The 67617-nt window shown below is 39.9% G+C and overlaps 1 protein-coding gene across 5 annotated transcripts; it reads right to left on the minus strand.

The window, feature by feature from the left end:
* Nucleotides 1-3110: 3110 nt before the first annotated feature.
* On the minus strand, nt 3111-47670 carry WARS2 (tryptophanyl tRNA synthetase 2, mitochondrial). Of its 5 annotated transcripts, none has more exons than XR_005257945.1 (7): nt 47321-47670; nt 27176-27433; nt 16046-16126; nt 14254-14339; nt 11484-11602; nt 8904-9493; nt 3111-7582 (listed from the first exon to the last, which is right to left on the minus strand). XR_005257945.1 is itself a non-coding variant. In XM_038145408.1 (6 exons), the coding sequence occupies exons 1-6, from the start codon at nt 47561-47563 to the stop codon at nt 9045-9047; spliced, it is 1236 nt and encodes a 411-aa protein (XP_038001336.1). In that variant the 5' UTR covers nt 47564-47670; the 3' UTR covers nt 3111-9044. The 5 variants fall into 5 exon arrangements, 2 of the variants coding, with proteins under 2 accessions (XP_038001336.1, XP_038001357.1); XR_005257944.1 differs by having other exon boundaries at nt 7949-9493; XR_005257942.1 differs by having other exon boundaries at nt 3111-4672; nt 7453-9493.
* Between the last annotated feature and the right edge of the window lie 19947 nt (nt 47671-67617).

Raw genomic sequence — 67617 nt, forward strand, 5'->3', positions numbered from 1 at the left:
CCCAGAGTCTTACGAGGGGACACAGCCCAGCCCTTGTGCAGAGCCGCGCAGTGTCGCGGCGACACTCCCGCACTCACCCCGCAATACGGGCTGAGCCGGGTTCCCTTCCCGGGAGGACTAGTTTGAAAGTGTCCTTGAACCCGCGGAGCTCGGAGTCCGCTCCCTCGTCCCGGTCAGGGCAGTTCCCGGCTCCGTGCCATGGGGAAGCAAGGCGCTGGGCGGGGCCGGGGAACACTAGGGCGCTGTGCGAGGCCGGGGAGCGCAGGACACCGGGCTGCGACGGGGAGCGCAGGACAGCGGGCTGGGATGGGGAAGCGGAGGACAGCGGACCGGGATGGGGAGCGGAGTTGGATGCGCGTGTGGCCCCGCCCGCAGCGCCCTCCGGCCCGCCGCTGCCCCCTGGCGCCCGCCGCCCCGCACTGCGACCCCGCCCGCAGGGACTCCGCGGCTCCTCCCGCGCTGGGGAAGCTCCCTCCCGCACTCAGAGACCCCCGCGCTGGGGAAGCTCCTTCCCGCACTCAGAGACCCCCGCGCTGGGGAAGCTCCTTCCCGCACACGGAGCCCGAAACGCTCCCCCACCGCCGCTTGACTCCTGCGGCGCCTTCCCAGTTCTCTCCACTGGCCGCTAAGTTTCGAGGTGGGGAGCGGCGAGCAGGTAGGGATGTACCATCCTCGAGATATCCACCAGCAGTGGAAGGGCCAAGAACAGAGGGACCAGCTCCCTAAAAAAAACCCCAAATGCCAACCCAAACTGTTTACTATTCAGGAAATTTAGTAATTATTGTTTCCCGTCCCTGCAGTAGAATTGCCTTTCTTTAGGTGATAGATCCTTGGAGAGGCCCTTACGTTCACACTGCAAGGAGGAGACAAAGATTAAGAGACATTTTCAAGTGTTTTGCAGCACAACGAGTATCAAGGTGGAAATCAACAGCATACAGATTTCTGTGAAGCACACAACTCAGATACTTTCACTAAATGCATTATTTATCAGCCTATACTGAACTGTCTGCCCTTTGGCACTTTTCACTGTTTACTTGCACCACAAGCATCACCAAAGAGCACTTCATGCCCCAGGTGAGGGCATCTTGAATTAGAAGGCTCAAAATTATTGGAAAATATTAGTTTAGCCTCCCAATATATGTGTAATGAAGTCTCCTATGCCTCATTTATAGTGAGGAAACTGAGGCAAAACATCCTGCTCTAAGTTCAGCATCCTGCTCAAAAGCAAAAGAGAAACAAAAAGTAAAATATGTTTTTAGATTTTCTTTGCTTAACCAAAGAGAAAAACTCTTTTTCCAGAGAAAGAAGTAAAACAACAGAAAACTGCAAGGCAGACAACAAAGGCTCAAATCAGATTAAAAACAATACACCAAAATGGCCTTGATGATGCACATTTTGCTGTTTTCTATGAAGCTGTAGCAAAACATTTAATGAAACAGGGAATATTCAATATTCTCTATTTATTAAATTCTCATCTGCAACTACATTACACCTTTTTTTTTTTTTTTTTTTTTTTAACTGAAGAGAGGCAAAGCATCATTCTTCCCAAAACCTGGCAGCACCCATTAAATCTCCTCAGGCCACCCAGAGATCTCGCCTGACAAACCACTCCTCAGCTACTGAAATATCCTCCTAAGCCATAAAGACAACATTCACACTCAAGCTAATCCACCTCCTCAAAGGCAAGCAGAAAGTAGAGTGAAGTTGTTTGGGTCAGAACTTGGTTGGCTCGAAGAAGAAAAAAAGTGGAGCTTCTACTCTTGCCAGTGTGTGATGCTGGTAAGCAAAGTGGATTAAGACAGCAGCAAAGCTCATCACTTCGTTTTGTTGTCACGCTACACAGATATTTTGGAACTCTGAAGTTTATTGTAACAATATTTCAGTAGAAATTAGGCCCATTAGATATAAGTCACCTAAAAAAGCACATTTCATCTTCAGGGGAGCCAGAACAACCTACATACAAATCAGCAACACATCCGAATTTACAAAATCACAGAAGGGATCAGGTTGGCAGGGACCAGAGTAGGTCAGCTCCTCCAACTTCCCTGCTGAAGCAGGTTCATCCCAGAGCACATGGCAAGGGACTGTGTCCAGACGGTTCTAGAATATCTCCAGTGAGAGGGACTCTACAACATCTCTGGGCAATCTGCTACAGTGCACCTGCACAGTAAACAAGTTCTTTCTTGTGCTCAGGTGGAACTTACTGTGCATCAGTTTCTGTCCATTGCCTCTTGTCCCAGTGCTTGGCAACACCAAGAAGAATGGTGTGACTGGATGCCTGGCTCCATCCTCTTGACAGCCTCCCTGCAGACACTTACAAACATTGATGAGGCCCCCTCTCAGACATCTCTTCTCAAGGCTGAACAAGCTCAACTCTTTCAGCTTTTCCTCATAAGATATTTGAGATCTTCAGAATCCCAGAACATCCTTGGGCCATTTTGGCAATGGTTATTAAACATCAAAATGATACTTTCCCAACAGGTCACACCAATACTATGGAACTTGCAGCACTCATGCAGTGTACACAGTAAATTCATCCACTTCACAGCTTCCTTCTAGGGGGGTTTATGTTGGTAAACTTAAGGTATGAGTGTCACAGTTTGGACCAATTGTCTCAACGGTGACAGCAGTAATCCTCTCCCAAGCAGCAAGGCCCTTCCTCCTCATGTACCAATGTTCACGCATAGCAAAGATGGTAGCTCTGAGACAGAAATGGGCTTGGTCATTCACATCCAGTGCTTTTTCCTCCTGAATATCCACAAAATTTCAGCTTTGGGGGTGTGCAAATAGATATATCACTAAGAGAAAGTTAATGAGGACTGTCTAAAAGTAAGGGATGCCACACTGCCACTCGCAGTATACATTTGGCCTTCAACCCTTAGGAGAAAATTTCTCTTTTTCCCATTCTTGCTATAGGAACATCTGCCAGGCAGGCCATGAAGGAGTAAGTGTGGGCAGAGCAAACCCCAACCCACTCATAGATATTTCTTGGCTTAAATACTCAAGAGGCACTTATTGAAATCTTTGTTATTCATTCAGCAAACAAAGAGACTCTTCAAATATATTTGACAAACTGTTTGCAGTCACAATAAAAAGTCAGTCTCACAACATTCGACATACAGGTTTTACTTTACTCAGAGAGAGATGTGGCTTAGGGGATGAAGCATGAAGGTAAACAGTGTAAATGAAGCCAGAAACCACCTACACCAGAAACTGGATAATGCCAGAAAGTAGCCTTGTTTTGATAAGTTTCTTATTTGGCTTAATGATTTCTTTCTATAAATCCTGGGGCATCAGGAAAGAACTTTTCACCAAAGACAGCAGAGAACATACATCCAGCATTTCAAACCAAAGTTCCATTAATTTTCTCAGCCACTTCACAATGATGAATGAAAATAAAGTCACGCCAAACTGAAATTGGAGAAATTGCAGAGTCATAGATACAACAGCACGTGGGACAAGTGACACTATCCATGTAGCATCTTCTCTGTGCTTTGTGTTCCCACCTGAGCTGCGAGCATCTGGTTTAGGACACAAGAGATGTGGTACTACCTTGTTCTGCCATGAGCTATTATTTCCCACCTGTGAGGGTTAATCCAGTAACCCCTCAAATTAGACTCATACTGTCTTTACATTATTGTACTGAGGGAGCAGATGGCTTACCTTATGTCACCATCGCACTCAGCTGTGTGACTGCTCCTGTCAGCTCTATGAGTGAGGCTAAGACCATGCTATCACAGGCTTTATAAGCCAAGCTTTACAAGCATGCTGTTACTTCTAAACATTTAATAACTTTTAAGGATTTTTGTTCTGCAACTCTTGTCTTGACATTTCATCTTGCACATACAGCAAATGCTGCACATCTGGAACTGATTGAGCCTTCTGGTGTGGCACAGATTTGCTCTGCTCCCGTCTCACAGCCATGTTGGAATGCTGAGAGTACGACAGTGCAACAGACGTTAAGCTCAGTGCTTAATTTTATGTCCACAGGCAGCACGAGCCCAATCCTGTAGTGGATAATCTCATCTTCAGTCATGGTGTTCTGTGACAGCAATTTACAACAGGGGCAGAACATCTTCCCAGGTGTTAAACTCTTTACCTGTGCAGGATGTTGGCATTTGGTTTTATATAAAACAATTGTGACACCAAGGCTGCTGCCTACAAGTGAAATGATCAGTGAATCTTCCATTTCCAAAATGAAACGGGACTGTTGCAGGTAAAATGATTTCTTATTGACACACAATAAATACTTACGAGTCAAACCTTCCACAATACAACCATTAGCACAACAAACAGAATAACAGAAAAGACAGTGAGAATCAGAGCAGAATCTTTTGTGATAATAAAGAGAATTTTCCATTACTTCAGCTGTCATCTGGACAGGACTATGCAATAAAAAGCGTCCTTGGGAATTCAATATTTAAGAAGTCGTCTTTCACAGCTGAGTGAGCAAAAAAAAATCCAAACCAAAACACCAAAGCTTTAAGCAGATAAATTAATGTCACATATGACTACAGTTTTGCTGCAGCATTTTCACCAAAACTGGCTGATGCTAACAGTAAAGTCCTACTATATAAGAGATTTTAGAAAAGATGAGAGATGTCTGGGTTCTTCCAAGGCTTTTGACTACACAATATATTGACATTCTTCTTGCAGCTACTGTCAAACTTGCCTAGAAAGAATGAATAGATCAAATAATTAAAAGGGAATTAGACAGTCCAACACAGCAGAAAGAGGGGTTTTGTTTTCCTGTCAAGAACAGATAATATATTTCCTGAACAAAACCCCTTTTCCACTAGACTTCCTCCACTAGCTTGCTAGACTATCTCTCTGTGCAGCAGTCCATCAGTCATAAAAAAAAAAAAAAAGGTAGGCAGCATCCAAGAGCTTAAATGCACAGATCAAAATGGTGAAAGATCCATCCCTTGAACTGAACGTAAATCTAACCAAGCTGAACTGCTGAAAGAACACACTTTCATCAGCAGTATTTGCTGCTACACTGTTGTCAGGATCATAATATCCCTAACCAAGGATAAGAAAACATTTGCTTTGCTAACCTATGGTTCCCAAAACATTTAGATGCAAGTCAGTCCCCAAGGACCCCATTTCACTGTCCTTCCTTAGACGTTCAGCTCATTTTTATGAATTCTCTAGCCTTTAATAGATGCAGCCATAATCCTGCAAAGGATTCGCTTGAATTGGTTGTAGATGAACAAACACTCAATCAGAACTATGCAGAAAGCCTTCCGGGGAATCTGAGAAGCCAGGTCATGGTGTATGAAAACTAAGTATCATCTTTTAAGAGTTACAATTATATTCCAGTATAATGTACAATATCTATGCACCCCACTATATGAGGCAGGGACTTATGCTGGAGCAGTCCCAGAGTCAATTTATGGGGCCAACCATCATTTGGAATCTCTGCTGCAGAAAACATTGTTCCTGAATCTAAAATTCTGAGTATACTCTGTGCTCTAAACTGAAAGCACAGTGCTGAGACTCACTATGTGATTTCATGATTTCCTAGGAACAACCAGCTGGAAAAATGGATGTCTCGAGTGTATAAATGTTTTTGTTAGATTTTCGCAAGTAATTCACTGTGGAGTTGATGTTTTATCTCTAAAGGTGAGTGAGTCTTACTAGGAGATGCTATGTCTGACACATATGTAATGGTTTGGATCTGCAGCGGGCCAGGTGCACTAACAGGAATGGCAAAAGAGGAGATTTTGAGTCTAAGGCAGAAATTACTGATGCCTTCTAAATAAAGAATCATTGTTTCTGCTTCCTTTTCTTCAGTGAGCAACACAGCATGGGATGAGGATATCTCTCCACCTCTCCACCTTTTGACTCTTTTTATTTCCATTAGGAAAGATATATTTGGACCTTTTTCTCACTCTGTCCTAGAAGAACACCTCGCAGTGACTTCCACAATAACATACGGCATGTCTCTACCACACTGCAGCTGGGATGAGGAGTGTGCTTCTGCAGAAACTCCCCACCAACTGCACTTCAGCTGACATCACAGAGAAGTCTTAGAGAATGTGATTTGGATAAAAACAAACATGAAAATGCATTTCAGGAGTGCACCTATCGTGTTGCAAACAAACATTAAATCCCCAGCACTAGAGTTTGTGCGAAACAAGTAATTATGTGAAACAAATTTGTTTTGTGAAACAAATAACTATGAAACATAAAGCATCAAGTCTTCTCCAACCACTGTTCTCTAAACAGCTGTTCTAACTCAACTGCACTCCTTAGTAAACACTGCCACAGAACCTATACAGAATGGGTGTTTATAAGACATTCCCAAAGGGAAACAGGGAGGTAGACGTGGAGAGAGTAGCTTGGAATCAACTCATTGCTTCAAGCTCAGCTAAACCACCTGAGTGCCAAGATGGTTAACTTAGCAGAAAAAACATGCTCTAAGAAAACTCAAATAGGCAACAGATACCTGTAAACATCTACCTTTGTTGTCTCCTCTCAAGGGATTCTAAAGATCATGGTTGTTAATGGAATTGGGATTATTTCACCAGCCAAACATATGTTATTTTGAGAATTCCTCCACAGGAGCAATAAAAATGAAAAGCCTAGTCAACAATCAGTAGGTTTATATACTCATTTTACACAAGTTTAACTTTTCTGAAGATGAAAAAGCATGTATATTTCCTTACTTGAAGGAAATAGGTCAGGCAAATAAGATTTGTTTGACTGACAGGGGAAAGGGAAGGAAAAACCCCCAACGTATTATTGAGTTGAAAAGAGGCAAATTAGTGAATTTGCTTGAAACACAGCTAAACATGTAATGCCTTAAACCCCCTACCTCAAAGAAAAGGCTCTTTTGAAGTTTTTTTCCCTGCTTTACTTACATAATTTTCTGAGAAAGAATCTAACAGTTTTGGAAAGATTGCTCAGAACAGTTTAAGTAACAAAGCAAAATCACCTGTTGGTGTCAACCCCTCCCATGAATGCTCCTATCTTACTTCTACTGCAGAAAAGGTGTGTTGAATGGCAACCCTATATATTAGGCAATTTGAGTATCAGAAGTGTAAAGAGACCTTGAAACTCTGAGTTGTCTTTTGCATATATGCTTCTATCTTTGCTAGTGAAAAAGAGGTACAGGTAGAAACTAGATACACTAGTATTAAAGATTTTCAGAGTCTTCATGAGGACAGTGTTAGCTTCTCTCAAGGTACATACTGTGGGACCTTTGCAGAAAGCAATCTGTATTAAAAAGCGCCACAGCAAACATTTTATGCCAAATCAGGAAGCAGCAGTAATTGTGTGCCTTAATTTTTCATCTTAGTGCTCTAATGCAGCTGTTAAACACTGACAGAAGTTTTGTAAAACTGTGTAAATCTGTACAGTTATAACATGTTCTTTCCTCATCCACTACAGCTTATTTAAAACCAGAGACAATTTTTGAATATACTTATTCTTTCCAGAGGACATTACCTTAGGCTTGTCTACACTGAGTTTGGTTCCAATCAGTCTGTCTCCATCCACTCCGCTCCTCTAGTCTTGCCTAATTTTAGAAAATCTGTCATCATCATGTTCTTGCATGGCAGTTCTCTTCTTCAGATCCCTAACAAATAAATACAGGTCTCAGCACAGATCTGGAGACGCTCAGTCCTCAGCTTTATGTTTTGGAAAATTAAATATTTCTTTCTAAATCAACTCACTATAATTAACTAAATACTGCTTTTTAGAAAACCCCAAAACAACCAACCAACCAACAGTACTATGTAGACCCCCCCCCCCGCCATGTTTTACTAACTCAGTCATGTAAGACTGCAATCCTTCATGACAAATGCCACAGGCATAGCGTGGTTATGAGCTGCCAGAGCACAGGATTAACTCAATTTACAGTACAGCAATTTCATACACAGCACCATGAAGTGTAACGACACAGCTAAATATGCTGGCACAGGATCAGCAGGGCTTTCATTACCTTTTAACATGTACTACTACCCCTCTTCAGAACATGGTGTCTCCTTTTGGCAATTCCCCTTTGCCACACATTCCCAACAAGTGCCACAATCCGTGAGTCCAAGACTGTGGATCTTGGGAGGCCTAAGATCAGGTCAGGCTAACACTACTCTCCCATCACAACACTTTCTCAAGGCTCTGTAGTGAAGAGTCCACAAAGATCTATTTAACTCTATTCTGGCTCTGACCTTAGCACAATTTTCTAAAGAAGCAATTTTGTAAACTTTACAGAAAGTTCTCTGATTCTCAACCCAAGATTTCTTTGATTCGGGATTACATCTTCTCTTCTACACATTTTTTAAAGCAATTCTAGACTTGATGCTGAACTGAAAATCCTGGAGCTGCCTGTTAAACAGAACAGCAGGTGAAATAGCAGCAGCTGAAGCACATGTCATTTCTCACTGAAGTACCTTGGACCTGACCAGCAGGATGGCACAAATGGCAGAAGTGAAATTCACTTCATACAAACTACATAGATACAAGAAAGTAATTCACACTGAATTTGAAGAAACTATAAGGAGAAGCAGTAAGTTCCCTCTTCATCATCCTGTTTATTTTTAAGTCTTTACTTTTATTCTGGTTATCCAAGAACATGTTCAATCACCATACCAAAGCTGAATAAGCCCCAGTAGGATAAACTGTCCATCTGTAACAACAGCACGTACACAGCTAAGTATGTTCTTGAGGGGATTACAAATCCTTCTGCTAGATTCTGATCACTTTACCTAAACTTCAGCTTCTTGCAGTGGTCAGTGAAAAAATCCAAAAACCCACACAGGCAACCTCATAATCTGCTTTTGCACAATTTCTTTGTGAATTGTGACTGCTTCTGTCCTCCCTCTTTGACTAGTCAGACAAGCTTAATGCTGGTCCCACTGGAAATACCTGGCTTCTTGCACATTTTTTAATGTAATCACCTTCAACGTTCTCCTTGGATCTTCCAGGAAAAAAAGTTTTTGTTTCAAACCAAAATGATTATTAATTAATAAATGATTTTGATACAAATAACAAAATCTCTGTCTCATGATACAAAAGTCCTTGTAACTACTCAGCAGCTTCTATTGAAATCCCACCAGTCTCCTTATTTCTTGATAGATAGGAGCAGCCAGTTCTTTCGCTTTCTCTGCTCCATCCTCTAAAACCTTTATCAGATGAGACTTGTCTTCCTGGAGTTTCTTGATTTCATTCCTGATAGGTGCAAATTTTTGGATAACCGACTCTGCTACCACCATTTTGTAGTGAGCAGTGTCGAGCCCAGTGGCTTGGTGCAGCACCTCTTTGATGCTAAGCCCTGTTACTGCAGCGTGAATGGACACCAGATTTGAGACACCGGGGCGAGCGGCGGGGTCGTAGGTCACCTCCGAGGTAAAGTCAGTCACAGCTTTGCGAAATTTCAGCACTATTTCATCAGGGCTGTCTGCTATGTTAACGGTGGCTAACTTCTGTGGGTCTGACTTGGACATCTTCGCCGATGGATCTCTGAGGGATTTTATTTTCTTGGTTGTACCTTTAAAAACAAAAAAGTTATGAGCACAGACAATGGTTTCTTATGACAATTGCTAAGAACGATGTGCAGCTATATGATGCTGTTTATCCTTGCTCAAAAATGAACTGCAAGCACAATCATGTATGTTCATGTTTAGTCCTTGCATCCTTCTTGTCCTTCTAGAGAAGCCACCTTTCTCCTCTCATAAACTGAATGAAGCCTGTTCCATCTCTCCCATCCTCACTAAGCAGGAACTTCTGCTGGGGCTACTCCTAGTATTTTATGTGGCTTACATGCTGATTTCCTCCAAAATTTCTCCCCCCTTCTATTACTGCACCTTACTGAATGGTTCTGAGCGGTGGAGAAACAGGCTAACTCCACTGGTAAAAAAAAAAAAAAAAAAAAAATCCCATAACAGTTAATCTCCTTATTTCAGGAAACTCTTCCACTCAAAATCTCTTGGAAATTCTCCTAAATCTCAGTAAAAACAGTTATTAAAATTCTCCAACTCAACACTGACCAGCTCTGTTAGATGTAAAGCACTGTTCAGATAAGAAAGGTGTGGGTATTGTACAAACTGCGAAGATACATGCATGTACATGAAACAGATAAGTAGCATCAGGAGAATATTGCAAAGTATTTTACAGCATCAATCCACACTGCTTCAAGTTTTTCACCAAGAAAGATCATTCATGGAGTACTTAAATTATCATTTATCTACAGAGTACTCATACCAGTTGTTTTTAGACACCTAATACAGCCAACGAAATTACCTGCATACTGCTCATAGATGGCCTATGTACTCAGTGAAAGGATAAGGGTCCTTCCAGCATACAATTCAGATTGCCCCAGAAGGTGCTTTGTTCTGAAATCACCTTTTGGAAGAGTCTCTTCTGCAAATTTGAAAGAGTCCACGTAATTCAATTATCTACAGATAGTGAGTCTGAATAGGTCCCTACCTTCTCCATTCATCTAGGATATTTTGCTGGTTTGCATATACTTGTGAACTTAAGAAGGAATGCTTTTTGGGAGCAAAATGAAATGTTTTTTTTCTTTTTTTTTTCCAAATTGGGCTTTAATGGTAAACAGTCTCACCTGCATCAGAGGTTACATTCAGCTCCTCTCTATAGCGCTTAGTACTCCATTAGAAACTGTAGTGTTTGCAATCCCTAATATTATCAAAACTCCACTCTAGGTCTAACACCATTTTTGTCACTGAGGCTTGAAAACTGAGAAAGGTTTATTACTGCCTGTCTTTTCTAAGGTGAGAGCTCCGTGCCCTTTTGGGGGCGAAGGTCTCTGCTGTGCATTCCTCTACATTACTTACAACAAAGATGCAACGCTTCATCCTTGCCCAATTCTTCACGTTTCTTAGCAAACATGCCATTTGTGCCATCTGACTCCTCCTCACCCCCCGGCCTATGACCTTATAGCTCAAAAATGGCTGAGAAGATTTTCCTTGTAAGTCTTCCTGAGACTAAGATCAAAACCATAAAGTCTTAAGCTCTGTGACAGACACATATTGAAATACTCAAGCATATATTAAACACCCTTAAAAAAAAATTGGAGCACTGTACATATAAACCAACAGCCTTTTCACCATCCTTAAAATAAACATCTCTGACTTGGACACTGAAGAATTCCGCTTGCTAGAGGTCTCTTGCCTTGTTGCTTACACGTGTCCTGAATGAGCAACATGGAATAGAGACCCTTCTCTTAAAAGGTCCAGTACTTGAAGAGCAAGGCTGACTGGCAGCAGTAGAGTGCAACTGGCCCCCTGGACTAGAATACCAGACGTCATGTACATTCCTCAACCATGGATTTCTAAAGCCTTATATCTATCTTGGGAGTTCATTTTCACAGCCTCTAGTCTCTTGTTGCCAGTTTTTTATTTTCCACTCCCCTAATATCAGTTTGCCCCCTTTTCTTGGGCCCTGAAAATATTACAACAATATTTAAATCCATCTTCAACTACAAAGTGCAGTTAAGGGAAAAAAAATAACTAACTCACTTAAAATGGCTTTGGGCACAGGAAAGAATTCTCCATATTTCTTGTTGAAATGTTGTGCTATATCTTGGGCTAGTTCCAGGTGCAGGACTTGATCTTCTCCAACAGGAACACGTGTTGACCTTTTAATAAAAGACAGATACAGGAAACTCAGCAAAGCCCTCTGGTTCTGCTGAAATGTTACTCAAGACTGTAACGGCTTCTGCCATGACTGAGGGCCAGACTGAGCCAAACAGTCCCAGCTAGATATAGGTGCTGTGGGAGCAAGATCCCAAACTGAACATATTCAAGCATGACTCTGCTTTTTATGCTGAACTGAAGCACATAAGCAAGGGCAAAAATAGCCCTTTGTGAAGACATATATGGCAAAGATATCTGTAAGAGCAACTCATTAAACTCAGCTCAAAGAAAGGTTTCTTTAGTATCTCCTGCTGCCTCTTTAGAGATCAAAGAGCACATGCTATAGTGTAAAAAAAAAAAGTAAGAAAGATCTGTAAGGCATAAAGTGCAAGCAGCTCGTCATGTCAAGTCTCAGGAAAACATAACTGCTGCTGAGGAGTTAGTACTGAGGATGTATCAAGGGAAGGAAAGAAGAGAGTGTTTCTTCTTCATCACAACTGTATAAATCATGTGGTCCAGTGCCTCTTTTGTCACAAGTGTTATTAGAAGATTAGAACTGCTGGATTCAAAGGATAGCTTGATCTTCTGGATTGAACTCAATGGCTTGATTACACTTATGGAGGGAAACACAATCTGCATCAGAGGACATGAGGAGGTGAAGAATCCATTACTTCCCCTGGTGATTCTTTCCCACAGTTAATCATACTTGCTAAAAATGTATGATTCTTTTAGATGAGGCAGACTTGAAATCTTGCCAGCTTTTGATTACTCTCCCATCCCCCAGCAGATTTTTTTTCTAAGGCTTATGGGGTATTGAGCTATGAATACTGGACATGCTCCAAAATAAGGAAGTTCACCATGCATCTTTTAGTTCCCAGAAAATTTCAGATCAACATGGTATGCTTTCCTTCCAATTCTGAATTACTGGGCTAACATCCAGGAATCAATTTGTCCACCTTTATTCCCAACCAGCCAGCAAGGCAACCTAAAAACAGTTACAGTAGGAATCAATAGGAAATCACAGTGCTCTATAACTGAGAGAAAATCAGTTACCATAATCAATATACTTTAAGCAGGTCAAAAGAAATGTTTCCATATGCCAAAATGGTTCCATATTCACAAAGTTTGCCACTAAACAGAAAACATATTATCTCTATAAAAGTCTCTGCACGATACCTTGCCTTTTTCCTTGCTGTCTTTTTAAAAAAATTGTTCTATTCTGGTGCTATTTTTACTCCTTTCTGTCATGTATTTACCTTCTGTCCATTTTCCTGTCTCTTTGATCCTTGGTTCATCTGAGCTAGTACTGTTTCTCCCCCTCCTCCTGCTCTAAATTCTATTATTCTATCCTCCTGCTCTAAGTCTATTTCATGACTGCTGTTCCCTTCCTGTGTTTCTGTTTCTCACCAATTCTTGTGCCTCATATTATTTTGTTTACATTAGAACACTTCTTGTTAAAGATATTAAATCAAATTTCTTCAAAGAGGTATGGTTTCTCTTTCACTTCCTTGTTTTGTGCTCTGAGTGGACAGCCTGCTGTTAATACAGATAGTAGCCAGCAAACCACTGGCTTTGCTAAGGAAAGATGAAACACCTGATCTTAGTAGAGATGGAGGAGACAGACACGGTTGAGCTCAATCAAAACAATGTGATTTCTGATAAAGTTGTCTAAATTTCACCCTTAAATACTTGACACTCAAATCACTCAAACATTTGACAATCAAATGGGACTCACTTCAAATAAAATCATTATAATATTCAAAATAATTCTGACTTTTGCTTGCTTCCTGTTATTTTTAGTTAAAATTTAGGTAAATTAGAAATACCATCTCTTGGTCTTCTAACAGTCCCATTTTCCCTACTCTGATCAATTAACATGAAATTTCTCTGGATACATTTTCCTGAATTCACAACTGGTTAATCTTGGTTAGTCTGACCTGACATTCTTGTCCTCAGTCTTATGTTACTTCTCTATCCCAATCAATACTCACAACTTTCTTCAGAACAATGCTACAAAGTACATAGGCTCTGAACATAAAAATAACTCATATATGGTGCACTCTTTAACATTTACTTACTGAGACAGTTTAAATAATATTATGAAATACAACCAGTCATGACAACGCACTACAAACTCCATTAGCCAGGCTACAGGCTTAGGCATGATGAGTCCCCAGTCCCTCACTAGGGGCTGTTCCACTGCAGCACTAGCCCAGGTACTACAAGCTCCAGTCAATAAGTTACTCTTTTTCATCAGTATGAACTGGCCTACACAGAATCCCCCACTAATATTGGTATGCTACATACGGACAATTTAAGTACCTCTACAGTACACTGCATAAAATAAAACATAACTACTTTAAAAAAAGTGTATCAGTGTGAATGTGTAATATGTATAGTTAAACATCAGTCTGTTATAATTGCCTAAGAATTATTGTCATGTGACCAGATTTTGCTCTTTACAGCCCTGTCAGTAGCTTTTTAACCAGGGTAGATTTCAACCAGCCACTTGAGAGTCAGTCATCCACTTCCAATCTTCCAATCTAGTCACACCCAGCTCCCCTGCTCAATAAGTTAGCATATTGACCTGACAAGCATTCATTCCAATGTAGCTGAACAGACATTGCCCATGGGCTCACATTCTGCCTCTTACTTGTACAGCAAAATATCTGCTGCTTGAAGCACAGGGTAAGTCAACAAACCAACAGTTCCTTCGCTATTCTGGCTGGCACGTTTCATCTGTTTGGAAAAGAAAAACAGAGAAGAATCACACTTTTGACTAATGGCATGACAGTGTCATGTAAAATACACTCTTTGTGAATATATTCTGGTTTATGTCTTATATTTATGAATGTTATGATAATGTCTTATATTTATGAATGTTATGATATTCTAGTGAGAAGGGAACACAGGGTTTCTTTTGTTTTCTGTTTGTAACCTTATTAATGGAAATGTTTTCAAATGCAAAACCATCAGGCTAAGTTATTAAACTTATAAATCCTACTTTTTAAATAGTGTCTTCAGCAATAAATTTTTGAAACACTTCATAATGGAGATACAAAAAGGTATTAATACCTGTGTTGGAGATCAAGACACAGTGATCACACACAGTCACCAGGACAGCCAGTGACAGCTGGGAGAACCCAGAACTACAGAGGCAGACTCCAGTGCTGTCTCCATCAGTTGTCACTGCTCCCCACAATCCACCTAATGCTTTCAAGTCCTCTACTGCTCCCTGATATGGATCACCTAGATCAAGACAGTCAGGCTACAAACACTCATTCTGTTCCAGTGATGCCATAGCTATGTTTTACTTTTAGCAATACTTTAATATACTAACCTCCTTGAAATCTGAATTATTTCATTAGGACTGTTCAAATATATTTAGACTTATCTCATGCTCTCCAACAGATCCTGAATTCTGTCTACGTCTTAAGTGCCTAGGGTTTAGGGAACCTAATTTGCAAAGCCTAGCACCTGTAACACCTATCTGTATGTCTGGAAAGTCAATCCAGTCAAAGTAGGATTTAAGAGCTTAACTTTAGAACCTCATGTTTGAAAAGGTTTGCTTTAATCTATGCCATGCATTAACACTGGTTGCTGTATTTAAGTTTTACTGGTTTTATTTAATTAAGAAGGAAAACAGGAAAAAAGAAAACATCTGGAGGTATTTAAGACTGCTCTGAACTCTGCAAGCCCAAACTGCTCTTAAGCTGTTGGTTTTTTTTTTTTCCTTTTTCAGATACTTTTCTCTCCTGTCTTTTTCTGCTTACTAAATGTCAAAATAAAATACAAGGAAATTAAATGCAAGAACTGCATCAACTCTGTTGATGGAGTCAGGCTGATGCAACACCAAGATTAAGAAGATGAACATTTGACACTCGTAAAGGCAAACATTTAAGATACAGTATCACTCAGCACATTTTTAATATTTATAATTTCTATATTCCTCTTCAAACATATGCCTCTTTTGAACACTCTTCCATAAAATCTACAGAGCAGCCACTCTTTATAGTGGAAAATGAAAAGCTGTTTATGGAACTCTTTAATCAGCAAGGCCCAAGGTTTCCACTGCAATATCTTCCATTACTTTTGCATTATTAAACAAGCACGGAAATGACACTGAATGTTCTAGCAAAATCAGTTTAACAACAGCAAACAAACCTCCTTTTAAGCACAGTTTTTCTGCAAATCTCTGCCAAAACCACAATTCTGTAGCTTCCAGCAGAAAAATGTTCACTAAGAGGCACAGACCTGGAGAGATATGTTTTACCCCTTCCACCACAGGACTATAAAACTAGTAAACCTAGTTCTGCAAACTAGGTTTAACTTAAAGCAAGAACAACCAAGGTAAAGTTGGTACTTCACAGATGACAAGTATTTCCAGGACAACATTTCTACTGAATTCCCATAATTTTTTTTCAAATTTACCAAACTGTCCATACCTTCCACTGGGGCAAACGTAGCAAACGTGGCACATTAGTTAAGCACCCAAGAATCCAGGCAAGTTCTGCATGCTCAGGAACCTGAAATTATGAAGTTAGAATCTATTTAAATCTTCCTCCTTTATATGCATATTTTCTCAAAGTCCGTAAGAATAAATTGCATCAAAGACGAGAAAATAATTTATTTCTGTATATTACTTTTTCAGTAAGGTCAAGTGACAAGCTAATGGAAAGTTTTGGACACTGCCAGGATTGAATGCTCTATACTAAAATAGGATAGCAAGGTTCTTGACCCTATCCACTCATATTCTAAACAAGAAAGAAAATGCTTTAGCAATAACAGAGTTGAGCACACATGTAAACTCCTTTGCTTGAATACTTGATTTGCTCTTTGCAATATTGGCGGGTTTGAATCATTAAGAGCATGCTAACTGTCTCAAAGATGTTCAAAGCTTCATGCCTGCAATATGATATAACAACCCAGTAAAAAGTGTTTCTTAACAAGTAAAAAACTACTAGGATTATTAATTGCAATTCCTTTGTTGTCACATTTTAAATACAGTAATTTCCTAGCTAGCAGTCATTGGACTACTTTGGTGACCAATGTGTAAAAGTATTCAACCTCCAGACTACAGCTCAGTGGCCAGAAATATTTCAGGTTGATTCTTTCCCTTCTTCCTGCCTTTCCCACATATTCAGGGTTTTTATTAATTCCTTCATGCTTATTTGACCTGCAATCTTCTGTGCACAAGACAAAGTGCAACAAAATACTGGAGTAAATGAACTTCACGGAAAATACTAAGCACAAGACTCCTATTTCATCTAGAAGGAATCACCATCTGGTTGAAAGTGGTTTCTCATTTCTTTCTTCTAGTCACGGACGGAGAGGAGATGGTGCTCTGTTGCACTTGTGTTGACAAGAACCCTCTTTAAAAGCTATGCAGTCATTGATTCAGCCCCATCAGATGTTGCTTTCGCAGCCAAGACTGCACGTGTGTTTCACTGGATCAGTAGATTTGACATTACATCAGTTACCTAAACACCAAGTGATCTAAACAGCATTTGTTGGGTTGAATACACAGTTCTTGGTCCTACCAAGTTATACTAATTTCCCATCTTCAAACACACAGTCCTTTCCTAAATATGACTAAAGTGCTGAATATGCTGAAGAAAAAGCCTGATAAAATGGGGACAAAATACGCAGAAGTATACCAAAGGGTAGAGATTTCAGCTGGAATAAAATTCTGTACTGGAGGCTAATGAGTCAGCATTCATCATCCAAGTTGCAGTAACTGACTGTATATTGGTGTGTGAATCAGGAGGTTCTAGGCTTAAACCACAAATCATTTGTCAGACTAAATCATGGCTTAAGCTACCGTGTTTTACTTGGCAAGAGGGGCAGGTAATTGCTGCCTTTGGTTGGTCATGGTGCATCTGCTCAAATGTTACTCATTTAGCTATTTTAGTATTTCATTACATTGATTGCACATATCTGATCCAAAGAAACTGGTAGATGTATATGATGATGCATATGACACCAGCAGAATAATGGCTCAGTCTGCTCTTCCTTTCACTCAGTAATACCCATGGGTCACAATCAGGAGAAGCTGTTCGCCCAGACGAACTCCATCAGCTTCTTGCTGCAGGTTCATTTAAAACTGCAGGCAAATGTCTTCATTAAACAACCAAAACACAAGAATGTAAGAAATAACACTGTACTGGATCACAACAAAGGAAATGCAGCCTTGTGCTCTATTTCCAGGAGTAGCACTTAGGGCAAACACAGGAGCCTACTGCTTCCTACAGTATCTTCCCCTCATACTTCTCCAGCATCCACAATTGTTGCACTAGGTAATAACAGAAGGTTATCATCCCTGGTCCAGTCCTGGTAATGTATCCAGATTCCCCAGAAATGTGTCTAATCCATTTCTGAACCAGCTGATATTGCCCATTTCATAACCCCATGGAGCAGCAAGCTCCAGAGGCTTAAACCTGATGTGTAAAGAAATAATTTAGCCACTAATGTATCCATGTTTGCTTACTGGTGAATATCACCTGTTTCTTATATTGCCCAGTTTGGTGAACAATTCCACATCCAGCTTATTCAGTGTTTTTCTGATTTTGTAAGCTGTGATTGCATATGCGGCTCAGCCTTCTCCTCTTCAAACTGAAGCAACCCTGAGTTCTGAATTTTTCCTTCTTAAGGCAGCTACTCCATCCCCCGCTGCATGAATTCCTCTCCATTGTATCATATCTAATTCATTAGTTCATTCTGGAGATGTAGACTCTAAAACTTCACCCAGCATACAAAAAATGGGCACGCTATGGTTTTGCATGGTGACAAAACGTCATCTCTGTCTTATTCACAGTACCCTTTCTGGTGATGTGGTGATGATGACATATCATGAGTTTTTTTGAAAAATACTTGTGCTGAGCCAATGATTTCAGAAAACTGCCAATGATGACTCCAGGACTTTCTTTCCTGCATCATGTGAAGAAGGTTTAGAATACTTTTACCCAGATGTTTTAAAGTATTTAAAGCTCTTCTACCCCTTATTTGCCTGTTCACTCTGTTTTATGAGTTCTTTTGAAATTCCTTTCCTTCGCATAGCATTTGGCTACACATAAGGACTTAGTATTGCCAGTGAACTTCTGTTCACTACTTTCTTCAGGTCATGAAGGAAAATGTAGACTAGAACTGGTCTCAGCAAGAATCCCTGAGGAACATGACTGCTGACTGTGCCATTAAAAAAAAAAAGTGAGCATTATAGCCTATGTGGCTTTCAATAGTGATATGAAAGGAAACAGAGAAGAGAGATCTCATATTTGCATAAATCTACAAAACTATTTTCAGTTGATTCCTATTGTGTTAGGAAGTGTTTATTGTGCCATCAGAAGGAAAACCTTTGTCAGAGAAGCATCACTTTTCACACAATTTTCATTAAAAAGAGTATGACTGTTAGAGAGGCATTCTGCTTGCTTTTTTAATTTATTTTTTAAAGGAGGCTACCCAATAATCTGATTAGGATTTCAAGAAATAAAAGTATAAAGAGCTCCAATTGATTCAGGCTATTCTGTCTACACTTTAATCAATAAAGAACTCAATTTCTTTTGTATTTTAAAATCTGACAACAAATTACTCTCCAGAGCTACAATATACTTCAGGATCACCCAATTTTTCAAAAGAGAACAGATAATAATAAACTTAACTCTTTTCCAATGAAGATAATTTTTTCAATGTGCCCTCTCCTCTGAGTACATCAGTATAAAAGTAATACAAATGGTAGAAAACCAGAATTACATCTCCAATTAACAAAACTCACAACCAGTGACGGTTCCTGAACGGTATGTCAAACCAAACTCCAAGAATGTCACAATCACTGGTAATCCTGAATATCAGCTATCTAATCAATTAAATCCTTCAGGTCAACTTCAGCTACTTTTATGCCCTGAAAAAAATATAATAGCCTGTTTTCAGTATAAACATGATTTTCTTGGGAAATATTTCTTGCAGCCTTGCTGAAAATATTTCCAGGAATAACAGTTTTTAAGTGCTCTATTTACGGTTTCCCTTTATAAAATCAACTATTTCCCATTTAAAATTTTCTAAAAATTCTTACCATATCCATATAGCAATCCCCCCTTTTCAGACAGCCCCAATCCTACCCTTTGCTCTTCTCAGTAAATATAGCAAGTTTCTCTCTTTTTTCCTGCTCCGTGCTCTTGCTCATTTTAACAGCTTTATTTTCTAATCTCACACAAGTCTGTAAAAACCATCAACATTTCTCAAAGGGTTGAGACGGCCACCTCTATACTATTACCAGGGACACATTTCCTCCTTCAATCTCCATTGCATTAAGCATCCCCCACAACCTGGCTTACTAATCAGTAATCAAAGAGTTATTTCCAGAGCAAACTACTACTTATTCCTTCCTTGTGGCCTGCCGAGGCAAGGCTGCCTACCCAGATTCCTTTAATTTTTTTAAAGGAATACTTAACAGAGGCGACCATTTCCAAATGATAATGAGCAGTTATCTAAAAGGCACTATTTCTTCACCTAAGCACCCTGCTCCTCCCTTTTAAAAGACAAATAGCTTCTTAATTATTTACTTGTGCAGCCATTTGAAGTTATTAAACTCAGGTCACAATTCATACTTGGATCTCTGGAGCTTTCTATGCTGGAGTACAATCTCAGGGCTTCTTCCTGTAAATCTATTTTTTTGTTCTTGATCCTAGCTATTCCTTACCAAATTATTGTTGATATTCCCTTGCCACAGCCAATGATATATACATAGAAAAACAGTAGCTACTTTTAGTTGAAATAATTCTACATGACTTTTTATGATGAAACATACAGCTGAGGAAGACAGCAAGCCGTGAGATTCAAGAACAGTGGGATAGGCATGAATACTGGAAGCAGTTTTGAAAGCAGGCAAATCAGCAACACTGGGCCTCAGCTTTCTGAGGTTATAACATGAAGTTGTGTGTTGGCAGCTGAAGTGGCTTTCTGCAAAAAGAGATGCAGTGTTTTATTTTCAAGATGGACTTCCTCAAGTTGCAACCTATAGCCCTTCCCTGTAAGGCACTGCCAATTTGCTGCATATCTATCATGTGGAAACAGCTTTCCCTCAGCAGAGTAACCTCATTAAGGGCTAGATTTTAAAGGGGCAGTAAATTTAAAAGATTTAATTTTGATAGAGTACAAACAAAGTCTCAGGAGGTCATTTGGATAGCTGTGTCCCAAAAGAAATTGAAACAGAGAAGGGAAAGAGTCCTAGATTTAAAAAGAAATTAAACCTAATTTCTTAGGACTTTTGTCTCCTCTAGCACCAGTAAGTACCAGTAAGAGCTTCCTCAAAATTCAAGGGGCCTTTTAAAAAAGTAAATGATGCTCACATTTTTCTTGAATAAGAGGTAAGGTTTTATTAATGTGTAAGGTTGCAGGCAATACATTCAAGATACTTAGCAATGTGTCTCTACATTACACAGCTAAAGAAAAAAAAAGACCATAAACAAGACAACAAGATAGACTACTCTTGAATCAAATGCACACAGTGCAGGCACTCTTATGACACAAAATTTGCCACAGTATCCCAAATTCATGTTCAAAGAAATTATTGATTGGGTGAAATAAGTTTATGGTTACAAAGGCAATATCAGATTTAAAGAACAGGTTAAGCAACATATTGAATTGGGGGGGTGGTTGTCTAGTTATTGTCAGTAAATGTGTTAGTATCTACAGATTTCACCTTTACCTTGGAGCAATTTAGTCACATATCCTTATTTATATTTGGCTAAAACATACAGAAATAAGATCTGTCTCTCCTTTTTGATGAACCTGACCAAGAATATTCCTACTGGAATTAAGCTTTACTGGTTATAAACCCCAACAGGCCACAGCAATTTGGCCAAAGCACCTTTTCCTCTCCTTTATTTATTATGAAATTAACTTATTTTCAGAAACATTCTCCTAGTATAATCCACAATACTGTTTGAAAAATTAGCATAGTATGTCCAGAAGACTTGTGAAGAGAGGAAAATATAAGAGCTACATAATAGTATGAGATGAAAAAGGTAAATTAAGGCAGTAAAGAAAAAAAAAAAAAAAAAAGAGAAATCCCAGTGAACCATGACTTTCCTTCCCACTGAGCTCTAGTTATGTCTAGTCCAGTCCGTGAGAGAGAAAACAGAGGAATGAGAGAAGCAGAATAATTTTCTAAATTAAACAGTCACATACTTCCTCTTATGACAGGAAGTTTTCAATGGACCGTGCTAAATTAATGTACTTTAATGAATTTATAAGCTATGATGCAATGGAAGCTTTTCAGCCCCTCTGAAAATTGGACAAGGGGTAGTGTGAATCCATTCAAACTCTGCCACAAAACAAAGCAGATGGATACTTCTGGAAAATAACAGCAGTAAAACAGTGCACACATTTATATTGTTGTATTTTGGCTTTTGGAGTTAGGGCTAAGACAAATTTGCAAATTCCCACCTCCCAGAGTTACTGCCTCAATTTGCTTGCACACTGCAAGAATACTGCAGCTGATTATACTCAGAAAATAAATCACCCTATCCAGAAGGATGAAAACTGCAATTTTCCGCCCAGAAACTGAACATTATGTTGTCCAGAAACTCACAGGACTCCTCAGAGAAATGTTCATGCAGCACATCAAGCATTGCCTGCTGAATCAACTCTGATGGAATTTTAGTTTCTCTTGGGACATTTAGCATGTGTCTGCTACAATAGATAGGTGGACAGGAAGAACAGCCTGAGACCACATAAAAGCAAAATAAGTTTCTAATATTGTTTTGACTGTGAAGCAGATGAGATACAAGATGGTTATGGGTAAGAACTGAAATGTGTAGTGTACCCACCACGAATCAGAGAAAATGGGTTATATCATATAAGTTTACCATGTGTGCAGATTGCATACTGTCTTCCTTATTTACCCCCCCATAGTCCTTTTTGGTTTTAATAAAAGATCTAAGTTTTATGAAAGATGACTGTTACAGCTTTTATCAGTTAAGGTACAATTTAAGGAATATATTTTCTGTTTCTTCTAATACTCTCATGATATGTTGTGTAAGTCATTATTCCATAACTTCTTTTTTATGCCCTGTAGGCAAAGGCAGCCACTTAAAGCATATCTTGACATTATTTTCTCTAAGAGGGTTTCATACCTCTTGCAACTGTACTCCAAATAAAAATGCACTATTTTGAAATATGCATTTATTTTTATTTTTTACTCTTACTAAAATTGTCACTTTTCCTTAACTTCCTATTTGAGAAAATATAACTAAACAAGCTGTAATGAAAGAGCTTCTCTCACTGGGAGAACATTTTACTGTCCAACATACACCACAATTGTTTTTCTAGATATTCTAATTAAATGTGCTTGTTTATAACCCTTCACAGACAATGTGGTTCCAAACACCACCCTAATTATTCATCACCATCCTTCTTGCTTCTAAATATTTTCAAGTTATCATCACTTGTTCTTTGTAGCCACTACTTCCCCAGGCTGGAATTCAAGTTTTTATATGGTAATGGAAGTGTGGGAGATATTTGTTGAACTGCAACGTATTAAGACCAAATATACAGCCAGCCATTAACTTACTGTTTGTACATGTTTTAAAACAATATAATCTATAAATGGTAAATTCTGAAGCATACAAAACTAATTTTCATCCAAGTACAACTTTCCATTTATAGGTAATTTAGCTGTAAATCCAATACAAAAGAACATAGGCCATATGCTCTCTAAAGAATATAATAAAAAACTTGCCTATGCAAAATTTCTGTCACTTTAATTTAATTGTAGTTGAAAAGTGAGGACTGAAATCTCTTCTGGGATTCAAAGTGTACTTCACCTGTATCCTTATCATAACAGCACCTTTTGGATCTAGTATAAGCATGAGAGGTATCTGTTCTCACCACACACACTTTTCCCCAGCAGTCAGTCTGTGATTCATATTGTTCAGCCTTTTGACTCTGTTCAGCTTGTATTGAAAAGGATGATAAAGTGTGTGAAAACTCTGGAGGCAGGTATTTCAGATATCACTGGATTAGAGATTTGAAAAAGAGCCTAAGTAACTAAAATAAATGAGACCCTTACCAAAAGGCACAGGCCTTTTGAGAAACCTAGCAGCATTATATTTTTTCACGTATGGCCAACATATTCCAGAGAAGCAACACAAGCAGCAAACTACAGAAAGAGTAAGCCAAACAAACAAAGAACAATAAAACCCAAGCCCTTTTCAGCAATTCTAGACCACTCATACCCAGTGTAATCCAGAGAAAGTGAGAGGACACAACAGCATTTACATGAATGAATGCATGAGCAATTCCGTTAGTGGGGCTTACCACTACTAGCATACTTCTGTAGTGCAATAATTTCATTATGCCTTAATGCTACAGAATCAGGGTACAGAAAAAAATCATTAGTTGTGGTGGGTGTTAGTGATTAAAACCAAAAGTTCATAAACAATAATTTTGTTGCATGATGTATTTTAAAAAAATGAACAGAAATGCCATTCAGGAGTTATTAAAGAAACATTTCTGTGATCTACATATGTGGCAATTTTCTAGATAGAAGTCAAAATACAACAATAATTACAGCATGCTAAGCTACTGAGAATTCTCATTTAGCAGTTTGATCTGCCCTTGAAAAAAAACTTGCTCTGTCCATAATTAAATACCTAATCCAGTTCTCTATTTGTGGCTGGATTTTCACTGCTTTCCTGCTAACCTCTGGAAGTACACACCCTATTTCAGTATACAATCAGTTTTGGTCACTTTGCTTTACACCTCAGCCAAATGTTTGTACACAAAAGTGGGGTTTTTCAGACCACCCTTGGAGACTGCTATGGTGGCTGAAAAGGAGGCCAGCTCCTTTTTTTTTGAAATCTGAGAAATTTCCAATCAAAATCCAGCAATAAACTTTCTTGATTAGCAATAGCTGTAATCCATCTTACACCTTCATTTTTAGGAATAATCATCTCGATATTATGACATTCCATAACATACTATTTCATTATCATACTAAAACAATAATCACATTAGCAAGGTTCCTGTCTCCTTTCCTCACATCAAGAGCTACATGCAGATACTCCTTTTAATTGCTTCCAGAGAAACATCTGGTGCTGCCTATGTAAATGTAACAGATCACAGTGCATCTCTGGGTATACCTGACCACTTCATACAGCTTGTACAGACTTGGTTTGGGGAAGCTGACAAACCACTTCAGCCTGAACCAGTGCTGAAACAGTCTATATTCACAAACAACTGTAATAGTTCTTCTGATTGCAGTGTGACAATGAGCTTTCAAAAATATGCTAGAATCAGCCACTTCTGAAAGTTGTATGGATGTTTGTGTGGTAAGTATTGGTAAGAATAACATTCGAGACATCAGAGATGGCTCAAATGTTTAATCTAATGGTTTAGATTTAATAAAAACAATGACCATTAGATCTGGACAGATAAGGACAGAAAAATTAAGTAAAAAGGCAAATTAAAGTCTATTTAACTGAGGCCAATCTAACCACCATAAGGAAAATCAGAATCATATTTGGCGGAAACTTTCGCATGATAAAGCTGAACATGTTCAAGTTTAGCCATTTTAGGTTTTCATTGGTTTTTGACTGTATTGGTACTGTAGAAGCACTGCACAAAGAGCCATCATTTCCTGAGTCTGACACTTTCTCTTTGGGGGTTCAAAGAGTCAATCTCTAAATTATTCTATTTTGAAAGATACAACATACTTTCTGTGGCTGAGTGCAATACAAGATTCTCACTGATAATCTGCTGGCTTCAAGGGAAGCCCGAGTGTTAGCTTTAGTAAGACCTGGCACAGCACTAATTTAGCTTTTAGACTAGTAGAAACATAAGAAAAGCAACACTGGACCAGATCAAATATCCATCTCTGACAGCAACCAAGGAAAAAAAATAATGTAAGCACAGAAAAGCATGGATACTCTCCCATCTGTGGTTTCAGCACTTCCTGTAGAGGTGGCTGCTCAGATACGCAACAGTCCCAAAGCAATTTTTCAGATTAATTTATCGAGTCCCTTTCTGAATTCATATAAATTTCAGCATGCACTATATCCCGTGTCATGGGGTTTTGCAGCCCAATCGTGGATTTTGTGAAATGCAGCATTGTTATGCTTGTGTGGAATCTTTCAGGTGTTAACTTGTTTTGATATTTGTCAGTTCGCATTCTTCAGTGGATAAAACAATTTCTCTGTATCACTTGCAGTTTTATAAACCTTCACTTTATTCTTCTCTAACCACAACCCGCAAAGCATTTATCCTTCATGCTGAAGAGTCCTCTCTGTGTATCTAGTCACTGATCCTGTGTTGTAACTAATTTAATTGTTCAGTTGCTTGAAAACAAGGAAAAAACCTCTCTAGACTGGTTTTTACTGCATCATTGGCTTGTAACTCACCTTGAGATTATTCCAGCTAATGACTTCATCATTTTGAGGCTGACAAGTCAGAGTACAGGAAAATTAAAACCCAAGCTGGTAACATATTTAAAACTATAAACAGATTTGAAAAAAATGTGGTGAATTTATTTAAATGTGTTTCCCCTAGAATTCTGAGCTAATCTATTTAGACTGTTTTTTTAATACAAAGGAAAAGTGTAGCAGTAAGTGTATCTGTCTTCATCAATTCATTATTCACCAGGGATATAGAGCTATGATTGCCATTTGCAGTTTAACAACCCCAGGAAATTCTGCCTGTAAAGAATCATGTTGAAAGGGAGAATACAATACCATTTCAGCTTGCACTGATAAAATTCAGATCCTGTGTGCACCTTTGCAGTTCTGTTGCATGGTGGACACCCACTTATGGGTGTCTTCACAAGAGCAGATGACACACCTGTGTCTGTGGAAATTATAGAAGTTTGCCAGTTTAGAGTCAATAACAGAAAGTTCATTGAGCAAGAAACTAAGCTGTGTTCCAGGAAAATATAACATGCCAAGCGGGAAGGTAAGCCCAGTACCCCTTGGGGTAGTCAAGAGAAGCACATGGTTTACATATATGAATTACCAGATCAGATGGAAAAGCAACCGCATGAAAAGGAGGTTATAGCAAAGAAGGGAAAGTAAGTCCTAGAGAAGATGTAACCTCCCGATGATCATGGTGGAACTGATACAAAACTTAACATGTTAATCAACTGTTACTTTGTGATTACTGTGCAGCTGGCAGAATAAGTGGCAAGAGCTGATACAAAAGCATAGAAACATGTTTTCCTTATCTTTATGGTTGCACAGGCCACGTTTTTGCATTATGAGTTAACTTTTTGTGACTAAAGTGATGCAGAGACAAATTAGTGGTCTTCTAAGAGGTCTTTGAAGTATATTACTCATAACCTGTACAAACTCCTAGCTCTGCTTCAGAAATTTACCGTGTACTTATCCCTAAATGGGCTTCTCAGTCATGGTTGCTGCATTCAAAATTTCAAAACTGCAGCAAGGGATAAGTTTAAAATCCCACACTGCTAACATTTTCTAGGACTGCCAACACAAACACGATAAAGGAGTGCAGCAACGCTACACTCATTCATTAAGATGTGTGGAAAGCCACCTAATCACAAACAAATCCAACACAACAGGAGCACTCACCAGTGACTGCCGGAACAGGAGACACTTCTTGGGGTCAATCCCACAGGCAAGGATGGCAGCAGTGGTGTCCAGGATGTTCTGGCGCAGGACAGCTGGCTCCTTGGGCATGGTGAGAGAGTGCATGTCCATAATGCTATAGAGCACAGAGCTGCACTTTTCCTGCAGATTCACCCAGTTCTGAATGGCTCCAAGGTAGTTACCCAGATGAGGGGTCCCAGTTGGCTGGATACCAGAGAAAATCCGATCCACAACCATATTCTATGACAAAGCATTGGCAAGATTAACACGCACTTCTTTTTTTTTTTTTTTTTTTTTTTACATATTCGTTTATATTTTAAAGTAATTTAAAAAGCCTCATTTATGCCTGTCTCTTCTCTCCACCTGTTAGTCTATTAATACATAAATGACCTCAGAACCAATAATAGCAGTAAGTCAGTTAAATACTCTATCTTACAGCAGAGAGATTAACAACTACCATAATTTTAATCTGTCAGACTGCATATGCAAAAAAAATACAGCTGTAAACAAGATTGGTGAAAAGCTGGTCTCAGAAACCAAGTAGTAGATCCTTTCATTTCTTTTGCACCAAAGCTGCATGTTTCTCTTTAGTTTCTATATCCACCCTGATATAGAAACTTAGGGTCACAGAGCAGAGAAATTCAAACATTTTTGTTGTAAGCTCATGCAATGTCCCAGTAGATTGCCATCTTAAGTCCCATGAACATTGAAGTCTTATTTTTCTAGCTGCAAAGAACATTTTGAGCAGTTCCTGAAAGAAACCTAGTTCTTGACCCAAAGGTCAAAGAATAATGAAAGAGATCATCAAAGTTCTGAAACTCCCTATTTTGGCAGCAATAGAATTTCTAAAACAGCTCTACAAAGAAATACAGCTATAGCTCAAGATCGCACCTGGAATACTGTCTGTGCATCAGGACCAACATCGGAAAAGAGTTCACAGAGAAACAGCAAAAACAAAAAAAGACAAAGAAGCTGAGGTTGTGAGTAAAGATTAAAAAGATTGAAACATGTATAGCTTGGCTAAGTGACAGTTACCATCTTAGTTTGTTTTCCTGCATCCCAGCCCTCCATCTGACCATTTTCTCAGAGCTCTGAGCTGTCAGCATATGATCAATTACCTCCCTGACCTTCCCAAAGAATTCCACCATATTCAGAAGTAGCTCAGCAATGTTTTATGTGAAAATGCTTGTTACATGCCAAGTTGCAAGAGCATGCAAGACCGCTCAACTTATAAATGAGGGTCCCCCCCACCACAACAAATACAAATCCTCAGACTCAGTTGTGTGGCAGGATCATCAACTTCATTGTGCCTGTGGCTGCACAATTTTTTTTTTCCTGCTAGATTTTATGAGCAACATCTATAACTTAGCAGGAAGAATTTATTTACTGATGTAGTCTGTTTTCTTTTCTGTCTCTTACAAATGTGTGGGAGAAAAAAAGTCATACAACTATTAAACCACGCAAAATGGCACTAAAAGTCAAGGCCAAGTACCATTACTTTTAACTATTAAAAAAAGGACTTCAAATTTACTTAATTTTGACTCAGACTTTAGAAAAATTAATGAGAACGTATTTCCAAGTGGAATATGACTTTTTTACTTTTAAGCATGATCTATAGCTCAGAAAAGCCTAGACTATTTCTTTCTAAATTTGCTGAAAAATTCTGTTTTCTTCTGAAGTAAGCTTGTTTTTTAGATCAAAACTATTTGCTTACCCAACGTTTAAGTGTTTGTGCTGACATACCAAGAGCAGCTTTGGGCTAGCTGCTATGCTAATTTCTCCTGCTCACATAAATGCCTACACATTTAAGTCTTGATAGCAACCCCTTCACCCCATCCCAGATATCTTCTAGACTTCTAGTATATTCTTGAGTCAGTTTCTAAGTGTTCTTGGACAACCTCCAGCACAGGAGCTTCAAGGTAGTCACTTGAAGCAATGAAAAGCACATCACTTTCCCCAAAAGTAATTGCAGCTTCCAGTCCTTGTGTTCCAGTCCTCGACCACCCATATGTCTCTTTTCTTCATTACACAAAAATGGAGTTACGATACTCAATATCTCACTTGGCATTTGATTCCTTGTTTTCCTAGGAATCTACATCACAGCACTTCTCACTCCTCACAGAATCCACTCACCTCCCACTAAGCTACTACCTGGCCCAGGACTGCAGCCAGCTTCCTGTTAACACTGAGAAGGGCCAGGTGCTCTCTTACAGAAGGAGGCATTCAACATTTCAGTGTGTATAAATGAGATGAAGCCTTATACAAACTTGTGATTCACCAGACTTCAGAGCTGTACTTCTATTACTACAGGCCCAGAGCAGCTGCTAGGCAATGCAACAGGTACTTCACAGGCATAACATTTGTTTTTTGCTTCCTATATTTCTTAACTAAGACAATAAGAAGTCAGGGAGGAAATAGTTGACCAGTAACATGGTGTTCTACCCCTACTGGGATCCCAGAACAGCTGGTTGTTTGTCAGAGCACATAACCTTTTTCATGTCCATATCTCTGCTCACTAAGTTCAAATCCTGATGCTCCTTCCCACAATTATTTCTCCCCACAGTACTGTTTGCTTTCTGGTGCCTATTTATATGCTTGTTCAACAACGCTCTTCTTCACAGACCATAATTCTTACAGCCCTACTCTCTATTTTCTTATCAGACAATTTCATCCCTCCTGTATTCTTTTCTTCCTCTACTTGTGCTTTACACCCCTTGCTTCCCCAAAGAGCTCTTACATACAGCTCTTGATATACAGCTCTTACTGTAAGAAGGCACAGAGAATGCCATGTTAAGATTATTACTATTATTACTAATTAAGCTATTACTGCTTTGCCTCCAGTCACTTCATATAAAATATCTTTTCTACCTGCAAGGTTATAAAAGCTAAGAAATGTTATCATGTGCCAGAAATCCACTATGGACCCACATCAAGTAAAGCATCTTAGGATGACCAAGTTAAAGCATAGTGCAGAAACTTGCACATCTTCCAACTTCAGTCTAGAAAAAGACAGCATTACCTGACATGTTTCCTGATGTTACTGCTTCTTTTCCCTGGGACTTGAAGCTGGTGCTACTTCAGTGCAGGAGCAGCTCTACTCCCTGGGCTAACTGTGTGTTATACCAGGGCACAGGAATTTCTGTGCAGTCAGCACAGATAAGCTCATGTGCCAACACCTTGACCCAAGAAGAGCCAACACCCTGAGCCTGCGGAGAACAGTTGTTCTGTCTAGAAATTTTGTTGGTTCCCAAGTCAGGCAGACTCAGTTCTCTTGCAGCTGCAGTCCTTGCTTCGAATGTTTCCCATAACAGGTTCATTATCTGCCTTTTCAACTTCTCGGATCACTGTCCAGTCTGTAGATAATGTTATTATGAACATATTGGATGTATTGGCAAAATTGTGTCCCTTAATAGGAGTATAACACACTCAATACATAAAAATGCAATAGTGACATTTAAACAGGCAGTCTGAGAATGTCTTTCACCAAAGAAAATACAAGACATCAGTGTCTCAGCATAAACTGTATGTTCAAATACTGTACTAACTCCAAATATTCAAAGGCTAACAATGAGCTAATGAAAGGTAGGTTTGTTGTAATACTACATTAAGTAAGCATCTAGTGACACACTACATGTTGAAAAGAAAACACACAATGTACAATGTCAAATGGACACAGTTTCATATAAAGAAAGAATAAAGTTCTCTATCCATTAAAGAGAATAAATGTGAAGGCAAGCATGACATCTTTAATGGTGCTATGTATGTTCAAATGGTAAACAAATAGAAAAGGTTTGTTCAGTATAAGGGCAATAAATAGCAAGTGAAACATTAGAAGCAAACAGTAGCAGTATTATATTCAGCCTAAGCTCAGCAATTACTTAACCTGAAGTAGAGAATTCACAGAAATAAGTAAATCCAATAATGAAAACTGAGCTAGGCTGAACCTGAGTAAAGCATTAGCAAATCCATTACAAAGAACAAACCCATGCTGGCTCCCAGCTGAGGAACCAGTTGACTAGAAGTCTTTCATCTTTAACTCCTTTGATTCCATTTAACAACATAAAGCACGAGAAGTTACAGGGTGGCATGAAATATTCCATTGTGTTAGCAGAAGTCTATATTAAAAAAAGCCCACACAAAACACCCTCAAATGAATCTTGGATTTCTTGCACTAAAAATATACAAAGAACATTGCTCCTTTGGAGAGAGTTTATGTTCCCTGTTTGTTCACTCCGTGAGAAGCAGCGGGCAGCATAGCAGCGTGGCAGGGGACTTCTGCCTGGTACCATGAAATCATGGGGCTGGAATGCACTTCAATGGAGCTGTTAGGTCAGGGGATGGGAGCTGTGGGCTCCAAAGTACTGGAGCTGGAAAAGGATAAAAACAAAAGGAGTGAAGACTTCCCAATGGAGCAGAGTGAAAGCCACAAGACATGCAGCTCCAGCCCACAGGCACTCACTCATTCAGACATCTGTAGTAAGCACAGTGTGAGCCTGCTGTTCGTATGTTTAACTCTGTGTGGTGTGTGCACCTACACCAGTAGTGCTGCACGCTAATCCCCATGCCTGCTAAGAATGCTGCATCTGACAGATGACTTAGCACCTACTATTTGTTTTCGCTCTAAAAGACCTCTGCAGGGCAATGCTAAACACCACAGTGCATTTCTCAGCTGCATTACCGAATGAAGCTTGGCCCCAAACCCATTAAGATTCAGGTGTTCTCTCACCTAACCTCCTTTTTGTCATGAGATCAACAACTGCCACTCCTTATACTGAAAAAATATCAACATCCAAATGCTCTCAAGTAATCAGGAATAAGCATTACATCCTTATCTCAGAATAGGATGGCTAAAGTGTGGTCCTGCCATCCTGTAGCATGGCCATATCCATCTTCAATGCAAAATAGGAAAGATTACAGCTCCCAAAAATCCAATTCTGCTCCCTTGGACCAAAGCAGAGCTTTTCTCTGTATGGAAGGCAAGCTACAACTGTCAAGGACTCAATTCAGCAGTCAAAACCACAATCATTCCCTCTCATGAGATAGATACGCCAGAACTGAAAGACACACCAAAGCTGATAAAGGAAAAGATCCATGCAGATCCAAGCATCCCATGTTACAGACAATTCTTGGTATCCTGGCTATATATTTCATGTTTAGCTTTATGAATTCTGTCACTGCTGAACACAAGAATTTATTTACCTATTGGATACACATATTTGCCTGGTACAGTCAAGAAAAAACTGCATCTCAAATATGTAGTAAAATCAGTCATAAAACAGTTCCCCCTTCACAAAGAGTTACAGAAATAAAATCAAGTGAAAGCATTCACAAAACTTAGGTTTTCAGAATCTCTCTGCTTTACAACTCCATGTAAATATTGCCATCACACACTTGAAATGACAGCAGACAAGCTACAATTATAAGGCAACCTTATGCCTATGCTTTAGTCTCTTTTGGGTTTTAAAACCAGAGAAATGTAGCGCCCATTCAAGGAGGTAGGAGAAAGCTGCCAGTAAACAAACAATTCTCAGGATTGTTTTCTCCTTTTATTTTGGCATAGGCATGTTATAAAATTACATAAAAGCATACATAAAAATGTGGCTGGTTGGAGTCCAGTTAAGACCTATTGTTTAACACAACAAACCATTAAATGATCACATTAATCCTGTCCTAGAAGTATAGATGCGGTGCCTGTCAGCTTCTCAATCTACCCAGTCATGGGGGAAACAGACACATCTTCAAAATCAAATTCAAAGGAGGCTTTTTCTAATTATATCCTTGGAGTGAATGAAGGTAAGGACAAAGCTTTTGACTAACTAGTTTCTTTGGACTTTGTTAATGACTTTATCCCAGCAGCCTAATGGATGAAAGATAGGCTTATGCCTCCATCTATAACATATCTTATAAATATTTTAATTTATAAATAATAAAAAGACTGACTCACAAACTCACCCTGGGCTGAAACAAAAGCAAGAGATTTTTGACCCAAACCCCACAATGTCACAGAAAATTATGACAGTATTACAAGAGCAGCTGCAACAGAAATCACCCCTCAAGCCACAGCGATGGTTACCATTCGCATGCTACAGCATTTAGCAGCTCTGCTTTATTTGAACAGCCATTTACCAGGGGCAGAACAGGTGAAGAGCCAAGTGAGATCCACAGCATCAGAGCTAATTCTAAACACAGGTGGTGGCACGACAGAGAGAGCAGGAAGTCGACAGGAGAATCACTGCTGACATGTAGGACAGGGAAGATTGATGGCTTCCCTCTCTAGTTTTCCCCACTGTGTAGGCATGCAGGGGGTGGGGGAAAGGGACGGAGAAGCTGCTGTGCTGGCGACATAACACACCACAAGGCTCCACAGCACCAGTGCTGATTAATGACACTGGAATGACTCAGGAAACAGCAAAGGATCATTCACAGACTTTGCTCTTCTTGTTATAATTTTATTCGTGGGGATTCATTTTGGCCCAGCTGTCCCAAGCTGAAGCAAGTTCAAATTTGCCAGACAAAAAGAAAATGTGGAAGTCAAAGGGAAGAAAGAGCAGGATAAGCAAACACAGACATGCATAAAACACAAAAACTGGAAAATTTGAAATTTCTTACATGAAGATCCTCTCAACAGGGATCAAAAAGGGAAGAAAAATAAAACCAAAACAACACAACCAAAACCTTGCTCCAGCCTCAGAGACAAAAGAAATTCTTTGGCTGACAAAAGTCACCAACTACTGCATCTTTTGCATCTGTCTACAATTTTTTTATTTCCCTTATTAATACTTTGCAACTTCAAAGCTCTGGCTGCTAAAATAATATGCTCATCTGTTAACACTGGCTTAGCAAAACCTGTCTTGAGACAGTTATTAAGCAGCAAAATGAAGGGAAGCCAGACGAGTCACATTTTACAAGCTAAAGCATAAATTTTAAAGCCTAATTGGGACAATTTAAGTATTAATGTTGTTACAGAAAGAAAAAAAAAAAAGGAAGGAAAAGGGAAACTTAGGAGCAGTGTACGTACTGCATACTTTGTTTCCTTTATTGTTTTTAATGCAATTACTTCTCTGCAAACTTGCTGTAGAAACTTTTAAACATGTTTATTTTGATCTGATAATTCAGTATGTCAAATTCATCTGGTACAAATGCTATTTCAACATGCTTAATTCTTAAAATGAGAGACTAAAGATCTAACATTAAATTAGAAAGAAACATATTTATACCAGAGCAAGTTTTCAGATAAATAGCTTCTGAGTAAAGATTAACCCATTGCCCAGAAACTGAACTAAATTAAGATTTAAACAGAACTGCCTAGTATTCCTTTCTTGAATGTCAAATGCACTCAAACTTCGGTAGGACTTTAATATTTATATTTCAAATGAAAAACACATTTGAAGGAGGAACATTTACAGCACATACTAACCCCACCCTATAAATTTAACTCTGCCCTCTAGGGCTAGCAAAAGAACTCAATGCAGCTGCGGCTGGGTTAGGCTGCCCTCTCACGCTGCCTTGCTATAGATGACTCAGCAAATGGCTCCTTTCATGTGGCTCGCTGCATCCCGCAAGTGGATTCTCTCATTTGCTTTATGAGCCCCACGTGCCACTCGGGGTGCTAATGACAGCTGCACTGACAGACCCGAGCATTATCTACAGCCAGGCTGCCACACACCACAAGGTTCCCCCGGACCTGCGGCAGCCATGGACCCTCCCCTGCCGTGTGGAGTGGAACAGGGGATACAACCTTTGGCTCCAGTTCTCTGCTGAGGCCGGGGACAAGAACCTGTGCTAACGTTTGCGCAGAGCTGGTGAAGGAACCAAGCACTGGGTCTGCATGCAGCCAACAGTGGCCACCAATCTTACCCTAAACCACAATGCCTTCCTTAGCAAGGAAATGGCCTGGTGGGTTTTATTTTTCCTGCTGCGCTCCTTACAGTTCTCCGCATCAACCTGAAGGACAGCATGTTAGAGCTCCCGTTCAAAGCTGAGCCATAACCCAGCCACAGAGCGGCTCCCATGCACACTGAAACATGCACCACTTCTGCACCTCCTGGGTTTCAAAGGTGTGCACAGAACTGCAATTAATGGCCTCAGATGCTGCCTGATGCAACCTTAACCCTGATTAACAATTCTCAAACCATTTACTTGCCTTTTTAAAGCTGGGGCAATGAAGTTTCTCCAGTCAAACTATCTAACCATAAAAATTAACTGCAGGTCTTATGAGTCCATTTCACCAAGGGTAGGTGAAAGGCTAAAGGAATTTATAACGATATTTTTTAACAATTACAACGTAAGGAAGGTAATTAGTGTCTCACTGACAGGAAGCTGCAGCAGGAGCTAAGCCTGAACTATCAGCAGGAACATTCTGGCCAGACAGGCAAGGAAGGTAAGGTCAGATTGGCACATGCTGCTTCCAAAACCACCAGATGATGCACTCAATGCTCAAAAGCTGAGAATTTGACAGTTCTAGTACTGCAGGCATTGCTTGGAAGAGATGGCACCAGGGAAAAGGAGAGGGAGAAGCAGGACAACCTTTGTTACACTGTGAAGAACACCCCTACGATACAAATCTATATAAAAAGTGGGTGACTGTTCACTGAACAATGTGGTTGAACCAGCAACAACTAAAGTTTTCAGGCACAGGTGCTTCCTGGAAACAGCTGCCCAAAGCACCCATCAGGTCTGGCTACTTTCTGATCCATATGCAGCCCCACAAAACACACTGGCATGGAAGCTCCGGGCCAGGGAGCTCACAGAGAACCTCATGTTCCACTCTACAACCCATGGAGTTACTCTGTATCAGTCAGCTCAACTTCAGTTCCTGGAAAGATACAGGAACAAATAATGAACTGCGAAGAAATTACAGAAATAACAGAAGACAGCAGTATTTCTCAAGAACTGGTGCCTCCCAAAACCACTGATAGCCTCCCATAGCACAAGAGATGCTACAATGGAAATGAAATACTAAAGGTTATATCCTACTTTTCATTAAATTACAATACTATCAGTTTCCAACAAGATAGAGAAATAGCACCTCGAATACAATATTATACACTGAGAGTGAAACTGGAGAGAAAAAAAAAAATCCAAAACCAGCACTTATTGATGGCTTACAGTAGTTGGGGAAAGATATATCAAATACAGTTTTCAGGGGTTTGTGCTGGGTCCAGTATTATTTGATATTTTATTATCTCAAAATACAAGATCTAGATGACGAAATTGAGTATTCATTAAATCTGCAGACAAAACAAAGTTAGAAGGATGATAAGGGCTCAAAATAATCTTGACAAAGCAAAGAAATGGTTTGAAAAAACAGAATGCTATTTACCAGATAAAAGTACACAGATTTATACAAAAAAGTCTACTCAACCACACAAACACAGGAAGAAGAACAGCTGTCCAGGCAACAATTACAGAACAGGGTCTGAGATTTGTAATATTTTAAAAGGTGAGCATGAATCAACATCACGCAGCTGCAAAACTACCACATTTATAAACTACACCAAAAACTGCACAGGAATATATGAATAGGATGAAAATCCAGGAGACAGAAAAAAATTTGCTCATTTTACTCAGGATGAGGATGGCCTCAAGCTACAGAAGTTGGATAGTTTTAGGTCCTGTATTTCAAAAGAGTGGTAGAAAGAGGCTACAGAAGTTCAACCAAGTCCAATGAATGACCTCAATAAAAAAGACTACATAGGAAAGTCCAAAGTGTTTTTAGTCCAGTGGAAGGAAGACTGTGAAAGTAAAATGTGCTAAACAATGAGCTTAAGATGAAGTAAGAAAGATTCAGACCAAATGTAAAGTTTCCAAGAGTAAGAAAAACAAAGCATTTCAGATGAGTGCTTAGAGAGTTTTTATTATTAATAAATAAATAAATAAATAAAGATGTTGTATGTTGATAGAGATGTATAGGATCCTAATTTTTATTTTGGGCCAGGGGAAACACCAGATCACCCCAAACAGGGTCTGTTCTAGTCCTCTGAGCCCATAACGTTACATAGGCATGATTAAAGTCACAGTGAGATGACCAAAGAGGATGGAAAAGGAATCAGAATTCTATTTAGATAGATTAGATCTCATGGCATTTCAAGATCCAAGTCCTTCTAACTGCATTCAATAAAAATGCAAGAATTGAGGCCTTTTCGCTGATAGCAGCTGAACACTGACAGGCTCTGAAAAACCATTCCAGGCTGTTGAAAGATGGGAAACACAAGTTAATATTTAACACCTATAAACTGGTACACGCCCACATTTAGAAATATACATTGTTCAACAAAATAAATGTAATAGCAACAAGTGAACAATTAGCATTTATTTTGCTACAAGATACACGTGGAACTGTCAAAATGCAGTGAAAAGTGTAATATATTTATAAATTATAGACTATTTAATATATGAAAGGTTGCTGTGATTTTAATATATTACACTCTTCTAAGTACCAAAACCTTAACAATCTTGAAGCAAAACAAAACAGAAGGCTAAAGAATGCCCCCACAACTAAATACTTCCCTCACAGAGAAATCAGAGAAGTTTTATGGTTTTGATCACAGTAGTATCCAAATCTCTTAAAACCATCTGATTGCTCTTGCTCTTTCTCTGACCTCTAGCTGAAAGAGATTTTATTGTATTTTTTTATATATTTTCTTCAAGTGAGGAGTCAGCTTGCTACTAAGATTGCCCTATGGGATATAAACAAAGAATATCAGCTTACATCTAGAAGGATATTTTTTTAAAAATACTTTTTGTTTGGAATTACTACATTTCTTCAGAATATTGTCCTAGAAACTCAAAGAGCAGTTCATTTCCTCTCCATTATTTTATTTGGCAATTTCCTGTAGCACGGAAAAGTTGGCTTTGTTTCACATGGGGCCAAAATTAACACAGCTGTTCAAAAACTTTCACCTTGTGGTCACAGCATGAAATTCATCTCAGGTGAATAGAAAAGTTTTAAAACCACCTGATGGATGTTGAGAGGCCTTAGAATGTGGAAATCCCAGTAAATTCCCTAATGATGCACACATGCACAAAGAAAATGCTACAGCTGATCCTCCTTGTCTATGCTGGAGAGAATTCTATGAATTTAAGTTTTGCATAAAGGACTTCTAGAGAATTTAAAAATCCTTTTCTGGAGCTAGACAATACTCACAGACTACATTTATACTGTTGTTATCAGCACAGGTTGGTCCTGAAATCACCAGGCTGGGCTGGTGTTTGCTTCTTTCCACAGAAAGGACAAACAACAGGTGAGCAATGGATGAGGGGTACAAACACAAGTGTTCATTTGTGCTCAGGTCAAGAGAATGTAGCCAAGTGAGATGAGAATGATGACAGCAAGCTGTGACTTGCTTATTAGACAGCTTGAGCCCAGAAACATCAAATGAAAAGTTCCCTACTTTGTTTGTGACACTCACTGTTTTGCTTGTCCTAAAGAGGAGATGAGATGTTCCTTGCTAACTTACCTGAATTATTCAAACTGGCCCACAGAAAGCCAGGCAAATCACCAACTCCCAGTTTGGATGTACCCCATGGAATTTATCAGTGTAAAAAAAGCCAATTGTTTTTACTGTTAGTAATCCAGAGATGTACAATACCCCATTTTCTTTGGGTACTGGTAAGTATTCTGAATACTGGAGACTTACAATGTTTCATGGTCAACTGTGCAAACGTCCCTCTGGAGGGAGTGACAGCACCTCTGGCTGTTGTGACCTGGCTTAATGTTTGACAAGCAAGAGTCAGAGTGCTGACATTGCTTAACTCTGCAAAGATCTAAAACGTAGATATCGTAAAAAAAGTACCCAACAAAACACTCCAGTGGAAGTGCATGAAGAGCAGAATGCAAACTCGACTGCAGAAATTACATGGGCTAATTTGTTGCCAGCAGAGATGCAAAATGAGATTCGGTCAGGAATTCAGAGGGCTGGACCCCTCGTTCCCTTTACATAAGCAACAAAGAGGCTTTGAAATGTTCGAAACTGTTTTGTTCTTCCATGCAAACGGAAAGCACCCTATGGATGCCTATTAAGTAAAGTCTTTCCACATCTTGGCAAGTATGTGATTTCAAGAAAAATATTTGCAAATGGATAACCCAATTCAAGAAGAAGTCAAAGACCACCTTTGAAAGAGACTTTGATGTGGCTATAAAAAGATTATATTTAGGAAGGATAGCATAACGTGGTTCTGTTGTTAAAAGTTTGTACCTCCCCATATTTCTTTGCTGTTTTTCATGTAAAAAGCAATGCTGGTGAGCAGAGAAGTGAATGTCCATGAGACATAGGATTAAGGCAGAAGCTCTGAAAAGAACTGCTCCCAACTGTTGGATAAGGACAAAACATGCCATTTAGCAATCTCACTGCCAAAGGACAGGGATATTGGAGCATCCACAAGTGTGAAAGAAAATGACAGCAATAGTTGCTATGTGATTCTTAGGTGAGATCATCTGGAAGCCTGGAATCTTTTACTAACATGGAAACACTACTATATCTTTCCCAAGGTACAGCCCTCACACACAGATTTCAAAGTCAGAACTATGCACCTGGCAAAAGGAAAAGATGATAGTGAGACTAGGAAGTTGTGAAGACTTTTGCAGTTCACTTTCTTTTTTAATGCTGTCTAACAACCTTCAAATGAGATTAACAGGTCAGCCAGACTCTGAGGACAACACTGTGCAGCCCAATATACAATAATTAATTGTCACAGAGTGTATGTGATCAGAAACAACAATGATGGGATTCAGAACAATACATGTTCCATCTGTCAGGATGGAGAATGTATGCAACTTAATCTCCTTTCAGCTTCTGAATACTTCTGGGAATTGGAAGAATCTTACAGAAACTCTGAACTTCAAAGATGGAAATATAGCACTATCCAACCCCAGGATCTTTTTGCACAGAAATGTAAATATTGACACCCACCTATGTAAGTGAATTATATGGGTTTACCACACTTTGAAAAACCAATAAGAAGCATTTAATTCACCTTCTAATCTGTACTGTAAAGCTCCAAACCACTTATCCATAAACAATAAAATCCATAAACCAAAATAAATTCCTAGTCTGAACAGTTATGAAAGTGTAATCTAAATACAAATGAAGCATTGAAGGGCTTATAACATGAACTACGTGCAACACCATGAAAACTGAGGAAACCCCTATTTTTAAACTTCACACAACCCTTATTCTTCATTCAGTTATTGTGCAGACATCACTGAAGCACCTAGGTCAACTTCACCTCTCTATTGCTTTGGCCAGCTCCAAGGAGCAGATGCATGCCCCAGCATAATTCAAAGAACTTGAAGCCAAATGTAAAAGCAGACATTACATTTCTGGTAGCAATCATCACATTTCAGCACAAGAATGAGGGAAATTAAAAAGTAAGTATATATACTTCATAGTCTATTTTTGTGTGTATACATATGCATACGTATATATACATATATACAAATATGTATCTATTTCCTCTCCCATGCAACAAGAACTTCAGTGCACTCTCAAGGTGGATATCTATCTCAGGGGGCAAAAATATACTTAATCCTGTCCAATGGATATACAGATTTGCCTGATACAGCAGAAAATGATAAAATCTGCTATGTGATTTGTCTGAGCTGGGGCTTCCAAGAATAATACTGTTAGTCAAGGGCTCAAATAATCAAAGGGAAAACAATTTCAAGTCACTGATTACAAACACAGCAAAACTCAAAAAATATATTATCTAAGGTGACTTAACTGACTTGGGAGTTTTTCTTCACTTCAGCTTCTGATCCTGCTGCAATTTGAGTCAATTCCACAAAATGTTCGTTCATCTAACCCTGGAGTCGCAGCATAAACCACAACTTGTGTCATGGAAAAAGCCATTGTTAAGTGTCTAGAACAGCACTTGCTGTACTAGTGCTGTACTAGTAAATGGAAAGTCTATCTGCCAATGAGCCAGCATTAAAATGGGACCCCAGTCTGCTGTCTAGAGACAGAGGTGATCTGCTGCAGACTGACTTACAATGCTTGTTCAGCATTTGCACTGGAGAAATTCACACCAAGCTCCAACATTCACGATGGCCAGAGTAGCATCTTTCATTAAACTGCCTGCACAAAAACACGTTAATAAAATCAGAAGTCCCTCAAGAGAAAAAACAGGCTTAGTCAAGACTGAAAGCAAGGGCCAAAGGGGGAAAGAATGGAGGGACTCTACCCAAGCCCTGACAAGATGCCAGAATAAAGGGCTGTTTCCTGCTAAAACAATCTATATTTGCCAGATTTTATTGTTAGAACTCCATTATGAAATGAATAGGACCCGTTCACGCCTCAAAGATTCTTCTTGTCTGTTTACAGTGGGGGCTATCTGTGTGCAGCTACAACAGTGGTCAAAATCCACAAGAGACAACAAGGCACTAAGCAAGGCAGATCACAAGAAGTCTCTCTACCACTGGAAGTCTAATAAATCTGTGTGGAAACCTGAGATGTCTCAAATCTAGTGAAAATCCAAGAAATGTATATTCTCACTGTATACTAACCTGCCTTCCATACTGAAAATTATACAAAAGCTAATTATTTCATTCTTGCATAAAGAACTATTCCACTGCTTTATCTGAAAGATAAGCCAGTCTCCCTAGAAGATTAAATATATTTATATTATTTAGCTATTATTTACCTATTTATTTATTTAGCTATTTAGTGATTAGAATAAAAACAAATGACTGATTAGAAATAGGAAAAACTTCCATTCCAACCTGAATAGAAGACACCAGAGGTTTAATCCAAAGGCTGGGATATGTTGCTAAATCTAGTTGATTTGACAAGGATCTGTGTGTAACTAAATGACTTTCAGTATCTGTGCCCAATAACAATAGTAAAAATGTTAAAATTCAGGAAAATAGGAAATTAAGAAAAAGGCACCAATTTCTACAAATGAATCCACATAGAGGCTACCTTAATTGGAAAGAAATTCTCAAATCACTTAGATCTTTCCGGAAGCTCCTGTATATTACAATATATTCAACCAGCCCATACTGGACACCAGGAAACATCGGGGTATTTGCTTTTCCAGCCTTTTTTCCTCAGTCAAAAGACTTTTGCTACTTCCAACCTTCCTGCTCTCTAGAAGAAAGAGATGCAACACAGGGGACTGTCAATATCATAAACCCAGAGCAAGCACTTAAAAATCTGCCTGTTCATCCATCAATTTCAGCCCACAAGTGTCTGAACAGGCACTCTGAAGTTGACCTGCTGCAGTAACCTGTGTATGTGTGCAGCTTGTTACATGCACCTGGGGACTCATTTCTTTAATGGTTAACAAGGTGACCCCTATGTGACAGCAACAAATTCAAGATGGGAACATGGATGCATTTAAATTGTTTGCATTTCATTCATAACACATCTGAATGATTCTGAAAACTGAGCTCTCTCTCCCACTGTAGTTTTAACTATAATCTTTGAAATCCTTAAGGATTAGGGTATGGTAATTTCAGTTACTTCCTTTCTCTGGAGCCCCATATGGTAACCATAGCTAAAAATTTTGAAGATTTTATTTGCAATCTGGGAAAAAGCATTTTAATGGTCTTCTCCAAAACAACCCTTTTTACCTAACTGCCTTTTTCACAGCCAACTTTGTTAAAAAATATGAAACATGACCAGTCATTAACATGACTAGCACAGTAACAATAGAGTGATCAGGTGGCCTGAACACAGAAGGAACAATGCTTCCTCAAACAAAGTAAATCAAATTTCACCAGACCCAAACAATCTGAAGATCTCCTCTTAAAGTACTGACAATACTGGCCAGAATCACTGAGGTTCACAGAGGCCCAGCAAAGTATCAGAAAGCCAAAAAAGGGAAAATGGCATTTCCATCTTCAAAAATACAGGAAAAGAGGAGCAGTCTGTGAAGTAGTCTGCTTAGCATCAATACTCAGTGAACAAAACCCATCTTTAGCAATTCCCTAGAAGATAACTAGAGAAAAAGAACAGCAAATGTGGATTTGTTAAGAGCAAAGCATGCGAGATTACTCTAACTGGCCTTGAGACTCATTAGGCTGCCACAGCAGGGGAAGATGCAGTAAATGCCTCTTGATTTTAGCACCACCGTTGGTCACTGTAAAGCAAACCAGAGAAACTACATTCAGGGATCAATACTGTGGTATTTTTAATAGATATTGACTCAGGTAAAGAAGCAGATACATTCCTAAATGAGCTGCTAAGATTACCACTATATCGGCTTCCTTGGATTTGAAGATCCTGTACTTGCAGTGGTCCTGACTAAACATTCACCAGAGATATTTTCTGTGCAACACTTGCCAAAAGGTAGAAACAACACCCTTGGAACAGCGGGACTCAGACCAATTTTCTCTTTGTATAACCTGAACAGCATGCACTAGAGTCAGTGTCCTGAGTTTTATTACAGCAAATCCACCTTGGAGTGCCAGTAAAAAAAAAAAAGAAAAGACTAAATTCTAGCACCAAAGAGGAAAGGATTTTGTGTTAAAAAACATCAACTCTTATGGGGAATATGGCTGGAAGTTCTATACCACATAAAGCTAACAGAGAATCTCCTTTCTGACGCATGACTCCTGTGAAAGTTGACAAGAGATGAAGGTTGTAGGATATCAAAATGTACAGCTCAGCAACAATAATACAGTCACTGTAATAGATCATGTGTGGAGGCAAGGCAAGGCTTTCCTACCAAAGAGGAAGACTAGGGTAGGAGAAAAGGGAGCAAAATGGAAAGTTCTTATTTTCTTTACAAGATATTCTCAGGAAGAAAAGCAATACAGGTATTAGAGTATCCTTATAGTAATTGTAATAATGATAGCTAAGTTGATACTAGAAAAGAAAAATTATGCCAAAGACTCCTGATTTCTTGAAGGCAAATAACATCTAAATGTGTTTTTCCAGCTGATTGTCTTGAAAGCTATCTAGTGATGCATGAGACCATTAAAAGCAAGACTTTGCCATTCTTCTACCTGCCCTTTGCAGCCACGACTAAACCTAATCCATGTTTCATCAGGACATACAACAACAACTGACTGACTCACCTTAGATTAAATTTTTCTACTGACAGGTCATGCCATAGTTGGATTTCTCATATTTTATCAGTAATTCCCTGGAGTCCCTGTAGTTGCCATTTTTAAGAGTGTCTCATCAGAGAAACAAACTTTTCTATAACCCTGGCTTAGAAAGCACTGAAGAACAGTAAATCAGGGAATCTGAAAATAAGCTCTTCAAAGTCAAGATACCCCAAATGTAACTAATCTCTCCAACAACACATTAATTTCTTCTTAACCACATTTATTATGCCTACAAATTTGTGTGCTAGAAATATGTACAACAAAATGTACAGAGCAACTTCTCCACAGCATGGTAAATCCAGCACAGGGATGAGCTGTGCTGAATAGTGATGTGCACTACACTATTGAAACAAAGCTGAAACCACATAAATTATGTCTTCTGTGACTATGACAACATTATTGAACACTTAAACATCAAAACTATAAGGGTGCCAGTAGACACACTGCTCAAGCTTGAAGGCAAACTTTTCCAGCTTGAAATTTGAATATTCCTCATCAGCAGGCAGCAAATACATGATCTGTTCCAAACTGCCAACCGTAGTACCTGAACCACCCCCGAGTCCAGTCTGGCAACAGGAACAGCACAAATAAGGAAGCCATTTTCCCCCCTCAATTCTTTTGAAGATGCAGTTTAAGTACCACTTCAATTCCAGTGCAATTCTTCCCAGACAGATAAGAGGGCACTTAAAGTGAGAGAGAAAAGTGACAAAATCCCACAGCACAGTGGACTCGCAAATTTAGCACCAGAGGAACAACTTAAATTACTGCTGTTACTTGAGGGTGGGTGATCTGAAGCTACACAAAATTGGTCAGAGCACGGTGCTGATAATACCAGGGCTGTGGGCTCAATCCCCATATGGGGTTTTACTTAAGAGTTGAACTGGATGATCCTTGTGCGTCCCTTCCCACTCAGAATATTCTGTGAATCTGTGAGCCAACACTAACTTTGTGGGGGTTTTATTTTTTTATTTTTTTAATGAAAACATTTAAAGAATAACAGGAAGGAAGTACATTCTCAGATCTATCACACCTTTAAGACATCAGGGCAACAGCAACCAGGTCATAAAGCACCTGGTAAGTAATCTTGACCTGACAGGTGACTCAGAGGTGGCAAAGAAATGCACATCAGAGTAAATATTAAAATACAGCATGAGCCATGTTCACTCAGAGCAGATTTCTTTATTATGCAAGAAAAATGAGATTTCTTTGCTGGAGGAATGAAAGCAGGGGAGGGCATCTGTTGTGATACTGAACAGAGCCAAAAGAATCACCATGTGCATCAGGAAAGATAAGCATATTCAAACCCTTTCAGTATTTTTCAAGGAACTTTAGAGTTCTAAAAATAATGAGTGGTTTGAGGTATCTTTGGCAGACCTGCTTTGCTGCATATTACAGGGACAGTGTAACTGTTCAAATTTTAAGTGTAAGAGATCTAAGAAGATTTAGGCACAAGTAAATGAAATTAAATCAAAGCACCTCAAGACATGGAAACACCCAACAAGCTTATTGAGGATGCAATATTGAGACTCTTTAGCTCTTCTATATTGCTGCAATTCAACACAGTCTTATACATAAATGAATTCTGAAACAAAAAATATAAGCAGAAACCTTACTTCTGCCTCACACTAACAACTAATAGGAAGAACACAGTTGCTAAGTGAAATATCAGTTATCAAAGCTTCATATGGCATAACAGGTACTTCTTCTTTTGCTTTCACTCTACCTCCTCAATAGAAAGGGCAGAATCAAGGTAATTAGCTGTTTTAGAAAATAGTGAAATATGCCTTGACTTCTTCATTTTAAGAATCCTGGTTCTGAAATAGTCCCACAATGTGTAGTTTACCCAGTTCACCATCACATACACCCACTTTTTGTGCATTAGTGTTTAGTGCATTAGTGTTTTGTGCATTAGTGCACAGCTTGATGTGCTCAAAATGTCAACTCCATGGCTGAGAGTAACAGAACTCGCTGCAACATCACAGAAAATACACATTACACCATGAAATGGAATCTTTGATCTTCTGCTTACCCTATTTCTTCTCACAAGTAACATGAGACACATCTACCCCGGCAACTATTCTGAATAATGTGTTCCATTATTGAAACATACCATACCATCCAAGATTTGGATGTCATGCCAAAAGCAAGATTTTAATGAAAAAGCCAACTGTCCACCTAGGGGAAACATTCTCTAAAATGATGCAATGTTTTATTACTGTAATGAGATTCTTCCACTCATTTTAAAAACAAGGCTACAAGCTACAAAAAAATTTAGATTTCTAAGGCAAGCCATTCATAGATGTAAAACTATGAAGAAGGGTGCCTACAAAGTCGACACTGAATATATACCTACCTGACTTGGCTGATTGCTTGGGGTTATTTTACAAAACACAATCAAAGCAATCAGTTGCCCCTTTATTTCAATTTTCCAATACAATGGAGGGGAATGAGAGGGGGGAAGGCTCCTGATGGGTTACAATGAAAATCCCAAATGTATTAAAGGAATTCAAACACCACACCCCACTGAGGTCGTGTAAGTAGCAAGGGGAGGGGCTGACATACACCCATTCAGACACTTATGAGGTTTCGGTTTTTCCATCCCGCTGCAGAAGACAGGAGCTCGCAGCCATTAGGTGCATTTAAGATCGAAAGGGAAGAAGCAAAGACCAACGCTGAAGCCTCACACCCCAGCGGTACCTCAGCGCTTCAACGACCCTCACGACGCCGGCTCCTGCCGGCTCAGGCCTCCCTCCCTCCCGCTCCTCAAGCGCCCCGCGGAGTCAAAGGCCCTGCGGCTGAGCGGAGCCAGCGGGAACCAGCCGGGAAGCGGGAGGGATGAGCCGGGAAGCCGGACTGACGGGCGGAGAAGCGGGAATGATGGAGGGGAGCGCGGCTCCCGGAGGGGCGGCAGGAGCCGGCCCGGCCCCGCCCCGCGCCCCCAGCTCTGCGCATGCGCGGAGCCGGCCCGCGGCACGGGGCGGGATGGCGGCCGGGGCGGCCGTGGTCGGAGCGCGGGGCTGGTGCCAGGCCGGGCACACCGGGAAGCGACGGGGGAGATGCCCCAGGCCGGTTACCTGGCCGAGGGTCCCGCGGTGTAGGGCCCGGATCAGGCCACTCGGTGTCGCCATGGCAAAGGCGGGAAGGAAGAGGCGGGGGGAAGGGACGCGGGGCAGGAGCCTGGCAGGGTCCGCGCATGTCCCGCAGGCGCCGTGCGGGAGCGGCCGCTGGTGGGGCGCGGTTACCGGGAAGGGGCGGCGCTGGCGTCGGCGTCGACACAGGTCCTTGTTGGGGTGAAGGTAGTCGCTTCCCGATTTCATTGGCTCCTGCCTCCTCCTTGGAAAGGCTCGTCTCAGTAGCGCGTCCCATCCGAGGCTTCCTTCATCCCTGCATCATCCTTGCAGCCGCCTGGCCTTGCCCACGGCAGCTTTTCCACGGAGAGATTCGCGCATTTTCCAGCGTGGCCACTGCTGGAAAATGCGCGCCTCTCCCTGCCCTGTCTAACTAAAGTAGCCCCCGCAGAAACCCCTGAAAAGCTGCTTTCTGACCTCAGTCTGCTCTGCCCGAAAGCCGAGGCAGAAGCAACTCTCCTTGTCCAGCACCTCAGACACAGCATGTCTCCAAATCCAGTCTTTGTGCTGTCTCTTCCATTGTGTCAGGTAACAAAACCAAAGCAAGAAACACTGAAGTTATCAATGAGGTTTGACAAGTTCCTGAAGAAGTTGTACATCAGCCCCTCCTGTCAGCTCCTTTACAAAAGGTGCCTGGTTTCTCCCCAGTTCATTTCTCCCCAGTTCAATGTCCAGGCTGGGAAGCCACAAAAGGCTTGTTACCAGTGTTCAGGTGATGTGAACCCAAGCTCTTCTGCAGGTCTGCAGACGTGTGGGACAGTGACTGGGGGAATCTGCTATTGCAGGCTCTGGGAAAACAAACCAGCCATCAGGAAAGTGCACTTGTTTGTTACCAGTCCAGTGGCACCGTGCACTGGACCAGTGATTATTTCCAGTAGCCCACTCCTACCCTGTCACTGATGATATTATTGTGGGAAGTTCCCAACTCTAAAATCTGGGTTTAGTAGTTAAACCCTCTATAGATTTACATAACTGTTTATTTATTTTCACTTTGATCCATTGGTTAGTGACAATTTCTATATTTTAAAACCATATATGAAGAGTGCTTAGTATATAAGAGTGTAAGCTTCATTTACTTTCCCAGGCACTGCTCTGATACAAATTGTAAAAAATTGACTTTGTTTTTAAGAACTTTAACTTGAGCCCAGAAATTGTATACACAATTTTTTTTCGTAATTTGCATCATCACTATAAATATTTTTCATAATTCGAGCTGAAAACTTCTATGTGTGATGTTCATCTTTGATGTTTTTATTCAGTGTTTCAGCAAAAATGTGTCAGCCTTTTTTGAGAACACAACTAGACAAAAATGACATAAAGCTCGATGTGGGAAACATCAGAGAAGAAGCTGAAAAATCAAATGTTTTGAGATTTTCTAGTTCTAAGACCAAAAAATGATGGGACAAAAGCCTGTTGCTGCTCCACTAAGGTGAGACTGAAGATATGATCTGGCTGGAGCATTGGACAATACCCCCGACGGTGGGAGGGATGGACAGCTACCCTACCCCTTGTCTCCCAGCTAGAACTATTCTCTTTTGGAGACTAAATGGAGCAGGTAGAGCTGTCTTAAACTGATGCCATGAAGAGTAGGATGCTGGAGACAAATGGAAAATAAACTTGCCTTCAAAAAGTTGTGACGACAATTGATGTAATGTGATAAGAAAATGTTAAGACAATTTTTCAGTTGCAGATAATTCAAAGTAAAAATCTTTTCCAGTATGTTTACCAGGGAGAAAGCTTTCAGCATCTAATAAGTATCAATATTATAATGCGGTTATAAATCAGTAAGTTAAACATTGGTTTGAGTCAAAATGATGAAGAAAAAAGCTGTGTAGAATTCAGCAATAAAAAACTAAAGAATGAAGATGAAGTTAATACTACTGAAAAAGCACTAGTGCTCATTTTCAAGGTAATTAGAATTTGAGTTAATAAATAGAACAGTAAAAGGTGATGCTTTTGAGGCTTTTGTAATTCCTTTGACTTAGAATCACAGAGAATTCTTACAAACATATATGAAATGGCTAAGGGCTGATCAAATGGCAGGTCTTCAAAAGTACCTGTTATAGTAGGTGAGCTGTGCTTTACTTGTATGGCGAGCTGTGCTTTTTCCTGCTTAATACTGCTGCTGGTAATCTGGAAATAGATTCTGAATAATTTATGTTGAAATGTGCTGTTGACACAAATATTTTCAGACTTGTACATAACACTAAAAACATGATGATCATAGAGATAATAGGAATCTATTAAAGCAAAGCATGTTTTAAAATCAAATTGAAACTGAAGTAAAAGGTTGAATTAAAGTTGGAATTTTTTTTCTTTAACCAGAACTGAGCCTGTGTTATTACTTTTAAGTCTTTATTTAACCCGAACAAAAAAAAAATCAATACAATGTTTACAGCAGCTCTTTAACACAAGAAGAGCCCACTGCTATGGCAGGGGTAGAAGAATAAGCATGGGATGTTGGTGCAGGCAGAGAGGGAGAGTGGTGTGAACGTGTAAGGCAGGTGAGATGAGGAAGAGGTTGGCTTGAGAATCCCAGAGGAGATGACAGCTTGCAGCCTGAGAGATAGGCAAGTTAGGAGGAGAAGGATTCACTGCTAGTATTTATTGTCCTCTGAAATCTTCCACTGCTGCCAAAACACCTCTGACCTCTCTCATGTATTGTTCCTAGACACTTTCCCCCTACCCTTATTATCCCAATGCACATTATGAATACATTCATGACTGTTGAGATGTGAGGAATTTGCTACAGAGCCCAAATTAGGAAAATCTGATAAACCAGAACTCAGTCAAAATATCAACAGTGCAATTTGCTGGTTTTAATACCACCAAACTGACTGTGGACTTAAAAGCAAGAGTTTTACACCAAGTCTTTCATACCAGCATGTGTCTCGTGGGACAGGGTGATTTTGCAAGAGATCTAGAGATTCTGTTGGACAAGTAAATCTATTTCTAATGCTGTCCTGTAGCTCATATAGTCAAGATTTTAGTACTGGGGTACCAGTCAGAAATTGCAAAGTCCACTTTGGGTTTGCATGCTTAAAAAGAGATATTTGCAAAATTGGAGAAATAACTACACACAATAGCTGTAAAATTATTTAAGAAAAGACTAGGCACATGCACAGTTAAGTAATTAGTGAAGATGCAGGAAGTCCTAGAAGCAGAACAGAAAATCTGTGATTCTTTTTCTCCAGGTAGGAAGAACTCTGTAGCTGGGCTACAACCCACAAAACTTTTATTTTCATGAAGCCTTCAAGAGACAGTGCTTTACATAGGAGCATGTAACATTCTGTGGTGTGAACAGGCTTCTGGGGATCAGTTAGGGATGTGTAGAGAGATTTTATGCACAACCTTCTTGTTTTGCCTAACGTAGAAATTAGAAGTTTGGGTTTTAGCAGCAGAATGTAAAATGGAAGAATTGTTCAAGAAGCTGAATTAATTTTGTAAAACTTGGCTTTGTTTCTTTCCGCTGTGAAAAATCAAGTGCGCTAAAATATTTTTTGTTCCTCACCTGAAAAAATATCGGAAATTCTGTGCACTCCTAGCTAAAAGCTATTTTTTTTTTGTTACTGTGCTTCCAATGTACCACATGCTAAAAACGTGAAACAGTATAAAATATTAGAACGTCTGTTAATTTAACATGTAAGATTTATGTTTTATGCTTACTCTATTTGTGCTTTATCTCCCATCTTTAAGATCGAGTAACAGCTCTTCAAGTCAGAATTACCAAAATAATTTCACTAATACTCTTAAATCATTCACATCTCTGATAAAAATAACAAAAAAAAAAAGTAGAAGGAAATTAGTAACTTTTTATTCAATGAAAGGATTATGACAGGAAATCCTATGGTAAGAAAGATTTGGACACCATTTTGGATAAAAAAAGTATTTTTAAAAAATCAACAATACTCAATGAAGCAAGTCATTTGCAGAAATAGTGTACTATGATATAGCTAGAGACAGTATCATCATACACAGAAGAAGAGAGGGAAATTAATTAAATCACATCACAGGGTTGATGCTGTCATTTCTCAATTTCTGAGTGATTGTGTATTTTAATGTAGCTTGTGGGAGGGGTAATTATAATTGTTCTTATTGTTTGCCACAGCATTGCTCAGATACTGTCTCAAATACGATGCCTTTGTGCTGTGCATTACTCAAGCACGCACCAGATGACAGCCCCTGCCCCAAATAGCTCTCAGTTAAAAGAAGAGTGAACACAGATCAAAGAGTGCATGACACACAGAGTAGTAAATGAATTTGCAGAAATTAATGTACAAATACTGTTGTTTTTCAAGTGAAGATTGTTGTTACAGGGTACTACTTGAATGAAAGAGCAAGGAAAGGGGATTTAGGCAAGCTGGAGAAGAAAGACCAGGGAGGCTGTTGATGGGAAGAAGAGTGAGAGGAGAAGTTTGAACAGGCAGCCAAACAGCACAGGAAAGAGCCCAGTCAAACCCTTCACACTGTCATACATAAAGAACTTCACTTGAGATGTGTAGTTTGATGTAGTTTAAAAAGCACGTCTTCAAAATTCTTGAGAGCCTAGAGGTTAGCAGCAAGACTGGCTGAAGAAGGTGAATCAATTACTCTTACCTGTTTCATTTTGTATTTTACACATGCTATGGAAGAGTCTTTTGGCCATTTTTATACATCTGTCTGTTCAGTGAAGCTTTAGCAGGGCAGTCACTTGGAAGTGCTGAAGATATGGCAGAGAGCAGGAAGAAGAGTTGTACTGTCTCTTGTATGCTGAAACTGTTGGTAGTATCAAAGCATTGCTGAGAGCTGTATCCTCTGAAGTTAATGGAAAAACACTGGATTGGTAGCCACTGAGAAATAAAAACACCTAGAATTCTCTGAAATCTGTAAACCTTTTCTCCCTATAATATGTTAGGAAAAAGAAATCTTTCCTACGTGTTCTTTTGTATTATCATCAGTTATGGTGACTGTGTTCTTTACATTCATTTTGAATCTGTGTTTCCTGTCATGAGCAGATTAAAAACAGAAGAGAGTGGAGTGAAAGTTTTCTATTGCAAACATCTGTTTCTGAAAAAGGATTGTATTTCCATGTCCTGGAACATCAAGGGGAAAACCTTGCCCTCCCCAGACACACACCTTTGATTTGCAGCAATAAGGAGTTTATAGACAAGGTTGCTTTACTACAGTAAATAGAAAACCCATTTCTGTATTTCCGGTGAGTAATACAGCCTGGATGTCTGAGGAGACCTTCAATTATTCCCAGCGGAGAGCTATCTTATTTTATATCTTTAAAATGGTTAACAAATTTTTGGGCATAACATAAGCAGTGCTTTTAATAACTCATGTCTTTTGTATCTGAAACTGCATTTTATATGCAAATATTGTTGTCCAGATAAGTGTTCTTAGGGAGTATCATTACAAATGGTGAATGGACATACTTACCCCATGTAAGTCAAATGAAATCCACAGAAAAAAACCCCAAAACTACAGTGTCAACAGACTTTCAAAAGAAAAAAAATGATGCTGATGTATCGTCCATATCTGTCTCCTTTTAAATAACACAAGGCTGTAAAAGGAGAGAAAAGATGTAAGAAATACTTGGGGCCAGATATACAGTACTTTCTCATACTTTTTGGTATTCTTACAGGAATTTAGCCCTGGAAAGGGGGAAATTTGTTTACAAGCTACCCTGAGACCTTCCTGTCTTCTACATAAATGCCTTCCTTTTAAAACTTCAATATACTAATATTCATCAGTGCAAATATCACCCAAAATATATTGCACTAGATTAATGTACTCCCTCACCCCACTGAACCCAGAGATCTCTTGTTTGCAAAACTGGAACAAATTTGGGAAACACTTTGATAGAATAATCATCTAGGCTGGTTCTTAGTTTGTCTCGGGCAGTGAGGAGGCTTGTGCTGGTATACAGCAGTGATTTTTCCTTTCCAAAGTGGAAGCACATCTTCAAGTAACAGTTTTACTTTGGGCAACATTATTAGAGAGGATGGTCTTCTGTCTCCTAATGATTTCCCTCATCTGCCCAATCTCCTTCATGTATACACGACTGATGGTGATATTTCCATATCTGTGAACATATTAAAAACTCAAGGCTTCAAACATTAATACTAGAATTAATAGAAAAAAAACCAAAGAAAACATAAATCTCTAAAGTTTCAAAACAAGGTTGGCAAAGTTAAGACCTTGCTTGTTAGAAAATTCTTGTAAGCAAACAGATTTGGAAAATTCAGGAATAGGTAGGAATTCACAGTCTGAACCTGTGCTTTGTAACTCTGGTTGTTCAGTTTAGTAAGAGAACTGGCAGTTGGCTGTTTACAGTGGTAATTAATATGACATCTCTCTCACCTTCTCTAGAGGATATATTGCAGTGTGAACATCTGCCTGCGACTTCATGGCTGTCAAAGATACTCAGAAGACAATCTAGAAAGAATAAAGAAGTGAATCCTTCATCCTGCTTGTTGGAATAAGGATCCTTAAGATATGAGAGGAGGGTACAGAGAGATCTGCTTGTCTAATTTGCATTTAAATTGGGGGTCATTAGGAACCAGACACTTATGTAAAGACATTGATGTAAACCTTATTATTTATTTTTATAAATAGCTCCAGTTTCTGTTAAATATACCTTATTTCCAATATAAATTAGTCTCATTTTACTTTCCAGTTTTAGATTGTGTAACCTCATTGCCTTTTTAGCTAAAACACATTTGAGTTTAAGAAATCATCTCCCTTTATAATCAAAGAATATTTTTATTTTTGTTTCTTAAAGAAACAGCATGGACTTCCCCCGCAACTGTTGTAAAATAGGCTTTACACATTTTAAGTTACAGTTGTGACTCCTTAATCTTTTCAGCTTTTCAAGCTCTTCTGTTCAGGGTAAGCACTAAAATGTGCTGCAGTGCTATTGCTGTTCTCATTATCATTCATCTGCTTCTTCTCAACCATTTGCTAAAAAAAAGAAATAGAAGCTTTACTGAGAAAGTTTGCAGATGCAGAAAGTGTGCAGATGATGATGCACAGATTGATAGAACAATAAACAGCATTTATGTTTGAGAATAGGGTTAGCTGCTGCACCGAACTGAGCTCAATGTTTTTTATCTAATATCTATCAATTTCAGTGTCATTGTTTTCCACAGTCCCACAATTTGTAAGGGTGACAGGTATTTTAGTTTCCAGGTGTGTGACTTTCCCCATTTATGTGTGTTCAGACTCATTGTTTGAATGAGTTCCCCTTCCTACCAAATAACCCAGCTGCGTGTAACTAGCACAATGCAGTTTATCATTCCACCAAGCTGTGTATCATCTGCAAACTTTATTAGCAGCACTTTACTACTTTTTTCCTTGTGGTTAATAAAAACGCTGATTGCTAAAATGAGATCAGAAGCTTAACACCTGTTGACCTGGTAATGATTTAACATCCAATTAATGTACAGTTCAATATACACTTTACTGATTATTTCATATTAATCTAAAAATAAGACTATCATGAAGTACCAAAATAAACTCTTTTCAAAAAAAATGTAGCTATGGCACAGCCAAGTGTATGTCTAGAAAGAATGAAGTACGTAAAATGCAGAGTTGTTATAATTATCTCTAAAAAGATCACTGCCATGTGAATATTTAACAACATTCCTAGACAAAGTTTTTCAAAGTTGTCCTGGTTTTTATTTTACCTTTTATATTAACTTTTGTGGCTATGCTCTGACTATTGTGTTCCCTTCTGGGGAACGCAAACCACCTATGGTTTATGGGACACTTTGACTGGGTATGCAGCTGCTTTGTTTCATCAGAGCTATGAAAGGCTGCTGAAACAGATTCTAACACCCTTTGCTTTCTGAACTCCAAATTCCTCCTGATTTGTCACCCCCCCATCATAATTATTCTTCATACCCCCTTGTTTGCATTCCCTTATCTTAGCTTTATCTTGCAAAAATTAGGAATTCCCCTAGTTCACATGATTCTTCTCCTCTTGTATGCCAAACTGGTGCTTAGTTCTCGTGAAGTTACCAGCTGCCGAGGCCATCAGATTTGTTAGGTGTGACAGCAAAAGCTCCCTGCTCTGCCACCTTCTTATCTTGTGCAGAGAATGCACATGTCCACTTTACTCTTCATCATTTCTCCAGGGAGAGGGCTCCTGGTTTCCTCTTTGGTGCAGAAGACAAGCCTGGTGCCTCCCACCTTCCTTCCAGCTTGCCTGTACGGAGGGCCTGGCACAATAGGTGCTTTCCTCCCAGAGGCTTCATATGAATGGCCATACTTGCTGTTGGTTTTTGTAACTAAAAGTTGTTTGGTTGTTGTTGTTGTTGTTGTTGTTGTTGTTGTTTTTCCCCCCATGCAGAGTTGTTCCCTTTTGTACTGGCCACCATCATCCATTGTTCTCCATGAAACAGAAACTGCCATTGCCCTCGGGGGAGATGGTGGCTGCCTATACTGTGAGGCATCATAAAACACAGACCCCGTTGGGAACAATGGGAAAAAGCCTTCTCAACGTGGCCACCAGCTGAGGCCCACGCTGAGCCCTGGGGAGCAGCAGCCGGGCTGAGGGGAGGCAGTTGTCCACCAAGGAGCCTCTTGGCCCTGCCTGAGGGAAAACAAGATTACATGCAACAGGAACAACATCCAAACCAAACCAGCTTAATTACAAGAAGCAAGTGAAATAAAGTCTTTGTGTAAGGTTACAAAGAGTTCTACTTCTGTGTGAGCTAGCAGAGCTCTTAGCCAGTTTTGTAGGGGAGGCTGAAATTCTTTTTGCCTCTTTCTCTTTTGGTTGCCTTAACTCCCACTTAAAAACTAAGTGAACAAAATTTTATTTGACAGTTTTAATAGGCAACAATTTTTGTTGCAGAATAATAAGCATTTTGTCTATGAAAATATTATATTTTTCCACCCTTGCTCCCTTTTTACTGTTTAACTTTCTTCCTCGTTAACTCTTGGCTCTATGGAGTACGTATTATTTTTTTAACAAGATCGGAGATAAAGAAAGGTCTAATAATGGGTGGTTCATTTTCAATCTCTAAGTAAATCAATATATTCAAATACGTCTTTCAAGTCACTGTAAAATATGTAACCAAACCGTATGCATTGCGCTGCTAAGGAGAGTACACTGTATTTTTTTCATGGAAAGTAAGGAATCCAGAAAGCATGCCTGAGTCTGAAAATTCTGTCTAACTCTAGAATATTTTGTTGTCTCTGAAACATTAATTTAGTGAGAGAAAATATTTTAAAATATGAAAAATTTGAGGGCAAACATCTTTAACAATTTTGCACGAACCATAGTGTAGGACTGTTGTGTTTATTTTTGAAAACAAGAATTGTGAGTGAGGGAAATAAATTGGCAAGACCTCTCTTAACAGGAATTCAAACTGTTCAGGTAATTAAAATCACACTTAGCACACTCAACCAAGTCAAACTGTAATCTGTTAAATTGTCTTGTACATAAGCCTCCAGATCTCCATTCTTGTACATTTACAGTTCTGTAGGATGAACAGTCATTTGCTGCCATTATTCTTTGTAGCAGAAAATTTCTTCTTGAGCAGAAGTCTTAACCCTGCCACAAAGTGACACTTTTTGATTATGGCCTGTGGCCATCTCAGTGTCCTTGTAATTCAGTTGATAAAGTTGATCTGTAAAGGTTTAGCATATGCTCTCTGCTCTGCACAGTAGGGACAGTAATTTTACTTTGAAACTAGCAGTTGATCTAGAATGAAGAAGCCGCATTCTCAACTGAGACAGTAAGTATGTACTGGTACTGTGTACTTATTAATGTGACTTTGGGAGCTGAAAGGCAGATTTTCGGTTTTAAATCACCATAAATCCCACTCAGGATGCTGGGTGTGCTGGTCACCTTCCACACTGACTAAGAGAATGTTTAGGAAAAGCTTAAAAAATTGAGTCTGCTGCCCCAACATAAGCATTGAATGCAGGGTCGGAGGATCAATGAGAGTGATTGAAACAATGGAAAGCTGGAGGAAGCAGGAAGGGAGCAAACCCAAAAATCATGATACAAGAAATAGAGCGAATACACAATGGTCTTGAAAGAAAGCCAAGGAAAGGAGTTTTTTGAGCAGAGCCCTAACGGCAAGCAGATCTGGGATCATGAGCGAAGCAACGCATTCTTGTTCAATCTTACTGTTATTTCAAGAAGTGGGGCTTTTTTTGTAGTAAAGCAAGATTACTTCAAAGAAATACCTGGCTCTTGTAACCAATTTCTCATTCTAATGGAAACAGCCTGCTATATTGTGCATACAGGCTAACTGCACAGGCCATGGTGGAGTTAGACACTAAAACCAGAGAGGGCAAACAATGAAGAAAAACAGGGAAAGAGACAGAGGGAAATTTTAGAAAAATACATGGCAAAGTTGGAGAAATGAAAACTTGCAGGAAATTAACCTAGGACACAGAGATGTCAAAGAATGTAATCAGGATGAAATCTCCAGCATGATAGTCAACCAAGAGATGCTAATATCTGGGGAAAAGAGTAAACCCTAAAGTGTACCCATGTTCAAATTTCTGATAAAAAAGAGCCTGTCCCTCCCACCCCTTTGCCATTTCAGAAAAGCAGCCCTCTCTGACAGGCAGCCAGGCATCATGATGGAGGGCTAAAACACATGAAGCTGCTGCCCATTTGGAACACACTCTGTCTCCTTTCACATCTGCAGAGCATTTAGCTGCTTGCATCTGGTTGTGTTTGCGCAAATATAATTCCATATTCACTAATAATTCCCGAGGCTAAAGGCCCCTCTCCTGTAACCTTGTTAATATTCTCACAAGGCCTGGTGTGAACGCCTCACAGCATTTGGATTAGAATTCAGTCTGGTGGGTTTCCCCCCTGCCCCCGTCTCTTACTCCTTCTCTCACTCGTACTTTTCTGGCCTCCAGTTTCCTGGCCACCCACATGACGAGACACTCTCCCTCCCGCTCTCTCCCCATTCTCAGTTTCAAGGAATTTCCTTTTGTCAAAGGCGAAGTGTGATTGACATATTTTCCCCCTCTTAAGTGCAGTCTTCTTAATACTTGATTTAACTATGTCCTTATGGGGCTCGTATAATCATTACCTAGGTGAGAAAGATACCCCCTGCTCCCTCACTAACATCTAATCTTGGACTTCAAGCGCCAGACAACTGGCTACTTAATGCTTTTTACGTGGTTTTATTCAGTTTTTAACAACATTTTTATTAATTTGGTTAGGATGAGGTGTTCCAGATTGACAGCATTGGAAACTGAAGTAACTTGTTTGTCCACAAAACAGGTACCAATGAAGCATCAGAACTGCTGGCTCCCCTATTAGTGGTCATGGAGATCCCCTTTCAAAGCACCTCACCAAAGCCAGAAAAATTGCCTTCTCTGGCCTTTGTGGAGAGAAGGCAATTCAATTTTCTAATCAGTACTCAACCCTGATCCTGAGACTGATAAGAAACTGAGCTGGAGCTCACTCTGACCACAGTGTCACAGGAATGAGGGACACAAGCGTTTTGCTGGCCTAGTTCTGGTTTCTGTGCTCTTTAGCACAATAAATGGCTTCCTGTTGTTCTCCAGACTATTTTCCATGGGACCTGCATAGCACGGGCCGGGAACGAATGTCCATCCCAAGCAGAGTCAAGGTGTGTTAGTGGGGGACAAAGAGTTGAAGGAGAATGGCTGTGGGATTTGGGAAGATAGGTGGACTACTGGCAGAAAAAGAGGAAGGTCAAGTCCCCAGGCTGGTAGCTTGGAGTCCTTAATGATTCCCTGGTTAATCTGTGTTGGACACCCTGCTGCAATGCTCTGTTTTCATCCATGTCTAGTGTACAGGAAAGTAAAACTGCATTATGAGGTCTGTGGGTTGGCTGTGGGAATGGAGTTGAAGAGGTTGCTCGAACTGAACCAAAAAATTTCAATACAATGTAGGAAGGGTTACTAATGAGTTTTGGAATTAAGATTTGCAAGATCTTATGACACCTTTTAATCCATATGAGAGCCAACCAGAGTTTTATATTGAATTTAACAGTAATAGTCCTGAAAACTGATTGCCACAACCAACATATAAGGAAATGTCTCTGATAATGTATGTTGAAAATTTATGCCATATCACTGTAACACTTTGGTTTTGGTTTTGTATGGACTTTGCTGCATTTGAAAAACTACAGTGACATTTCCCATATCAGGGATTAATTTCTGAATCTTGCATCCCTCTTTTCCCCCTTCTGTCAAAAATGGAGGAAAAAATAAATAACTGAATTTTCAGAAAATGTTTTAGGAGACTTTTCTCCCATATGCTGAAAAAACCTGAAAGGGATGCCAGTAACAATTAATAATCCCTACCTAATTTGGATGAAAGAGTTGTCTTTTGATCAGTAGATGGTGTGGAAGGTCCCTCTGATGTCAGGAATGTATTCTTGCCCATTTCCACAAAAAATTTCCCTCATTTAGTCAAGTTGTGAGCCTCAGGAAGTCCCACTTCACACAAAGACATTAGAAATGCATATTCTCAGAAGGATTTCTGCCTGTTCTCAACCCCAGAGGTGGATGGCAATCTTCTCTCCCAGTGGAGCAGTGGGGTACATGTTGTGCCCATGCTGCCTCAAGGCAGGGGGGATGAACAGTGCTGCTTCTTCCACTGTGCTTTCAGTGTTTGTCTGACAGACCATGGGAGAGGAGAAGGAACCTTTCTGACAAGACTGCAAAAGGTAGGGACCTGGGATTGAAGTGCTGTGAATTAAGGCATTGGGACAAAAAGCTGCTGATCTCAATATCTTGATGTTCTGAGAAAGGGGTGGGAGGCTTAAAGGCAGGACTGCAAGCGTGACGAGGGAGAGGTATGGACCTCAGATACTTGGCTCCAGAAACATCAGAAATTTCCACACATTGCAATTTCATCAGTTAAATATAAGAGGGGAAAACCCACCCAAAACTAGAACTAGAAAAGTAATGGTTCAGACTTCAGAACAGTTTTTGGATGATATGCAGAGTAAGACATGAGGCATCTATTGAACAATGAGTATAAAAGAAGACCTTGAATAGTCAGAATCTTCAACTGTGGTCCAATGGAAAATTGTGCAGTTATGTAATCGAACATGGTAAGGTAGCTCACAGATAGAGCTGAAATAAGGTCAGGCTTATTCCTGATGATTCTTGACATCTGAGTGTTTGACTTTGCAACCTTAATAGTTTCTCAGCATATTATTATTCATAAAGTACATTGACCTGGTATTGCCTCTAGGCCAGGAACTCACTGCTGCAAAGTGAGTTAGGTACTTTATCTCATTAATGGCTTAAATTGAATTAATTAACAACCTTAGCTCTGGCTTCAAGCCGTAAGGATTCAAAAGAACGCATCCTTTGCAAAGCCAGATTCTGAGTATTCTGCAATGAGATGGGACCAAATGGTAATGATATAAAAAAATCCTTTCATTCTTGTCTTCCTTTCTTCACACAAACATGTGCAGCTGTGGCCCATATCTGCTGAAAATAGTCATCACCACAATATGGCAATGAATATTTTCAACCATTCTTTTAAGAAAGCTTTTATCTTTTCTTGGCCTCACAATGTCTCCAGGCAATCTATCTCCATTGTCAGGGCCTTGTTTTGTGAAGTATTGTTTCAAGAAGCATAGCCCAGGACTTTTTTTTTTCCTGGTATGTGTCTGGGAAGGAGTTAATTTGTAGATGGCTTAAGCAGTGTATCAGATTGCAGTCCTCAGCCTTGCTGCTGCCATGTGCCAACTGCTTCCCTTGCCACAAACACCTATAACCTGTTTTGCCCTGGCTTTGCATGCATTTGGTTTGCAAACTGACCAGAAACTCACGTTGGGTACCTTGCTACAGATATTGGTAAAATACTGTGTTTATGAGTTAGAGGAATGTGCCAGATTCCATTGCTGTGGAGCAAATGTGGCAATGCTTCCAGAAGGTGATGCGAAAACTGTTGTTTCCAGCTCCAAGGCAGCTCTGTGCTGCTGTGATGGTTTGCCCCTGGTTCAAGTTCTCACAGTTATTTCTGTAACTGCAATAATCAGAAGTTTTTCTTAAAATCAAAGCTATGATTTCTAGAGCATGGTTTATGGTAGGTGTGTTGTCCATGGGCTGCAGAGCTTGGGAAGCAGAGTCTCTGAGTGTGCAGCAGAGTAGGCTGTGCCCCCAGAGCAGCTCACACCACGCAGGATTGCTGTTCTTCCTTTTCCTCTGAGACATTTCTGTTGAACACCTTATGCCACACCTTGTTGTGCCTGCCACCTGTGAGATGAATTCTCCACCCTTGTGTCCTGTTGTGCCAGTCTTTTGTCCAATGTTAGGTGAAGCATGGCTCACTTTCCCGGCTGCTCAGCCTCAGGGCTGTGGTGTGGTGTTTGGAGGGGTTCTCAGGCTTATAGGGTTGCATTGTTAACCACAGTGCTCTTGGTGAAAAACCTTGGTGAAGGCAACTTCTGCAAACTGTCAACCAGCCTTGGCTTTCAGAATGACCCATTAGCTCAGGAGATAAGTGACCTGAAACCTGCTAGAATATTTATACATGGAGTCTGGTTTTGCTGAAGAATATCCCCTCTGTTCTCTGTAGTCAAAAATTGACAGTGATACGATCTCTTCTTTTTATTTCAAAGTAACAAATAATCCTACACCTTCCTTGCGAGATTTAAATATCTTTAAATCTTTTTTCTTTTCCAACTGTTTGAATTGCTGATGGAGTGTCTTGATTTGTCAGGTGTTTTCCAGGTATATGTACAATACTATATGTTGCAGCTGTATGTAAAATAGTCATTTCCTTAGTGTTCTTACAGTGTCAAACAAAGGCTACAGAAATTCTGGAACTGGAAATTGGGAGTGGGATGAAGCTAGTAGCAAGTAGCATCATGCTCCTGGAGAATAGGTCTGGCGGGACCTATCAGCACAGGGTTCAGTTTGGGGAACACAATGCAGAGAGCATTTGAATCACTCAGTTGTCATCAGGTAACTGTGAAGTCCACAGGTGAAGTACACCTCACTTCTTTTAATGGCCAGGCCAAATATGGAATGGCAGGCTTCTGCTTGCAAATTGAGAAACAAAGATATTTCTGTCCCATCATTCCTCCTCAAACAAAGAGCAAACATGAGGGATGCTGGGACTTCTGTTTTTGAATCAGTAGTTTGACAACTACACTGTGAACATTGACTAATAGCAAGGACAATTAAGATGTGGAGTAAGAGAACAAGAGAATCTCAAACCCAGGATGTCCCCTAGGAAGAGGGAAAACTGGGATATGGCAAGTGGTGTTTCTGTTGAGACATAAGTGATCAGGAGCTCCCTTCTGTATCTGATTTTGAGCTGCCTGCAGGCATGCAAGGTGCTGCTGTGGGCTGAGGTGTGAGACAGGGTGCCTCCTTTAGGCTTTCCAGAAACAGCTCCTGTTCCTGTGGATGGACAGTGAATGGCATTGTTCTGGGGGCTGCAGCTTGCACCGAGAGGATTTATACATCCCTCCTGTCTTGACCCCTCCTGACTCCTAGACATCTGTAAGGGAACACCCCTGAGAGGGTATCTTTAAGGAACTGTTTATTTTGCAGTGAAGGGTAATCTCATAATAACCAGGGAGTTCCTCCAAGTTCCTGGGAGTACCGAGTGAACCTTGCCCAGCATTGCTGGCTGAAATGTTGCAAACACAAGTACAATGGAGGCTCTGAAGAAAACAGAGGAGCTCAGCACCCAGAACCCATGTTTATTTTCTCCAGAGATGAAGGGAGGACTGCAGGTCAGCCAGAATTGTGCATTTTGACTGGTATTTATTGACTCAGAAGTCCTTGCTGACAGACAGACAGACAGTCGGTCAGGGAAGGGTTCCATTACAGTGACGTCATTTCTTTCCCTCTTCTCCCCCGAGGCTTCTACTACTGGCACTCTTTACACATGTCTGTGGCTTCTCTAGCTCGTGCTGGGACGAATGGCAGCTGCCTTTCACCTGGCTGGTGCTGGAAGCCTGGCTGCCCCCAGGGAACATAACTGCTAGGCTCTCAGCAATACCCGGCAGCACATCTGTCAGAGATGGGGCAACAACACAGAGATTGGTGTCCAGCCCTCCCTCTGAGACCTGGGCAAAGGCTGGAGATCTGGGCCAGATGCTGAAGGTGATCCCTGGGTGGCTACAGGAGGTCAGTGTACAGGGTGTGTCTGAAAGAGAAATATATCCCTGAGCTGTGTTCAGCCCTATTACCATCTTCCATTCCCCTAATGCCACCACCGTTAATTAGGCCTCTGTTTGCCCATGTCTAATGTGCTTTAGGAGAGATTTGAGTCCTCTTTGTAAGTGACAGTAAGGCAGATCTAGTGATGGCTACATGTAGGGATGCTGTGACACTGAGCAGCCTCTGTTTGTGCCAAGGGTCATGGCTTTAATATTTTTGATTCCTAGTATGGATCCTCTAGTGTGTCCCTTTGGATTTAAGACCACGCTGGAAACTCTCATCTATTGCAAGCAGGACACTTTCCTATGCTTTTAGCCATCAAGAGCAACTTTTTTTGGTGAGTCCTCACTGGAAGTGTAAAATACTGTATTCTTCATCCTTTGTCAGAATTGAGAGTCAAATGTGCATGTTTAAATAGGATTAATTGTTTCTCTTGTCCCCACACTTGCCATGGGTTTTTTTGAGTTATCACATTTTGAGTCCATTAAACCAAAGGGTGCAGCACGCTGGGACAGGAATAGTTTGGGTTGGAAGGGACCTGTAAGATCATATAATTTTCAAACCCTCTACCATGGGCAGGGACACTTCCCACTAGACCAGGTTGCTCAGAGTCCCATTTAACCTGGCCTTGAACACCTCCATGGATGGGATATCCATAGCTTCTCTGGGCAACCTGTTCCAGTGTTTCATCAACCTCACAGTACAGAATTTTTTGGCAGTATCTAATCTAAACTGTTTTGCAGTTTGAAGCTGTTTCCTCTTGTCCTGTCACTCCATGCCTTTCTAAAAAGTCCTTCTTCAGCTCTCCTGTAGCCCCTTCAAGTACTGGAAGGTGCTATAAGACCTCCCTGGAGCCTTCTCTTGTTCAGGCTGAACAACATGAACTCCATCAGGAGTGTTTGCAGCAAAGCAGTGCCAGATAGATCTGGTCAGAAGTTTTTTATTTGCTTCACAAACATTGTATCAGCAGCATGGACAAATGAATCCCACTGATCTCTTGGTTAGTGAAACTTACATTAGGGATGCTACAAAGTGACAATGAGGGTGCCCTTTCAGATACAATCACAATGAATATGCTGTCTCTGCAAACACAGATGCATATGAATGAGAACCCAAGCATCAGATAATTCAGCCCACTTTTTGATTGCCAATGCAAGATTATGTGCAACAGTATACATTTTGTTTTAACAGTTTTTAATGATGAGGTATCTTCCGTGTTTGGATTCTGGCTGTTTTTCCTGTAATTTGATTCATGCAGTGAGGCATGGTTGCAACACTTTCTGTTCTGTGACAGAATGCTTCTTACATCACCTAACATATATAGAATTCTTTTCAGGCTCTGCCTCATTAAAACCCGATGCTTAGATCTCCTGCCTCTCTAATGTACAGGGGCAGATCTAGGCATATTTTCACTTTGAAAAGATTTCCTCTCCTTTTCATTAATGACAGCTGTACAGCTGCCTAAAGACTGTGGAGATCTCCCTCTACACTGCTGTGTTTACTGTCTTTGTAATCTGTTTTGGAGAGCCACATGCTTTTGTTCCCCCAGTAAAGCTCCTTTAAGTAGAACCTGTTTTCCATAGTGTGGCCTTCCCTAATGTGGCCCTTCCAGTAAACAAGAATAGAGTGAGGGGCTCAATATGTGTGTGGTGGATGCCAATGATGGGATGGTATTGCAAGGGGGAGACTTTCCCAGCTGTGTCTTGGCTGCTGAGAATGACTCATGTCAAGGGACTGGAAAAGTGCATCTCTCCGTGAGGGTGCATATGGAGCACCTTCAGGGTGCTTATAAGGTGCCACCAACTACAGGGCTAACGATAGGAAGACCAAATTAGCCCCTAAGCATTTTGCCATCTAGTCTTGCTGAGCTTTATGTCTAGCAGAGCAAAATATATTATAAGTACTTGGTAGAGTTGTCAGCACTCTAATGGCCGCTTGTGCCTGAAGAGGGAGTAGCTTGACCATAGTGTTTCACCTGTGGGCTGACTTACATAACTGGGGTGCCCCAAGCTGATTCCTGTTTGAATAAGAACACATACATACAAACAAAGCGTGATTTAAAAGCAAATGAAGTGATTACCAGTCTATTACTTGACTATCACACTGGAACTTTTAATTTTTTTTAATCTTTACTCCACTGCTTTTCTTAACTTTCCCCATGAGGTGCACTGTCTTTATGACAGTGGCTTTCAAGTTGTGACCACAGAATTCTGGAAGTTGGGGGACTGCTTCTAAAGGGTGTGAGAAAAAAAAGCAATGTACATGGGCTACGCTGTAATTTATGTATGTGAAATATCTACAGTAGATGTCTCTGTGCCCATTGGGATGGCCAGGAAAGTAAGATGATAGGTTTTTCTCATGGGAAGAAGCAGGGTATTTGAATCCCAAGTTTATGGCAGTTTTGTAATTTTTAGATTCTGCTTTGTTTCAAGAGAGGCATGGCACTTTGTACTTGGTACTTTGCTGGTACTTTGTAGCTTGATGGCACCTCCCAGGAGTGTCCTGTACCTGCAGAAAGAAAGGATAACAGTGAAGAGGGTGTTCACATGTGATTGGAATAGGTTCCATGCTACAGAGGTATGGTGTATCTGGCTCAAAATTCTGTGTGAGGAAATCTTGGACATGACATCCATGCACAGGGAAGATGCTGACATCAAAGAGTGAAAGTAATCTATTTAATAAATGCAGGCACAGATGCAAACCTGTCCTGGACTTGGAGGTGAAAATTTTTTGATCCTGTGCAAATGACTATAAATCAGTTACATTTGATCTCTAATTCAGATCCTGTTTAGTCCCTTTCAAGGACACTCCCTTGTGTTCTACTCCATTTCTTCTACCCTTGCTTGAAGTACTACCATGGCCTGTTTGGCCACCTGTTAACTTTTGATCCTGGTTTTGCTCAGCACCTCGGAGCCCCTTTTCTTCAGAGCTTGTGGTTCCATCTGTTTGTGTCAGCTGTATTCTAGGAACAGATTTTTTGCTATTTTTGTTTTCCCTCCAAAGCAAGTGACAGTCAGGCACAATGGATGCAGCAAAAGTTTTTACTTGTAGTTAGCCCTTAGCTTTTTCTCGCAAACCTCAGTCAACTCCACTTAGCTTAGCTGTCTTTGTCAGAAGGGTAAACTGACCAGTGAACCCTCAGCAAAGAATGGTACTTACAATATAGATAATCTACCCACATAGTGCAGATCTGCAGTCTTACTGTCATTGATCCATGGCTTAGGCCTAGGAAAAATTATTTTTGGCAGTGTGGCTGGAGGCAGATTAAAGCAATTTTAACGTAACAGATCTCTGGGTTCTTTCACAGATCTCCTTTTGGTTTTGTTTCTTTCACAAAGCATCTTGTGTTTTCCTGCAGACAAATGGAATGATATGAGGTATTATGTACACCTAATTTATACATAATGTCTATACAATGCAATGCACATATCTGATTCTCCATATCTGATTCTCTCTACATGCTCGCAATTCTGTAGGTTTGTAAGTTTAGATACCTTAACAGATGCTGCATGTCCACAGGTGCTGGATGTTGTGTATGCACAAAATGAAGATAAAGTTTCATTAGCTGGAAGCTAATGAAATTTTGTTGAATATTAGGGCATTTTGACATATATGAGGATAGAGGAAAAATGCTTAATTAAGTATTATGTTGTCTAAAATAAGCAAGGGTGCACTTACCTAATCCTGGGTAGAAATGAAATTTTTGTCACTGGCTCTTGAACATACATATTTAAATTGAAAGACCTTAGCTTTTGGGTTCTGTTTTTGCAGCATGGATCAGTTGTATTATGAACTGAGAGTTATGAAATATGAAGTGGGAAATAGTGCTTTTCTTTAAAGGCTTGACTGCTTCCACTTTTGTCTAGTTTTTGTTCTATGTTTATCCTATGTCCCTCTACTTTATTTCCATGTCTCTCAACTGCACCTGGAATGCCTGTTATTAACATGTACTGTTAATACTGCAAACTTAATTTTCAGAAGCACAGCACAAAACCAAAAGCAGTTGCTTTTGGTCTCAGCTGGAATCCAGCACCTCTGAAAATCAGGCACTCCTGTTTTTCAGTTGGAAGAACTGATTCTCATCTATAAAATGCTTTGAATTTACAATTTAAAGA

Source organism: Motacilla alba, chromosome 1 (assembly GCF_015832195.1).
Source record: "Motacilla alba alba isolate MOTALB_02 chromosome 1, Motacilla_alba_V1.0_pri, whole genome shotgun sequence".
Classification (NCBI taxonomy): Eukaryota; Metazoa; Chordata; class Aves; order Passeriformes; family Motacillidae; genus Motacilla; species Motacilla alba.

Excerpts from the sequence above, each read along its gene's own strand:
- WARS2 (XM_038145408.1), bottom strand. The coding sequence starts at position 47,563 with ATGAAATCGGGAAGCGACTACCTTCACCCCAACAAGGACCTGTGTCGA. Across the intron at positions 27,434-47,320 it reads ACCGCGGGACCCTCGGCCAG|AATATGGTTGTGGATCGGAT; the intron begins GTAACCGGCCTG and ends GCTTTGTCATAG. Across the intron at positions 14,340-16,045 it reads TACGTTTGCCCCAGTGGAAG|ATGAAACGTGCCAGCCAGAA; the intron begins GTATGGACAGTT and ends TTTTCCAAACAG.